This window comes from Lathyrus oleraceus, chromosome 3, assembly GCF_024323335.1.
Source record: "Lathyrus oleraceus cultivar Zhongwan6 chromosome 3, CAAS_Psat_ZW6_1.0, whole genome shotgun sequence".
NCBI lineage: Eukaryota > Viridiplantae > Streptophyta > Magnoliopsida > Fabales > Fabaceae > Lathyrus > Lathyrus oleraceus.
The window spans coordinates 11,992,212-12,064,300 of NC_066581.1; the positions used below are offsets into that span (position 1 = coordinate 11,992,212).

Sequence of the window (72,089 nt, forward strand, 5' to 3'; positions counted from 1 at the left end):
ATGGATTCGATTAAGTATATCTTTGAAAAACCTGCATTGACCGGGAGAATTGCTCGTTTGCAGATGCTCTTGTCCGAATATGACATTGAGTATCACACCCTGAAAGCTATCAAAGGAAGTGTCTTGGCCGATCATTTAGCTCATCGGCCAATCGATGATTATGAGTCTATAAATTTTGAATTTCCAGATGAAGATGTGATGTACTTAAAAGCCAAAGATTGCAATGAACCACTTCCAAATGAAGGGCCAGAGCTAGGTTCTCAATAGGGTTTAATATTTGATGGAGCAGTTAATGCTTATGGTAATGGTATTATGGCAGTAATCATCACTCCTCATGGCTCACATATCCCTTTTACTGCAAGATTAACATTCAAGTGCACGAACAACATGGCGGAATATGAAGCCTGCATCATGGGTCTAGAAGAAGCCATTGATCTTAGAATAAAAAATCTCGATGTTTATGGAGACTCATCTCTAGTTGTCAATCAAATTAAAGGAGAATGGGAAACTCGTCAACCCGGCCTAATCCCATACAAAGACTATGCAAGGAGGTTATCTACTTTCTTCAACAATATTGAATTTCATCACATCCCTCATGAGGAAAATCAGATGGCATATTCCTTGGCAACTTTGGCTTCCATTATCACTGTGAATCGTTGGAATGATGTGCCTAAGATCGATGTTATGCGTCTTAATAGACCTGCTCATGTATTTGCAATGGAAGAAGTCCCTGATGACAAGCCGTGGTACCATGACATCAAGTGTTATCTCTAGAGTCAAGAATACCCACCTGGGGTATCCAACAAAGATAAGAAGACCTTGGGAAGACTTACTAATAACTTCTTTCTGAACGAAGAAGTGCTATACAAGAGAAACTTTGACATGGTTCTACTCAGATGCGTGGATAGACACGAAGCAGACCGTTGATGCAAGAAGTTCATGAAGGTTCCTTTAGTACTCACTCCAATGGACACGTAATGGCTGAAAAAATGTTAAGAGCGGGTTACTATTGGCTGACAATGGAAGCTGACTGTTGCAAGTATGTGAAGAAGTGTCACAAATTCCATATTTATGCTGACAAGATACATGTACCTCTGACTCTGCTCAACATTCTCTCTTCTCCATGGCCTTTCTCTATGTGGGGCATCGACATGATTCGTATGATTGAGCCCAAAGCTTCCAACGGACATCGTTTCATTCTGGTTGCCATTGATTGTTTCACAAAGTGGGTTGAAGCGGCCTCATACGCAAATGTGACCAAGCAGGTGGTAGTTAGATTTATCAAGAATCAACTTATTTGTCGTTATCGTGTGCCAAGTAGAATCATCACTGATAATGGTTCAAACTTGAACAATAAAATGATGAAGGAAATGTGTGAAGAGTTCAAGACTGAACATCATAATTCCTCTCCTTACAGACCTAAGATGAACGGTGATGTTGAAGCTGCCAACAAGAACATCAAGAAGATCATCCAGAAGATGGTAGTGACTTATAAGGATTGGCATGAAATGCTCCCTTTTGCCTTGCATGGATATCGTACGTCCGTCTTTACTTCAACCGGGGCCACCCCCTTTTCTCTTGTCTATGGCATGGAAGCAGTGCTCCCAATAGAAGTAGAGATCCCGTCATTGCATGTCTTAATGGAAGCTAAGTTATCCGAAGCTGAATGGTGTCAAAGCAGGTATGACCAACTGAATTTGATTGAAGAAAATAGGATGACGGCTTTATGCCATGGTTAGTTATATTAGCAGAGAATGGAGAAATCATTCGACAAGAAGGTTCGACCTCGCATATTCAGAAAAGGTGACCTTGTGCTTAAAAAGATTCAATCTTTCATATCTGATTCTAGGGGCAAGTGGACTCCTAATTATGATGGCCCATATGTTGTCAAGAAAGCCTTCTCCGGGGGGCCTTGATTCTTACAAATATGGATGGTGAGGAGCTCCCACGACCTGTGAATACTGACGCAGTCAAGAAATACTTCGCCTAGAAAAAGTAAAAGATTAGCTTGCTAAGTCGAAAACCCAAGAAGGCGGCTTAGGCAAAAATGAGCGTCTCGGTGGACTGAAAACCCGAAAGGGAGGTCCAGGCAAAAATTAGAGACATAAACAGAAAATGATTATCCTGGTAGATTGAAAACCTGAAAAGGAAATCTAGGCAAAACAAAGGATTATGCCAAGTAACTGCATCAGATCAGATTGGATCACTTGAAGAAACGTCTTCCTGTCAAAGCTCTCAATCGGCTCTTATTAGAAGCCCAAACACATCTGGAATTCAAATTTGTTAGGGAGAATAGTTTCATTGTATTTTAATGTAGCCTTTTCCCATATTACCATTTTTCTAACTTTGTAAATATACATGGGATCACGCCATTTGCGGATCACCATTCTATCTATAAAATTCGAGACTTATCCAGTTATTGACAATCCTTATTTTATTTTTGCTCCGCGAAAATATCATTTTTATTTTGACAAAAACTCTTGAAACGAATATTTGAAAAAAGTGTTTTTTTTTTCAAAATAAAGTTTTGTTTTGATTTGTGAATGCAAAAAAAGAACGTTCATAGTTAAATCCCCAAGTGGCGAGTAAGTTGTGAAGTGTTGGATGTTGGAACTCAATGTTCCCCAGTAAAGTGTTAAGCCTGGATTTTCTATCAAGCTTTAAAATAAAGAGTCAAGATTTTTCAAGCAATCTTCATTATCCCTGAAAGAATTATTTTGAAGGTTTTCCTGACCAATCTAGACCCGCCATTGGTAGAGTCTACATTTTTTTTCTCCTGAGTGAAGTCTTCTTCTCCAGAGAAGTTGGAACCTAGCAGCAAGATCTTTGCTCCATCAAAGGTTCACATTTCATCCCCAGATGAAGCATCTTCCTCTCCCAGAGAGAATTGGACCTCGCGACGAGACTTTTCTCCTTTGATGACCTTTAACTCATCTCTAGTGATGTTTTTGAAGGAGAATTACGATCCAAAACGCAGCGGAAATTAAAATTTTCTCCTTTAGAGATCCTTATGAATGGTCATGATCAGTGATAAAATATTTACCTCTTGTGACGATTGAAACTTTTGGTGCAGATCTCTTGTGATTATCAAAACCTTTGATGCAGATCTACGGAGCGATCACGAACGTTGAACGATGACAACGTCTCTACTCAGTCCACACGAACGGATTCCTTCAATCTCAGTACTAGCTGGTACGAATGAAGGCTTTGAGTGAGAGAGAGAGAGAGAGAGAGAGAAAACGAAAATAATGCAACCACAATGAATGCTTCTGCACAAGGGTTCTATTTATAGAACCACTTGTGTGGGATTCAAGCTAAAAGGCCCACTTAAGTATATTTTGGCCCATATCTTATAATATGCCCAAAATCACTTAAGCCCATGGCACCTTACCATATTTCGTATTCTACTTAAGTACACCGTATCTTACGATGCTCTACAATTCACTTAAGTGCACCATACCTTACGGTGTTCCTTAGTTACTCTATCTCTCATCAATCCGTCCTTTGTGTGTGACCCTGTAGGTTTTCGCGACGTTGGCAATTATATTAAATCACGCATTTAACATAATAAACAGTGAGCGGTATCTAGCAACACATCACTGCTACCCAAGACACGAAAATGTCATGTGATCTGACAAATCCTTTTGTGATAATACTTATGTGTATAATTACCCTTTTTCCCTTATGTCTATATTGAACACAAGGCATAGACCGTGTCATCCTTGTCCAGTTCAATATTGGGCCCATAAACATTTATCCTGTTATGCAGGATGGGCAAATTCCATCTAGGTCACTCATGTCCCTCAGCATGCTTCGTGGAGTACCCATCAACTGTCTTTATGGTTATCCAGTTACGGACAACGTTTGATCAGCAATAAAGCACTCGACTCTACATCTAGGGTCCATAGTGGTTTCAGGTCGAAGAGTGGTATACACCATTATCACCATGAGAATAACTTATGACACTTTGCATAACTTTCTATATAGTATTCTCATAGCGGGTCAATCCAGTATAAATATTACTCTTAATATTCATACCTATATTTAAGACTCTATAACTCCTTATCCATGACCCATGAGATGTGATCATCAGTCTATATACATAATAGTCTTAATGCTTTAGTGTTATCCCACTTCATAATAAAGCTCGACTACGGATACTTTAAGATTAATGTCCTTATGTTTAATGTGATCTCATGATCAAGTCACACTTGATACATTAAACGGACTAGCTATTCTAGGGACTTTATTAAACAAACGTAATAAAGAAAAAGCCTTTTATTATTAATAAATAATTCGATACAAGTACCAAAAGTATTGGCCTCTAGGGCTTACACCAACAATTTTCCACCTTAATGAGACTAGCCAAATGTTGAGCTATGAAACATATTATGTCCCCAACGTGTCTGTTTTGTCTTTTTTTTGTCAGCATAAACATAACGTGCATACATGCATATATACATACATGCATATATATCATGAATAACCAAATTCACATCCATTTTTTGCATTCCTTGATGACGTTTACCTGAATTTCTTTGAATATGTTCATCCTTGGGTGTTATGTTTCCTTCCCTATAGGAGTCGTCAACCTTAAGAAGAGAGTTTATATCCTTTCTAACTCCCCATTGAGTTCATTCCTCGTGGAAGATCGTTGTTCTAGTTGTCCTTTTCCGTCTTTAGATAGGATAAAATCCCAATTGAGCTTCATTCCCCATTGGTAGAGTCTTACTTTTTTTTTCTCTCTCAAGTTGTTCCTGGAGTGAGCCAAATATTTGGAAATTAATGGTGAATCTCTCTAGGTTGTTAAATCTAGACTGAGAGTGCATACATATCCTTTTACCTAGTGTGAACACAAGTGGTTATCTCTTTTGAGAAGCTTTTCTATCTCGAAGGAATTATCAATATAGAAGTTTTCTTCCATCAGATGGTTTTCTCTCCAGAGAAGTTTGTTGAAGACTTCCAACAGGTAGCTGTCTCTTTATTTGAGAAGCCTGTTTCATGATCTCTGATCCCCAATAAGTAGCTATCTTTTCCCGAGAAGCTTATTGACACCCATTTTGGATAACAAATAGCAGCCTCTTTTTGAGAGGTTTGTTTATCCCCAATGAAGTTATCAACATATCAAACGTTATTTCCAACAAATGGCCATCTCCCAAGAAAATTTCGTCAGAGAAGTTTGTTGAAGACTACTACAAGCACCTTTATTTTATCAGAAGACTTTATATCCCCGGTGAGGTATTCCGTTACAAGGACTTATATCACCAGTGAGGTGTTAGTCACAACCAATGATACTTTCCCCAGTAAATCACGGTGGAAGTCTGATGAAGATCCTTACTGTTATTTTCTCTTTATTTGAGAATTCCAGATTTTTATAAGATTAACTGACCCGCATCCTTCGAAGATACCCGGTGAAGTTATTTCTCTTTCCCCAACAATTGGTCACCTTTTTAGGAGCTTGTTCATTCATCCTTTCCAAGAGAAAGACTTGGTTAAAGAAGAAACCAAGGCCCGTTCGTTGGCTTATGACCCGAATCGCGGATAAGTTTATTTTTCCTTTTCTAAGTGGAATATTTAAGTAAAGAAGGAGTTGACTCATGTTTTGATCATGTAAGCATATTTTGACTCGTTATTTGAACAGGCGATCATCTCTAGATTTGAGAAACCCATTGCGAAGATATTTCCTCAGTGAAGCGTAATTTTATGTTGACTCGTTATTTGAACAGGCGGTCATCTCTACATTTGAGAAACCTGTTGCGAAGATATTTCCTCAGTGAAGTGTACTTTTATTTTGACTCGTTATTTGAACAGACGGTCATCTCTACCTTTGAGAAACCTGTTGCGAAAGCTAGAACTCGTTATTTGAATAGATTGTCATCTCTACCTTTGAGAAACTTGTTGCGAAGATGTTTCTTCAGTTGAAGTCATGATCATTTGGAATGATCTATTCCCTAGGGAGCCCGAATCTATTGGAATTTGCAAACTGAAGTTGTAATCTTTTCCTCGATGGAATTTCCTTTTGTCTGTCCCCATAGTGGCGTTCCTTTATCCCTATGTGTTTTATCAACTAATATTACTCCCCTGTGACATTGTTCCTCGCAGAATTCCTGAGTCCTGCATGCATATCATATCATAAGCATTTGGTGACCTCTTAGGGCCAAAAATCGTGCATGTTTGTATTTAAATCTCTTCAACCACGTCGAGATGAAAAATCCAATATTCATATCTCCAGATTGAAGAAACTTAAATAGGGGCATCTGTCATACCCTAATTTTCAACCCTAAGATGCCACCATCATTTGTATCATTTGCATGACATCTAGCATCTTTGAACTACTAACCTATTGAAAATACAAAAAGATTTTCTACTTTGTTTGTCTTAAGCTAGGGTTTTGCACCAATAGCTTTCAAAGATTGATCAATCAAGACTTGGCATGAGTTTTAACATTTCAAACTCCTCATCCTTCCCAAGTAATCAAGTGACTTCCATCAATAAGAATCGATTTCAAGATCATTCCATCTCAAGTTCATCAAGCCACAATTCATTTGACACTCAAAATTAGGGTTTTGGTCAAAGTCAGTTTAATGTTGGCTCTTTGACGAAAGCATGACTCTATGGCTTAAGGCATGATCAAAGGTATTAAAATGTATACTCATAACCCACTCATACAATTCATATGGCTCAAGAGGTTAGGTTCATAAGTAGATGAAAGTTTGAACACAACTAATGAAAAAGTCAACAAATGCTTAAAGTCAAAGTTTGACTTTTACGATTTTTGGTCAACTATAGACTTTTCAAGTCAGGGATTATGAAAATATGATCATTGAAGTCATTTGATCAAGAGTAAACAAGAAATTTGAGGTTACTTGCAAAAAGGGCAAGATTTGGTTTTGAAATTTTTTCTAAGTTATGAAAAAATACATGTCCAAGTACCCAACTTTCCAAGGCCATAACTTATGATCCAAACCACGATTTTCTTTGCTCCAAAGATCATATTAAAGACCTTGATTCATACTTCAACTTTGTCCTAGATAATAAAACCTCAAAAAATGCACAAATTACACAAACATTTGATGCATTACACAAGGGATTGAGTCATTAACCAAGTCTTGATGCCATATTTGGAAGGTTTTGCAAAAAGCTTCATATCCATTTTGATAAAGGCCAACTTTTCCAACCACTCTTGCATTGAGCTTCTAACTTGTTTCTTCTGATCACATTTAACCTCTAAACCAGAAGCAACATCCTAAAAGTACCTTTAAGCTCCTTCTTTCACTCCACCTTTTCATCATGATCCATTATGTTTTTTTGTGCAAAATGAAACCAAGTCACCAACTAGCATTCCAATTGAACCAAGATTGATTTCTGCAAGTTACATGAACCATATGGAGCCCCTATAAATAGAGAGACAAGCCTCATAACTCAACACACCTGAATTGGCACAAAACCTCCATTATAGCAAATTCTCCAAACCTCAAACTTCCAAATTCCATTGTGCTTGTGTTTTCTCCAAACCAACACTTCAAACAACTTCTAAACATCCATTAGAAGTTGTCCAAACACTTGAATAACTTCTGTAACAGCCCTACCATCATCTTCCAAATCACATTTTCATAACTTACAACTTGATTTGGAAAGGAAAAACCAAGCACTCTCAGCTCAAGTCAGGCATTCAAACACCTTTCTAGAGGTGTAAGGAAGCTGTTCAAATCATAAAATCACATCTGGAACACCCCTACTCCAAAGGACGATTTTCATTTTTGAGGTATGTATTCATTTCTAAAATTTATGATTTAAGGCACCATTTTGCATCATTCGTGTTACCATTACACTTTCCAAGATGTCAGGAACAAAACCCCTATGATCATTGGTCTTAATCGGTGATGTTTGGAATTTAATTTTAAATTCAATTTTTAGGGTTCATATGCATTTTGTTTGATTTCTGGATATTTATGAAAAATAAATGAAATTGGTGAGTACCATTAGATTCCTTGCGAACTTCTAAGCAGTTTTGGTCTTTACAACTTTTGATTTCGTTAAGAATTGAGAGTTAGAGCTTTGACAATATGTGAAAATGGTGGAAACTATGGACTACGGGATGAATGAGGAAGATGAAGTTTGGAGCCATTTTTAAAATTTTAAAAGTCACTTTAATATATATTTTAATTGATGTAATGGAAAACATGAACTGACATTGTACCCTAGTGGTAAAACATTGGTTTGTTAAGTTATTGGGTTTGAATTCAAATCTGGGTAGTGTAATGATTTTTTTGTTTTCACTTGTTAAAAAATGTTCATTTTCTTCATAGCTTCAAATATCCATAACTTCATGATCCCTTAACATTTTTGACCCATTCTTTTTGCCATGTGTTCATGGGAATGTCTATTTTATGGTGACACCAAAAATCCCAAAAAATATTATTTATTTCACCACTTTTGATTGGATAGAAAAACATGTGTTTTAAGTGTTTTTTAAGGCTCATAATTGATTCTTTTGGCTTATGTCTTATTTTTTCTTGATGTTGGAAGTTTGTATGATTAAAGCATACTCTTTTAAATGATGATTGTTATCCTTAACATGTTTGAACTTGATTATCTTTATATATTATATCAATTGATTCACCTTAAAAAACATGCTTGATTGAATGGTTAGGAGGTGATTAGGTTTCCACTTAAGTTTGGTCTTATCATGAACTTTGATTCAAGTCTAATGTTTATTTTGTGAAGACTTATAATGTGATGCATGTTTGACCTAATTTTATCCATGTTATGTTTACCATGTACCAATGAATGCTTTTACCATGTCAAGTATGATTTTGTCTTCACCATCAATATGTTGTGTGAAACTTCATCATGTCCTGTTTATGCTTATCTCCCTCAATCCATGATCTCGGCATTTCCTCTAGTAAATGAAACATGGTTAGTAACTGCCCAAGACGTGTTATACGTTAAAAAATACCTTGTTACGAGAAAGGCTCTCTCTCTCTCTCTCTCTCTCTCTCTCTCTCTCTCTCTCTCTCTCTATATATATATATATATATATATATATATATATATATATATATATATATATTCAGAATGTATTCACTTTGTTTCATGGTCACCAAAACATGGTTTATCTCTTAATAAATTTAGACCATAGAGTTTAAGTAAGTAAATGTTTAGAATAGCGAAACATAACCGTTGTTGCATCGAGAAGTTCAATTTCTACACATCAATAATGGGAGGTAAGTGCTCTTTGAAATTGCTTCCATTTAATGTGTTATTTATGAAATTGATTAATATTTCTATCAATGACGATTATGAAATTGGATACACTAGATTCTCACTATTAAAATATATTAATATCCACTTACTAATTTTGTTAGGTTAAGAGTTGATTACATGTTCACTTACTTTCGTAAATAACTTTTCTATAAATTGTATATACTTCATAATAAATAAATAAAAATACATTTTTTATCTATCATTTTTACTATATGTTCGATATTAATTATTATGTATTGATAATATAAAATTATTTAATATAAATATTCAATTGAATTACATCAAAACGTCGTTTCACTACATTAGAAGTTTTACTTTTCTACTTGACGTTTTCTTTTTTTAAATCTATCATGTTTTCTAATGATGATGAGAATGAGAACATATTAGTAACTCTTTGCATACAGATTTTTTTTAAAGTAAAGAAAATGTGATAAATTAAATATAATTTGTTTTTAAAAAATTAACGTTGAGTTAATTGTTAAATATAAAAAAAATAAACTTTTTATTTTAATAATTAAAACAATATTAAAAAATTAATAAAAAATGATAAATTCCAATGTTATTTTGCATAACTTAAAAAAAAATGTAATACACTAATTTATGGTAAGTGAAAGTATTACCTAGTAAATCTATCTTTGTCATTTGACCTTTAAGTTCAAAATACTTACATTGTCTTAGTAAAATGCATTTTGTAATGCAATAATTTAATGGTAAATTCTTAGTATTCATATTTTTGACTAGGTATCATTGTTTTTAAGCAAAATTAATTTTAATTTTAATTTTTGAAATAAAATCACTTTAAAAAATGACATGATACCATGAACAACAGTTACATTGTTCAAGTCGATATCAACGAACAGTGTCTCGGCTTCTTGAGTCAAATTTTGAATGGCTTCCTCTTTAGGACCCTCGATCAAGACTTCTAGGGCGGGATTAACATTCAGTAACCTGTCAAACTTGAGCTGAAATATAGATAAACTCCATGAATACAATGTGAATATACCTTAAAATAAAAAAAAAATCAAGATTACTCACCCGAATCTGATCCTCGTTTACATTGAGAGGAATCTTAACTTGGTTATCCTGAAGTATTAACCTCCATCTCCTTCCATGCCAATATACCCCCTTTTTAATGTTATGAGACACGACTCTATTGTATTGTAGACGAGGCATGACTACTCTGCTTTCTTGATGATTATTATGACAATGATAACTTAGGAAGAAGATGATGACTATTTGTATACATAGAGCATTTTCTTACGCTGGACTTTGTTGAAATATTCTTTGGACCGTGAAGTGAAATTGAATGAATAAGTATAGGATTTAACATGTTGGTCTTTAATTAAATTTTACACCTCCATGTCATGGTTGTTATTACCCCTTACGTCCTTATTAATTTTTTTTGAATTTTTTATTGTGTTTATCAAAAGTTTCTTATAAAAAATTAATATTTTTCTATAAAAAATTGAAGAAATACGGGAACTTTTGAAAAAAAAATCCAAAAATTTAGAAAAAAAAAATTATATTATCGAAAATTTCAAAATTTCTAGTAAACTACAACACTTTTTGAAATTTCCGATAAAATACAAACACTTTTCGAAATTTTTGATAAACTACAACACTTTTCAAGAAAAATTCTTACCGACAATTTAAAAATGAACTATCAGAAATTTGGTATGTTGTTGGAAATTTTGAATGGACTACCGAAAATTTTGTTCGCACTTTTGCAGTTGTCCCCCATAGTGGGTGATGGTGGTATCTGTTTACTGTGAAATTTCGTAAACAAACACAATTTTCTATTAATACTTAAGGGATCAAACTCGACGGGACATATTTATGTGCATTTATGGTTTTAAACAACATTATGTATCAAAATCGAAGGGTTACTTCTTCGATTTATTTCAAAGTTTGAAGTAAGATTTGGAAAAAAGATTTTTATAATAAAGATTGAAAACAAAATGCAAGGTGAAGTAGAAGCATGAACTATAAAGTCAAATCGAAAGGTAATTCAATACATAAAAGATACTTAAATATGAAAAGAGCTGAAATTTATAAATTATGAAACGCATAAATACATTTTCCTCACTCGTTTCTCAAATGCGCATATAATTTGAGTTTACAGAATATGTCTACAATTGCAAACCTCTTCCCAAATGAACATAAGTTCCTTTATATACTACTCTAAAATAACTACCCAAGAAAGATCGACTAATCCTATCACGACACGTTTCATCCCCATGTAGCGGTTCTCCCCAACCAACCTCCACGCGTCCATGAGTAACCGTCTATGTTACACCAGTTCCCGCTCTTTTAACATCATTCAAATATCTTAACTACTTTTACTTGTCATTAGGAACCTACTTCTCACGTCGAAGTCTTTAATGTTAACCATGCTACGATAACCCACTCCAGTATTTTCCTCATGCAATGCCCAAGATGACATTGTTTCCATTTTAATAATGAACTCCAACCTTAGCCAACATACCAAAGTATTCAATTTCACTAAGTCACCTAACTCTTACAATGCCCTTCGACGTGTAATCTCTTCGACCAACACCACTATACGTGACTTCCGACCTGACATCATCTTGGTTCCCCTTCGACTTCGTTTACCCTGTCCTTCATCCTAACATTTTTCTTCATTTTTGACCCATTCTTAAAAAATGTTCATTTTTCTTCATAGCTTCAAATATCTATAACTTCATGATCCCTTAACATTTTTGACCCATTCTTTTTGCCATGTGTTCATGAGAATGTCTATTTTATGGTGACACCAAAAATCTTAAAAAATATTATTTATTTCACCACTTTTGATTGGATAGAAAAACATGTGTTTTAAGTGTTTTTTAAGGCTCCTAATTGATTCTTTTGGCTTATGTCTTATTTGTTCTTGATGTTGGAAGTTCGTATGATTAAAGCATACTCTTTTAAATGTTGATTGTTATCCTTAACATGTTTGGACTTGAGTATCTTTATACATTGTATCAATTGATTCACCTTAAAAAACATGCTTGATTGAATGGTTAGGAGGTGATTATGTTTCCACTTAAGTTTGGTCTTATCATGAACTTTGATTCAAGTCTAATGTTTATTTTGTGAAGACTTATAATGTGATGATACTTGCTACAATGTGTGGCGAAGACTTCCCACATCCCGTGAACTCATACATAGTTAAAAAATACTACGCATAAAAGAGACCCGCTAGGTCGACGTATCTAGGCAAAAGTAAGGGCATCCCGGCGAACCAAAAGGGTTCGGGCAAAAATTAGGGATAAACATATAAAAATGTACACCCGGCAAGTCGAAAACCTGAAAAGGCGTCTTGGGCAAAAAAGGGTATCCTGGTGGACTGAAAACCCGAAAAGGCGGTCCAGGCAAAAATTAGGGATAAAAGCGTATGACTATGTCCCGTTCTCGGTCAGCTTCATCCAAGTCAAAGGGACTGAACAAGTCAATCACTTCCATCCGACAGCAGGAGATGAGATGCTTGAAGACATAATGACAGTAGTGGAGCTAATATCAATAAGACTTTTTCTGCATAGCTTTCTCTTTGTTTTCTTGACAATTTCCTCTTACTAGGATTTCTGTCTCCTTGTACTCAAATTGCCTGTTTATAGGCCCTCTTTCAAAATCGATACAATTTTATTTCCAAAAAGATGCTTTGTTTTACTCTCTCCGTTTTGTTTGCATAAACGTCCATTGATTTAATTCGAATTAATATATGCATTTGAACATGATTGATGTTTACCGAAAATACATGCATAAAATAGCAATAACAATTACTAAAAGACTTTAGGGTCGAGGAGAAGGTCTAACCAGGCTTTCCAACAAGTCCGGTTACAAATCCTTTCCCCAACAAAAACCAGCTATTTCCCAGAAGAGGTTGGCATCACTAGACGGACTGGTCATCTCTTCCATCCCCAGCCAGTCTTCGTTGAATATTTCTACCATCAGACAGAAATCAAGTATCCCCAGCTAAGAAAGGGTCATCAATACAAGTATCTCCAACCAGAAGATTGGGATTTATTTTCCCCAGTGGAGTCGCCAGGAAAAACTGTTCAGACACATAATTCATTTATTACATCATTTCACAGCATACGCATGCATACAATGTTCGCATTTTCTTTTCATAAGCATAAAATATCTCATGCATCATGACATGGCATGGAGCTAACTTTATTTTTCAGGTTAATTATCCTCCGGATACAGTCAAAATAAAGATCCATTCAGACAGACATCTTTATTGATTACATCTACATCTTTCAGATATAATCCACATGAACATCCATTCGGACAAGTACTCTGATATCCTTCTAATGGTGGCATCTTTAAGCCCATCCCAGACATTTATCGCAAATACAACATATACCAATATTGTCAGATATAGCCTAACATACGGTTCATTCTGATTCAGCCTAAAGTATAGTTCCTCCAACTGTTCCAATACGGTCTAGCGTACGACCCATTTGGATGTTCATCCCCTCAGATATGATCCAGCGTATGATCCATTCTGATCTTTATTCCCCCGATACTACCTAGCATACGGTACAGTCTGAAACGTGGTCTAGTGTACGACTACCCTTTCATCCTCAGATTCAGCCCGATGGGCGACTCATTCTGCAACTCGGATACGATCTAGCGTACGATCCATTCTGATTTTTCATCCTCAGTGAAGTCACCCGCCTAATGGATAACTCATTCTGCTACTCAGATACGATCTAGCGTACGATTCATTCTGATCTTTACCTCTCCAGATACAGCCTAATGGACGGTTCACTCTGCTATTCAGATACGATCTAGCGTATGATCCATTCTGATCCCTTATCCCCAGCAGCGTATGACACACTCTGACTCCCCAGCGAAGTCGACAGCCTAATGGATGACTCACTATACGGTCTAGCGTATGACCCGGTATGACACCCATGTCTTCAGAAATCGTCTGATGTACGACGCACTCTAAAACTCTCCTCATCAAACCTCATGGATGGCATCTTGAAGCCCATCTCCGTCAAGACTAATTGACAGGTGCAAATTTCTGAGGCATTCTAAGTGTTCAATAATCTTCCACCTCCAGACCACGAAGGGCGTACACACCATTCTAACTCTCTCGGTTCAAGAATATTGAACAGGGGCAGCTGTCATACCCCAAAATTTGCCCGTTAATATTACAAGGCATTTTTCAAGGCACTCCGACTTATTTTTCAAGACATTGATCTTAAGGGAACAAAGACCCAGCATACAGGTGGCCAAATCAAGAAAATGGCCTAAGCTGGCTTGCTCGCTAGGCGAGCAAATCCTTCGCCCAGCGAACCCTTCGCTACGCCACTCGCCTAGCGAAGCTTGCGAATACCAGAAAATTCTGGGCTTCATTCTGAGCCCATCAGGTCACAAAAAAATCATTATAAATAGCAGAGCTTCATTCACAAACGGGACAGACAGAGGCAGACGGACAGAAACCCTAACGGAAGCAACCCAGCAAACCCTGGAGGCTAACCAAGAGAATTCAGAGCAACCCTAAAGGAAACCATGAATGAAACTCATCTGCACCAAGGTTATCTCCGCCCAACTCAATCCGACGCCAACCCTAAGAGTGACTTTCCAATTCAAGGTTGCAATCCAATTGCAAACAGGTTTGCATTACTATTACCGCTTTATATTCTTAATTTACATGTGATATCATAATTGAATTCATAAATATGTTTGAGGTTTTGCCTGTGGATTTAAATATATTTGAATATCTTGAACGTTTAACCATGTAATTTCTATGATGGATGCCATAGGGTGTGAAACTTGCTGGAATCATATTGTTCTAAAATTCAAAACCCGCAGCCGTTCGCTAGCACATCGCTAAGCGAACCTGTAGCGAGTGCTCGCTAAGCCTTCGCTAGGCGAGGCAGCAGCGAACATGACAGTCGCTGTTTTTTTTCGTTCTGTTTTGATCTTTGCTCATTTTACCTGTTTTATTATAATCATGCATTGTATACCCGACACTATTACTGTTGTGATTTCTTTGTTTGGTGCAACTCTTGATTACACCCCGTTTGGTATTCTGACCTATTTGCTGAATTTTGAAAGGACTCACATACTCCCGGAAAAGGTAGCTTGCTAGGTGTTCCACTTTATTTGTGGGATACCCTTATGGAGATTCATCCTAATTACCTAATTGATTACAACTACCTAATTGATTATAAAATATTGCCTTTGAATATGTGATCTTGGACCTCTCTTTGTTGCCTTACGGTATTATGGTAGTATGGTCATGTCCCGCGAATATGGGGATACCCTTAGCAAAGACCCTTCGATTAAATCATCATGTCCCTATAAGGTAAACCATAGTCCCTCGGATGTTGCCTGCGAATATACGATCTTTGTCCCTCGATGACCCTTCGATGTAGCCTACGGTTAAATGATGATCGCCCCTTCGAATGCTAAGGTATCCTTACAAATGTTGCCTTCAATGACCAATCGATGACCCTACGATGTCCCTTTACATCCAAAGGATAAAACTACTTACTCCTCAATAGTAAGGACAGTTTTACCCTCCTAAGGATAGGAAATACCCATAAAGACCTTGGGTAGGTATAATTCTTAATTGCTGGCTCACAACCTAAAACATTTCTTCATACCTCACACTTTGCAACTACTAGAAAATCACCACTTGGTATACATTCGTACTAGAATCATTGCCAAGTTATATTTTTCTAAACAACTTTCAAAATTAAACGAGATAAATACTTTGTATACATTCGTACAAGAATCATTACAAAGTTAAACTCTCTTTTCAAAACATCTCCTAAACAACTCTCACACACTTTTTCAGACAAGAAAAACATAAGTGATCAAGCAATTAAGAGTCCATGGATAACCATGGATACAAAGGGTGCTAACACCTTCCCTTTGTATAATGTACCTCCCGAACCCAAAATCTAATTAAGGTCTTTCCTGTTCTTTTCCACCTTTCCTTATTGGATAAAAGAAAAGTCGGTGGCGACTCTTGCTATCCGCGACATTTGCTTTCCAAAGCAAAAACACACAAAGTCAGTTCACCGTATGACAGAACTGGCGACTCTACTGGGGACAACAAAGAGAGGTTACCTTAAAAAAAAAAAAAAAAAAAAGATCACTTATTTGAATTGTCTTTTAAGGGATTGCTTAGGTATGTTGCGCTTGAGTGAAAGATCCTACACCCGGATCTAGTGTACCTTAGGTAAGTAGCAATAGATCATCGCGACTATCCGGCGTATAGTGGAATGGTCAAAATGATGGCTACGGTTAATGAGACACTTTGGATGTCCTGATGCTCCTCATGTTTACTTGAGGAGAAATTTGGCGTCTGCGTGGTGTCATCAAAGCATTAACCAGACCTTTAGAACCCTAATGGACTCATCCTAGCCATTAGAAAGTAGTGAGATAATTGACTTCGGTTCCGACTGGGGTTGGTTGAGACTCGATACTACACTCCTCGAGATTGGACTTTAGGGAAGCTTTGGTCAACCACTTGGTGTTGCACTGAAGTGGACTTAAAGGAAGGTCAATGATTGGAGATCCTTTTAGAACCCGGTTACTATTCTAGGACAGGTTGAACCAACCAAACTTTAGTGGAGAGGGTACTTACCTATGAAACTCATGCAAGCCTTAAAACTTAGGAATGACTGTTGTGTGACTTGCTTGTGCTTGTTATTTACATAACATCATAACATCATAACATCATAACATCATAACATCATAACATCATAACATCATAACATCATAACATCATGGCATTGTACTAACCATTTCAAGGACTTAGGGATTTAACTTTGCTCCGTAACAGGGCTATGGCTTCCAGGAAGACTATCCGGATTAATTTTGTAGCAATCTCTCCTCAACTAAAGAATTTAGTGTTAGAACTTCCTGATCAGGCTCAGTTCATCAAGAAACATGGTTCTCTCCTCAATTTGGTTACCACTGGTTTCAAAGAAGATATGATGAGAGTTCTATTCCAGTTCTTCGATTCTAAACATCATTGCTTCACCTTCCCGGATTATCAGTTGGTACCCACACTAGAAGAATTCTCCAGGCTGCTTGGGATACATATCCTTGATCAAACACCTTTCAGTGGTTTAGAAAAGATTCTGAAGTCTGAAGAAGTTGCCGCAACTTTACACATGACAAAGTCCGACATTGAAACTAATTGGGTGACAAGAAGTGGAATTAAGGGTTTACTTGCCAAATTTCTGATAAATAAGGCCCGAGAATTCCTCAAAGTTATGAATGTCCATGCTTTCGAAGATGTCCTAGCATTACTAATCTATGGTTTGGTGTTATTTCCTAATCCAGACCAATTCATAGACATGAATGCTATTAAGATATTTCTCACTCATAATCCTGTGCCTACCGTGCTTGGAGACATTTGGCATTCCCTTCACACTCGTACTATGAAGAGGCAAGGGACTCTCATGTGCTGCATACCTTTATTGTCTAGGTGGTTTATTTCGCACCTTCCTCAATCAGTCTTGAAGAACGAGCAGAATTTGAAATGGTCTCAAAGGATAATGTCGCTCTCCCATTCAGACATCCGTTGGTGTCCTCATCTCAAAGAAGATGTTATCCTTATTGACCGTTGTGGAGAATTCCCTAACGTACCGCTCCTGGGGATGAGGGGAGGTATTACTTATAACCCAGCTTTAGCCCTACGTCAGTTTGGTTATGCTCGAAGAGATGGTCCACATGAAATAATTATCCAAGGCATTGTGTTTGACTATGACAACGACTCTCAAGGTCTCCGTCAAAGGTTTGTACGAGCTTGGGCATGGTGAAAAGAAGTACTTTAGGACAGAAAAACTCTATTCCTATGGAACCTTATCTCAGATGGGTACGCGCCAGAGCTCGTGAACTTGTCATGCCATATCTTGCAATCGGACCTCAGATTGTCGAACCAGAAGTTGAAGGAGATGCCCCTCAGATCATTCGTTATCCAGATATGCCTACTGATGTTGAAGAATTGAAGAAATCCTAGATCCAGTTGAGAGAGGAAAGGGATACTTTTGAAACTCAGTTCGGTGCAGAAAGGAGGAAAGTATTAGAGCTCACCAGTCAGCTTAATGAGGAACGAAGACTCAATGCATATCTTCGCCCAAAAAGAAGCCGTCCCTGGGAGACTTGAGCTTTCATTGTATTTTTATTATTCTTTTTGTAATGAACATTGATTAAAGAAATTATTAATAAAAGTTTCTCTCTTTTTGGTAGTTTACGCAAAGTTAAATTCCAAAAGTCCTTGAAAACATTTCATACATTGCATAGCATAACATAACATTTCATAACAGATATCCTAAAAGATCAATGTTCTCACGGGCTTCCTTCTAAACAAAAAAATGGCCCTCGAACAAACTGTCAAGGATCTCCAGGCTCAGAATGCTCAATTCCAGGAGATGATCTTGAGTTTATCCAAGGGGCAGGAGGAACTGAAGGCTCTCTTGCTCGAGAAGAAGAAAGACAAGAAAGATGTGAGTTACATTAACCCGGGAAGAAGGCTTAAAGGACAGGCCGCAGGAGCCAAGATTAGAATTCCGAAGGACAAAGAAGATGAGACAGAGAATGATTCAGAAGAGGAGAATGTTGATCTCTTCAACCCTGAGGACGACGATGAAGATTATTTGAATGAACAGTACTCTCCGAGAGATGGCAAGTACAAGTTGCTGGAAGAACGTATGTTAGCTATGGAGGGTCAGAAGGCGCCCGACCTGGATTTCGAAAGCTTGGGACTGGTCTCTGATGTGGTCATTCCCCACAAATTCAAGATCCCCACTTTCACTAAGTACGATGGTGCGTCTTGTCCTCAGATGCATCTGAGAGCTTATGTGAGAAAGATTCAACCGTATACCACTGATAGGAAGCTATGGATCCATTTCTTCCAAGAGAGTCTATCTGGCACACAGTTGGAATGGTATTATCAGCTCGAGAGCTCTAACATCCGCACCTGGACTGACTTAGCGACAGCTTTCTACAAGCACTACCAGTATAACTCTGAACTAGCGCCTACCCGGCTACAGTTGCAGAATATGACTATGGGATCTAAAGAAAGCTTCAAAGAATATGCTCAAAAATGGAGAGATTTGGCTGGCCGAGTCAAACCTCCTATGACTGATCGAGAATTAGTGGACATGTTCATGGGTACACTGACTGGTCCGTTCTACAGCCATCTACTGGGAAGTTCTTCATCGGGTTTCACTGAACTTATATTGACAGGTGAAAGTGTTGAAAGCGGCATTCGAAGTGGAAAGATACAGGCGGCTACCTCTGCAAGCACCAAAAGGTCCTACCAGGGGAGGAACGAATCAAATGATGTGTACGGTCAAAGGGGTCGTAACAAGAAAAATCGTGACCATACCATTGGAGCAGTTACGATTGCAGCACCGCCATCTCAAAACTTCCAGCACAGACAAGACAGGCCAAGAAGGCAGTTTACCAAGATCAATATGACTTTAGCACAGGCACTGCAGGGTATGCTAAAAGCAAATTTGATTACCCTCAGAGATCCTCCTACGAATCCCAACACTACTTCTCCTCGTTACAGTCCCAATGCCAGGTGTGCATATCACTCCGATAGCCCCGGGCATGATACAAACGATTGCTGGTCGTTGAAGAATAAGATTCAGGATATGATCGACGCTGGAGAAATTGAATTTGATCCTCCAGAGACTCCTAATGTCATCACTGCACCTATGCCTAACCATGACAAGGCTGTTAATGGTGTGGATGACAATTCTCACCTTTCTAATGTAGCTGACTTAGCATCTCCTCTCCTGACCATCAAGAAGAATTTATTGGAAGCTGGTTTATTTCCAGGTTGTGCTGAAAATTGCGATCTCTGTATACTCCGACCCAATGATTGCTGGAAGTTGAGAAATGGTATTCAACGGCTGATGGATGATCGCACAATTCTCTTCGAAAGGGTTCCTAAGGTGGAAAACCCTACTGAAGAAATATCCGTGATTGCTAGGTCCAAAGTTCCAGTGAAGATTACCGCTACTAGGGTGCCTGTGAAGATTACTGTTGAGCCCAAGGTAGCTCCCCTAATTATTACTGCACCTGGCCCAATACCATATTCCTCAAGCAAAGCCATTCCATGGAATTATGGAGGTGATGTTTACATCCATGGCGTAAAGCAAGTTGATAATTCTGCTAATCCTAATGGCATTGTTGGGACTAGTAAAATTACTCGAAGTGGACGGATCTTCTCTCCAGAAATCTCACCTCCTGCCCTTGAAACTCGAGGAAAGGAACCAGTCAACCCTTCTCAGTCAGAGTCACCGGTCGAAGTTACTACCGAAGATGTTGCCAAACAAGAAATGGAAGAAGTGCTGAAAATCATTCGCAAAAGTGATTTTGACGTGGTAGAACAGTTGGGGCATACTCCATCTAAAATCTCGATGTTATCCTTGTTGTTATCCTCTGAAACTCATGCCAATGCATTGATAAAATTCTTGAAGACCGCTCATGTACCTCAGGAGACATCTGCCGATCAGTTCGAAAATTATGTTGCTCACTTGGCTGTTGACAATGGCCTAGGCTTTTCCGATGCTGACCTGACACCAGCAGGAAAGAATCAAAATAAAGCTCTGCATATCTCCATTGAGTGTAAGGGGATCACTTTGTCTCATGTGTTGATCGATAATGGCTCTTCTTTGAATGTGCTACCGAAAGCTATGCTCGATAAACTTGACTGTAAAGGCATTGAACTGAAGCCTAGTGACGTTGTGGTGCGTGCTTACGATGGTGCGAAGAGTGTTGTCCATGGTGAAGTGGTTCTCCCTATCAAGATAGGACCTCAAGTCTTCAACACTACCTTTCACGTAATGAATATTCGTCCTGCCTATTCCTGCTTGCTGGGACGCCCTTGGATTCATGGGGCAAGTGCTGTAGCTTCGTCTCTCCATCAAAAGCTGAGGTATCCAATAGAGGGTAAGATTGTCACTGTGTGTGGAGAAGAAGAGTATATTGTCAGTAGTGCGCATACCTTCGGATACGTCGAGATGGATGGCGAATTCGTTGAGACTCCTTCTCAGTCATTTGAAGTAGTTCCTCCGACTAGTCCTGTCCTTAAGCCAACTTCCCGTGTGCCCAAGGTTATTCGTGCTCCTCCTGCTATGACATCTCTGAAGGACGCTCAAGCCGTGGTTGAAGATGGTGGTCGTACTGGCTGGGGTCAACTGATCGATGTACCGTACAAGTCTGATAGATTTGGCCTGGGATTTAGCTCTGAAAAGGTGGTCAAAGATCAGATTAATGCTGTAGAAGATGCTGATAGCGATTGTGACCTGGATAGCTGGATTTTCCCAACAATTGGTGACGGACTCAATAATTGGAAGGCTGAAGACACTATCCCGATTTCCTTTAGTCAGGAGTAATTGTTATTATCTATTTTAGTGTAGCAAACTTTTTAGTTTTTACAATTGAACTTCTTAAAGCATTGTGCCTATACCCGGGGCACAAATAGCTAATTTGTTAAGGGTTTTGTCATTTTCATAAGCATATTCACATTCAATAAATCAATGGACCTTTTGCATTCAAATATTGCACTCTTTATCTTTCCTGTCATCTTCCAAACAAGCTATGTTTTCTTACATACACTCACGTAACAAATTGCAGATCTATACCCACTCTGGATCCTGTTAATAATAGTTCTACTACTGTTCATTATGACTTTGAAAATCCGATCTACCAAGCCGAGGATGGAAGTGAGGAAGATTGTGAAGTACCTGGAGAACTTGCCAGACTGTTACTGCAAGAAGAAAGGACTATACAGCCGCACGGAGAGTCAGTTGAAACTGTAAATCTGGGAACCGAAGTAGACAGAAAAGAAGTCAAAATAGGAGTAGGCTTGGAAAATAGTGTCAAAGAAAGATTGATTCAAATGTTACATGACTATATGGAGATTTTTGCTTGGTCTTATGAAGACATGCCAGGACTGGATACTGATATAGTAGTGCATCGTCTGCCAATGAAGGAAGATTGTCGTCCTGTTAAGCAAAAGGTTCGTCGCATGCGTCCTGAAATGTCTGAGAAAATCAAAGCCGAGGTTATGAAACAATTTAATGCGGGTTTTCTGGCCGTTACTTCTTATCCTCAATGGGTTGCTAATGTGGTACCAGTGCCGAAGAAGGATGGTAAGGTGCGAATGTGCGTAGATTACAGAGATCTGAATAAAGCGAGTCCCAAAGATGACTTCCCGCTTCCGCACATTGATGTTCTGGTAGATAACACCGCTCAACACAAGGTATTCTCATTCATGGATGGATTCTCAGGTTATAACCAGATTAAGATGGCGCCGGAGGACATGGAGAAAACTACGTTTGTGACGCAATGGGGCACTTTCTGTTATAAAGTAATGCCATTCGGTTTAAAGAATGCAGGGGCAACGTACCAGCGTGCTATGGTGGTTTTGTTCCATGATATGATTCATCATGAAATAGAAGTATATGTGGATGACATGATAGCCAGATCTCATACTGAAGAAGAACATCTCGATCATTTATACAAACTGTTGGAGAGGTTGAAGAAGTACAAGTTGAGATTGAACCCGAACAAATGCACCTTTGGAGTAAGATCCGGTAAGCTCTTGGGCTTTATTGTCAGTGGTAAAGGAATTGAGGTTGACCCGGCTAAGGTGAGAGCTATTCAAGAAATGCCAGTTCCCCGTACATATAAAGAAGTCAGAGGTTTCTTGGGACGCCTGAATTACATTGCCCGATTTATCTCCCATTTGACTGCTACCTGCAAACCCATCTTCAAATTACTGAGGAAAAATCAAGAGATGATATGGAATGATGAATGTCAAGAAGATTTTGACAAAATCAAGAAGTACCTCCAAGAACCTCCAATTCTGATGCCACCAGTTGAAGGGAGACCTCTAATCATGTATTTGACCGTGTTAGGAAATTCAATGGGGTGTGTGTTGGGGAAACATGACGAGTCTGGTCGAAAAGAGCATGCCATATACTACCTTAGCAAAAAGTTTAGCGACTGTGAAACAAGATACTCACTGCTTGAGAAAACTTGTTGTGCTTTGGCCTGGCCTGCTCGCCGACTAAGACAGTATATGTTGAATCACACCACTTTATTGATTTCTAAGATGGATCCTATCAAATATATATTTGAGAAACCTGCCCTCTCCGGAAGAATAGCAAGATGGCAGATGATTTTAACAGAGTATGATATCCAGTATACTACCCAGAAAGCAATCAAAGGAAGCGTGCTAGCTGATCATTTGGCTCATCAAGCGGTGGATGATTACCAATCCATGAATTTTGAGTTCCCAGATGAGGATGTCATGCTTGTCACTGATTATGAAGAACCTGGACCGGATGAAGGACCCGAACTGGGATCCCGATGGACTATGGTTTTTGATGGATCTTCTAATGCATTGGGCAATGGTGTTGGTGTTGTAATCATTTCCCCCAAGGGTTGCCATACGCCTTTCACTGCTAGACTATGTTTTGATTGTACCAATAATATGGCTGAGTATGAAGCATGTATTTTGGGACTCAGAGCTGCTATAGACCTAAGAATCAAGTTTTTGAGTGTGTACGGAGACTCAGCATTAGTAATCAGTCAGATCAAAGAAGAATGGGACACTAAACATCCAAATCTCATCCCTTATCGAGAGCGGGTGTTAACGTTAATCCCACACTTTGAAGAGATTACATTCGAACATATTCCACGAGAAGAGAATCAGTTGGCAGACGCATTGGCTACCATGTCATCTATGTTCAGAGTCAGATGGGACAGTGAAGCTCCCAGGATCACCATTGAACGATTAGATGAACCAGCATATTGTTATGAACTGAATGCTGATGAAGTAGAAGAGAAACCTTGGTTCTACGAAGTAAAAAGATATTTAGAAACTCGGGAATACCCTGAAGGGGCATCCATCAACGACAGAAAATTTCTGAGGAAATTCTCCGCTAAATTCTTTTTGAGTAATGGAGTATTATACAAACGTAATCATGATTCGACCTTGCTTCGCTGTGTGGACAAAAAGGAAGCAGGAAAGATTATGGAAGACATGCATGACGGTATTTTCGGGACTCACTCTAGTGGACATACAATGGCCAAAAAGATTCTGAGATCAGGGTATTATTGGTCTACCATGGAAGCCGATTGCCACCATCACTCCAGAACTTGTCACAAGTGCCAGATTTATGCGGATAAAGTACATGTGCCTCCTGCTCCATTAAACGTGTTGACAACCCCTTGGCCCTTTGCAATGTGGGGCATAGATATGATTGGAGAGATTAAACCTAATGCTTCTAATGGACACCGTTTCATTCTTGTTGCTATTGATTACTTTACAAAGTGGGTAGAAGCAGCCTCATTTGCTTCTGTTACCAAGAATGTGGTGGCACGGTTCATCAAGAATAGTCTTATTTGTCGATATGGCATCCCTGAAAGAGTTATCACGGACAATGGCACCAATTTGAACAACAAGATGATTACTGAACTCTGCACGCAGTTCAGAATAAAACACCATAACTCTTCTCCGTACCGGCCAAAGATGAACGGCGCTGTGGAGGCTGCTAATAAGAATATCAAGAAGATCATACAAAAGATGACAGTAACGTACAAAGACTGGCATGAGATGTTACCGTTTGCTCTCCATGGTTATCGCACTTCAGTGCGCACTTCGACAGGGGCGACTCCTTTCTCTTTAGTCTACGGAATGGAAGCCGTTTTACCAGTGGAAGTTCAGATTCCCTCTCTAAGGATCATGAAAGAGGTGGGCTTAGATGAAGATGAATGGATTCAGACTCGACTCGATCAGATAAATTTGATTGATGAAAAGAGACTTGCGGCTGTTTGTCATGGGCAGATATATCAGAAGCGCATGACCCAGGCATTTAACAAAAAGGTCAAGAGACGGGTGTATCAAATTGGCGACTTGGTAATAAAGCGTATCATTCTACCACAAGGTGATTCTAGAGGCAAATGGACTCCCACATACGAAGGGCCATTTGTGGTTAAGAAGGTATTCTCTGGTGGAGCCATGATACTTGCTACAATGGATGGCGAAGACTTCCCACATCCCGTGAACGCAGACATAGTTAAAAAATACTACGCATAAAAGAGACCCGCTAGGTCGACGTATCTAGGCAAAAGTAAGGGCATCCCGGCGAACCAAAAAGGTTCGGGCAAAAATTAGGGATAAACATATAAAAATGTACACCCGGCAAGTCGGAAACCTGAAAAGGCGGCTTGGGCAAAAAAGGGTATCCTGGTGGACTGAAAACCCGAAAAGGCGGTCCAGGCAAAAATTAGGGATAAAAGCGTATGACTATGTCCCGTTCTCGGTCAGCTTCATCCAAGTCAAAGGGACTGAACAAGTCAATCACTTCCATCCGACAGCAGGAGATGAGATGCTTGAAGACATAATGACAGTAGTGGAGCTAATATCAATAGGACTTTTTCTGCATAGCTTTCTCTTTGTTTTCTTGACAATTTCCTCTTACTAGGATTTCTGTCTCCTTGTACTCAAATTGCCTGTTTATAGGCCCTCTTTCAAAATCGATACAATTTTATTTCCAAAAAGATGCTTTGTTTTACTCTCTCCGTTTTGTTTGCATAAACGTCCATTGATTTAATTCGAATTAATATATGCATTTGAACATGATTGATGTTTACCGAAAATACATGCATAAAATAGCAATAACAATTACTAAAAGACTTTAGGGTCGAGGAGAAGGTCTAACCATGCTTTCCAACAAGTCCGGTTACAAATCCTTTCCCCAACAAAAACCAGCTATTTCCCAGAAGAGGTTGGCATCACTAGACGGACTGGTCATCTCTTCCATCCGCAGCCAGTCTCCGTTGAATATTTCTACCATCAGACAGAAATCAAGTATCCCCAGCTAAGAAAGGGTCATCAATACAAGTATCTCCAACCAGAAGATTGGGATTTATTTTCCCCAGTGGAGTCGCCAGGAAAAACTGTTCAGACACATAATTCATTTATTACATCATTTCACAGCATACGCATGCATACAATGTTCGCATTTTCTTTTCATAAGCATAAAATATCTCATGCATCATGACATGGCATGGAGCTAACTTTATTTTTCAGGTTAATTATCCTCCGGATACAGTCAAAATAAAGATCCATTCAGACAGACATCTTTATTGATTACATCTACATCTTTCAGATATAATCCACATGAACATCCATTCGGACAAGTACTCTGATATCCTTCTAATGGTGGCATCTTTAAGCCCATCCCAGACATTTATCGCAAATACAACATATACCAATATTGTCAGATATAGCCTAACATACGGTTCATTCTGATTCAGCCTAAAGTATAGTTCCTCCAACTGTTCCAATACGGTCTAGCGTACGACCCATTTGGATGTTCATCCCCTCAGATATGATCCAGCGTATGATCCATTCTGATCTTTATTCCCCCGATACTACCTAGCATACGGTACAGTCTGAAACATGGTCTAGTGTACGACTACCCTTTCATACTCAGATCCAGCCCGATGGGCGGCTCATTCTGCAACTCGGATACGATCTAGTGTACGATCCATTCTGATTTTTCATCCTCAGTGAAGTCACCCGCCTAATGGACAACTCATTCTGCTACTCAGATACGATCTAGCGTACGATCCATTCTGATCTTTACCTCTCCAGATACAGCCTAATGGACGGTTCATTCTGCTATTCAGATACGATCTAGCGTATGATCCATTCTGATCCCTTATCCCCAGCAGCGTATGACACACTCTGACTCCCAAGCGAAGTCGACAGCCTAATGGATGACTCACTATACGGTCTAGCGTATGACCCGGTATGACACCCATGTCTTCAGAAATCGTCTGATGTACGACGCACTCTGAAACTCTCCTCATCAAACCTCATGGATGGCATCTTGAAGCCCATCTCCATCAAGACTAATTGACAGGTGCAAATTTCTGGGGCATTCTAAGTGTTCAATAATCTTCCACCTCCAGACCACGAAGGGCGTACACACCATTCTAACTCTCTCGGTTCAAGAATATTGAACAGGGGCAGCTGTCATACCCCAAAATTTGCCCGTTAATATTACAAGGCATTTTTCAAGGCACTCCGACTTATTTTTCAAGACATTGATCTTAAGGGAACAAAGACCCAGCATACAGGTGGCCAAATCCAGAAAATGGCCTAAACTGGTTTGCTCGCTAGGCGAGCAAATCCTTCGCCCATCGAACCCTTCGCTACGCCACTCGCCTAGCGAAGCTTGCGAATACCAGAAAATTCTGGGCTTCATTCTGAGCCCATCAGATCACAAAAATATCATTATAAATAGCAGAGCTTCATTCACAAACGGGACAGACAGAGGCAGACGGACAGAAACCCTAACGGAAGCAACCCAGCAAACCCTGGAGGCTAACCAAGAGAATTCAGAGCAACCCTAAAGGAAACCCTGAAGGAAACTCATTTGCACCAAGGTTATCTCCGCCCAACTCAATCCGACGCCAACCCTAAGAGTGACTTGCCAATTCAAGGTTGCAATCCAATTGCAAACAGGTTTGCATTACTATTACCGCTTTATATTCTTAATTTACATGTGATATCATAATTGAATTCATAAATATGTTTGAGGTTTTGCCTGTGGATTTAAATATATTTGAATATCTTGAACGTTTAACCATGTAATTTCTATGATGGATGCCATAGGGTGTGAAACTTGCTGGAATCATACTGTTCTAAAATTCAAAACCCGCAGCCATTCGCTAGCACATTGCTAAGCGAACCTGTAGCGAGTGCTCGCTAAGCCTTCGCTAGGCGAGGCAGCAGCGAACATGACAGTCGCTGTTTTTTTTCGTTCTGTTTTGATCTTTTCTCATTTGACCTGTTTTATTATAATCATGCATTGTATACCCGACACTATTACTGTTGTGATTTCTTTGTTTGGTGCAACTCTTGATTGCACCCTGTTTGGTATTCTGACCTATTTGCTGAATTTTGAAAGGACTCACATACTCCCGGAAAAGGTAGCTTGCTAGGTGTTCCACTTTATTTGTGGGATACCCTTATGGAGATTCATCCTAATTACCTAATTGATTACAACTACCTAATTGATTATAAAATATTGCCTTTGAATATGTGATCTTGGACCTCTCTTTGTTGCCTTACGGTATTACGGTAGTATGGTCATGTCCCGCGAATATGGGGATACCCTTAGCAAAGACCCTTAGATTAAATCATCATGTCCCTATAAGGTAAACCATAGTCCCTCGGATGTTGCCTGCGAATATACGATCTTTGTCCCTCGATGACCCTTCGATGTAGCCTACGGTTAAATGATGATCGCCCCTTCGAATGCTAAGGTATCCTTACAAATGTTGCCTTCAATGACCAATCGATGACCCTACGATGTCCCTTTACATCCAAAGGATAAAACTACTTACTCCTCAATAGTAAGGACAGTTTTACCCTCCTAAGGATAGGAAATACCCATAAAGACCTTGGGTAGGTATAATTCTTAATTGCTGGCTCACAACCTAAAACATTTCTTCATACCTCACACTTTGCAACTACTAGAAAATCACCACTTGGTATACATTCGTACTAGAATCATTGCCAAGTTATATTTTTCTAAACAGCTTTCAAAATTAAACGAGATAAATACTTTGTATACATTCGTACAAGAATCATTACAAAGTTAAACTCTCTTTTCAAAACATCTCCTAAACAGCTCTCACACACTTTTTCAGACAAGAAAAACATAAGTGATCAAGCAATTAAGAGCCCATGGATAACCATGGATACAAAGGGTGCTAACACCTTCCCTTTGTATAATGTACCTCCCGAACCCAAAATCTAATTAAGGTGTTTCCTGTTCTTTTCCACCTTTCCTTATTGGATAAAAGAAAAGTCGATGGCGACTCTTGCTATCCGCGACATTTGCTTTCCAAAGCAAAAACACACAAAGTCAGTTCACCGTATGACAACGGGTACGTAGGCATAAGACTCAACGTCTTTCCAAATCATCAAATAATAAAAATATGTTCTTTTCGTCATCTCCCTAATTAAATAGCAAACAATTTTAAACCAAACACATATATTTAAAAGGTTCATGTAGAGTACTACAGATGATTAGGATGCTAATACCTTCCCTTTTCATATCACACCCCGACACCTTTAGAATCTCCCCTTTTTTGCTTAGCTTAAGTTTAATCTTATAACCTTGCATATACATATTGGGTTATTTTTGAATATTTTCCCCTTCCCTTGGATAAATTAAAGTTCGGTGGTGATATTTTGATTCATGAGTCAAGTCTAATCAATAGCTTGATCTCCGATTCGTCACCGCGACAGAAATGGCGACTTCACTGGGGAAATAATATTAAGTGGGTGATACCTAACTTGTTTATATGTGTTCATTATTATTTGTTGATATGTTTTCTTGGGTTTCATTATGGAGATCTATAAGTGGTGACAAAATCCTAACCCGGATTAGAGAATACAAATAAGATAGGATGGTGGTATAATCAAAGTTACATGTCTGGAGTAATCCTAAGCATGATTAACATATGATATAACCCCGCTCAGTGGAGACCCATTTGATGGTAATATTTGTTGTTACGATTAAATCGTAGTGGCATTATTATCTTTGATCTGGGAGTCTAAGAAACTGAGGACCTTTAGAACCCTTTCAACCCCTCTAAGCCTTTTTAGGATGTGGTGCGGAGATTATTCAGGTGTAAGATCTGAGTTAATTGTTACGCGATGCTACACTCAGACGAGTTTCTCTTGAGAATATTATTGGTCTGCGAGCAAGTCGTTAAACCGATAATATCCAAAAGATGGATTTATGACTCTGGGGACCATTTTAGAACCTTATTCTACAGGTACAAAATAAACCTATTAGTTCATACATTGTGGGATGGTTAAACCCTTGGCTCCATGCTTAATGTCAAAATCCTAAACCTGTATTTGTGAAACATTCATTCATGTATTCATGCATCCATAAAAAACCTTTTTGCATAAAAACCAAGAGACTCAATAGTTTTCTTTTGCAAATATTGATAGGTAAAATGGAACTGGGAAGGAGGAATACCAAGAAATACACTTTCAAATGTTTTGACTTAACAGAGTTGAAGAAGCTTGGTTCTATGATAGTTAGTCCAGAGGATTTCAGAGCTCAGTATGGAAGACTTATGGGTATCTTGAAGACTAAGGTTGAAGATGGAGTTCTCAACACACTGGTACAATTTTATGATCCACTCTACCATTGCTTCACATTTCCAGACTACAAGCTTATGTCTACTCTAGAAGAATACTCTTATTGGTTTGGTTTGCCAGTCTCTGACAAATTACCATTCAGTGGTTCAGAGAAGACCCCTACATCAGCAGCTATTGTAGAAGCACTTCACCTAGAAACGTCTGTTGTGAAGGACAACTTCTCTAAAAAAGGAGGGATTCTAGGTCTAACCTCTAGATTCTTGTTGGAGAAAGCCTTTATCTTTGTAGAAGCAGATAGTAGAGATGCCTTTGAAGCCATTTTTGCTCTACTCAATTATGGAATTGTACTCTTCCCAAACATTGATAACTTCATAGATGTTAATGCTATACGAATCTTCTTAATTGGTAACCCAGTACCCACATTACTTGGAGATACCTACCATTCTATCCATCACATGACTAAGAAAGGTGGTGGAACCATTCTTTGTTGTGCACCTCTCCTATATAAGTGGTTTATTTCTCACTTGCCCAGATCCAGGCTCTTCAGGGAGAATCCGTAGAAGCTCAGATGGTCTTAGAGGTTCATGTCCATTGATCAAGGGAGTATACATTGGTATGACCCCTCCTATGATGTTGGAGTAATTATTGACAGTTGTGGTGAATTTCCTAATGTACCTCTCATTGGTGTACATGGGGGAATTAACTACAACCTCATCCTTGCCAGACGCCAGTTAGGATATCCTATGGCAGATAAACCCGAGAACCTTCTGTTGTCAAGTTTCTTTTACCTCAATGACGAAGAGAGTTCCGGTTTGAAGGATAGAATCATACATGCTTGGCGCAACATTCACAGAAAAGGAAAAGACCGATTAGGAAGAAATAATTATGTTGCTTTTGAGCCCTACACCCGATGGGTTTGTGCTAAAGCCAATGAATTTAAGATGCCATATGCTCTTGAGAAACCGTCATTTCCTTATGTTATAACATCATCATCCACCATTCCTATTGAGAATAGGGAAGAGTTTCAAGAAATTTTGGATAGGTTGAAATTGGAAAGAGACACTTGGGAAGGCAAGTACCATGTCTTGAATGATAAGAAGATGGAGATGGAGCAGCAGCTAAAGGAGAAGGATGATTTGATTGAGATTTTGGAACAACAAGCTATGAAGAAACAGGAGGAACAAGAAGGTTTACTTCTCTCTAAAGTCCAGCCTTTTCATGAATACTCCAGCATACCTCCCACCTCAGGTGCTTGGAAGGGAATTGTCGTCAAGCTTATGATCGAAAATACTCAGCTAAAGAGGCAGAAAAGGAAGCATCAGTGAGCAGCAGGACCTTCTACATATGAGATTCCTTAGGATTCATAAACTTAGTTGTTTTCCTCTTGTATTGTTTAGGATCGTTGAAATTGTATTTCATCCTTTGTAATCCCTCAATTGTTTAATAAAAAGAGGTTTTTGTTCAGCTTATACCAAATTTTGTATCTATAACATTTGCAATAAATTTTTGAGTTTCTTAAAAATTAAAACGCATACTTTGCATATGCATATCATGCATCATTCAAGCACAAGTTCCTACATTTCAAGAAACTTACACGTGTCTTCTCCCTCCAATAGTCAAACTGAATCACCAGTACAATACTCGAGCCAGTCGCCGGAGAAGGATGAGTCAACTTGAACAAGAAAACCAAGAGCTCAGGGAGGAAGTAATCACCTTGAAAAACAGTTTGGAAAGGCTTACTGCTATTATGGACACTTTGGTAGCTGCTCAGAATCGGTCATCGAACAATTCTCAAGATCCATTGCAATGAACAACAATCTCTGAGAACATCTCGACGCCCATTCCAGTGGCGGCCGTCAACGAGCAATAATATCACATGCCACCTGGTTTCCCTTGGGGCATGCCTCACAGTTATATGCCAACAGGATACCGCCCTCAAAACGTTGAAGCTCCAGTAGTGACTGTTGTGATGTTTGTACCTCCTCCCATGGTTCATACAACTCCTTATAATGAAGAAAACATTTTTCACGCTGCTCCAAGTGAAGTTGGGGGAGTAGATGAAAGGTTAGAGGGAGAGGTAAGGATCTTTTTGGCAAGACCACTTCCGAACTCTGCTTGGTTCCTAATGTTCAAATTCCGCCTAAATTCAAAGTACCAGACTTCGAGAAATACAAAGGAAATTCATGTCCTCAAAAACATTTGGTTATGTATGCTAGGTGTCGCATTACGAGAAAAATCGGCGGGAAAAAGAAACAACAGAGCCGCCACCGTGCGTTATTTATCCCAAAGGCGGGAAAGGAAACACTCGAAGTAAACCTGGAAAGGACATGGTCTCGCGACCAGAGATAGATGGGATCGGGAGTCGATTATGCGAAGGGAAGGTATTAGCACCCCTACGTATCCGTCGTACTCGACGGGATCCACGCTCAGAAATAATAGAAGAAAGGTTGCTGAAGACTGCTCAAACACTGCACAAGGCTGGAAACAAACACAGAAAGAAAGACGGAAGAAACGGGACTCGGCAGGATATCGCATCCTGGGCCTACGTAGTCCGTCAGACACAGACATCAGAGTCGACGTAGTTCGGGAACAGGGGAAACGTGCTCGCTAGGATGTCGCATCCTATGCATACGTATCTTCTCTAACCAGAGAAAGAATCAGAGCACTCGTAGCTCGGCTAACGCACGCCAAACAAAACCCACACAGGAAACCGACTGCCAATCGCTGGACTTACGTCAGACTCCACACAAACAGGAAAACATGGAAACCGAATGCCAATCGCTGGACTTACATCAGACTCCGAACCGACAAACACACACAGGAAACCAACTGCCAATCGCTGGACTTATGTCGGACTCCAACAAGCAAACAAGACACAGGAAACCAACTGCCAATCGCCGGACTTATGTCGGACTCCAACACAACACAAAGGGTTGAAAAAGAAAAAGGGCGCCCGGAGAGATCAGCTCATCTCCTGCCTACGTACCTCATCTGGTATGAGGATCAGGGCGACGTAGTTCCCCTAAACAGGGAAGGAACTTCTAACCTAACCAGAGACAAAAGGGATAACAAGCTACTAGGGAGACTACGACTCGAGCCTAGAAGTTGTCATGCATACGATCCCTATGTTGAGGTTTCTATCCTAACTTGCACAGGAAGCAAGCTATCCTAAACAGCACAATCAAGCAAGCACAAGCACAATAAAGCAAGCACACACACTATATGCAAACAATTGGCTCACACAAGGCTAGGCTGTAGAAACAAGCCAACTGGAATGGGGTGTTTTTAGCTTTTAACCCTAACATTGAGAGTTAGGGTGAAGCAGATGAAATAGGAAGTGAGGGTAATACCTCACAGCTCTTATCCCTGGCCTGGGAGAGCATGAATCAAATAGAAAGTGTGGGAGTCCAAAATGTAGGAACTCTTCTCCACAGATGACTGACACATCAAGATCTTGAGTTCTTATTCACAATGCATCAACACATGGTGTGTGAGCAAAGTGAATGACACAACTGAATAGCAGGGGATGGATTGCACATCCCTTTTATCTGCCAATTGCCTCTTAAGAGGTCTTTACCTGCTTGGCACAAAATTAAACAAACACAAGCATTGCCTCATAAGGAGGGCTTCAGACAGGTGCCTGCCAAAGTAACATGACAGGTCTTCCAGACTACATGAAGATCAAGGGATTATACCTCAGTGGTATGCCAACCACAAGCAAGCAAAGCAAAGTTCAAATGAACTTAAAGCAACTTAGGTACCTGTGGAAACAGCTAAACCAATCAGTACAAAATCCAGACAAGCAATCAACAGTCAATATTCAACAGACAACCCAATATGCAATACATAAGCCATAAACACAAGTGAATTGTCCTCAAAGCCTACAAAACAAGCAAGTGTTAGCCAACAACAACAAATGATCAAGCTCAAATGAAGGAGCAACATCAATCAAGGAGATGCACACTTGAACCTGAAATCACAACTCAAATGTAAGTAACAAACCACTAGGTCAAAGCCTAGGGTCAAAGATGAAGAAAAAATCCAAAACAGGGGCTGAAATTCAACACAATGCAACTTCAAACACATATTGACATGTCCTAAAAAGGCTCACAACAATATCATCAAGCAAAAGTATTTCATGATCAAAAGAAGTCAATGACAATTTCAAAGTTCATATATGGTCATCATGAATGAAAAATCCAAATCAAAACAGAAATTATTCAAATAATTCTGGAAAAATTCATGAACATTCAGCACGTCTAACATGATCAATATACAAAAAGTCAGAAGCATCAAAGATCATTTGGCATGGAAATTAAATTGCACAAGTTAGGCAATCAAAAGGTGTGACACAAATTGTCACACCATGCAAACACATTCATAAAACAGGAATGGAGCATGGGAAAAATGTCAAACCAAAACCAAAACATCCATCAATGTGTCTAGAATCAACATGTAAAATTTCAAGTCCATTGGATTAAAATCAAGCATTTCACAATGAGATAAGCAAGGCAAGGTCACAAGTGGACACATGATCAAAGATTATAGCACCAAATAAAGTCCAGCCATGCACAACTTTTGAAATCATCATCATAAAAAACTAGACATTCTAAGGATCACTATGCAGAAAACCAGGTATTTTTTGGATCAATTTTCAATTTGTTATGCATTTTACAAGTTGATGAAAAAATGTGAAATAAAAATGGCATAGCATGGCAAAAGTGAAAAATAAATTCCAAAAAACGCCTGAAGCAGGAATCGAAGTGAGGACCTTGGATTAAATGAGTTCTGAGCGCGCGTTACAGCAAGAACCCTAGCGAAAATCCAGATTCCGTCGCTACCATGCAGATCCGTCACTAATGATGAAGATCTTCATCTTCTTCATGAAGATGAAGATGAAGATGATGAACATTCATGCGCAATTTTCCAGAATTTCCAGAAACGTCCAGAATTTCAAAAACTTTATACCAAAACGAAGCTCATGCAAAGGAGATAATAGATCAAGCATCAATTCATCCTAATTCAACATGATTCATGCAAATCGAAGCAAATAAAGTTTGACATGTGAAACTTCAATCAAGCATATCTTTCTCAATTTTTATCCAAATCGCACGAAATTTATATCAAAACGATCAGCAAAGCAAGATCTACAAGAATATGTACATAAATTGCAGAATTAAAAGGTTCGAAAATTGACCTCTTGAAGAACAGAATCTTTGAAATGCACGATCCAAGGCTCCAGATGATCCAAATCCACTCCACAATGCTTGTGATGATGTTTGATGAAGAAAAGGAAGCTTGAGAACGTGTAGATCTAGCTTAATAATCAACTTCCATCTTTGAGTTTTTGGCTTCAACTCCTTGGTTCTTGCACGAATTCTTCAATCAAATACTTGATTCACGCTCTATTCAACTCAATGATCATGAATCTTTAACAAAAATAAGGTGTTATGTTGAAGAATTTTGAAATTTGATTTGAAGAAAATTTTGGAGGGAGAGAGAATTTGGATCTTGAAATGTGAAATTGTGATTAACCTCCTTACATTCTGTTACGATTAGAGTATATATATGCCTTCTTAATCAACTTGCTAATCCATAATTAACTTGGCTAATGAAAATGAGGTGTTTTTCAAAAATCAAAATTTGCATGGTGCATGGGCTAATTCCACGTGAACAGTACCATATTATTCATCATTTTCACTTAAAATCCTTTTTTAAACTCAATGGTAATGGTAGAAAATCCATACAATGCACCATTTTTGAATTTTGCAATTTCCCTCCAAAATTGACTTGAAATATCACATGATCATATGATGAGAATTTATGTAATGTGATGCATGATTTGGAAACTTCATGTCAAGAGAAGAATAATGCAAAAAGAACCACCAAATTTGGAGCTATGGATCAAAAGATATGGCCATTTGAAATCCCATGCACACTTGGCAATGATTGGATCATATCTCCTCAACCACACATTAGATGCTCAAGATCTTGGACTTTTTGGAAATGGGAGAGAGATATATTCAACTTTCATGTTGGACAAAAATTCATTTGAAGCTTCTTTGATGATGCAAGATCAAGTTGAATTTGAATCAAAACTTTCCATTTTGGGAAACTTTCAATTACAGGTCACTTTCCATTTTTGGAAACTTTTGATCTGGCTTCAAAATCTTCAATGTAGATGTTTGACATGTTGAATAACCTTCTTTGGGACATGAATGAAGTGTCTCAAACCATTCTTCCATCTCCTAGCCCTCAGTTGACTTTCAGTTGACTTTTATGGGCCTCAGATGACCTGATCATGCATTGTGACTTTGAGCCTTCAACACTTGGCCAAGTTGCATCAAAATGATCCTTGGGTTGTGTAAGCTCTCTAGAACAACCATAGGGCCTTTATCTCATGGAAAAACCCTTGCTCTCTTGCACATATGGATTCTCCTGATCAGCTTGAGTGATGATATGCAATGGACTATGCAATGTGAATGCAATGTTAATGACCTAAAAATGAAATGAATGTACAAATGGGAGAAGCTTGACGTTTATCGACACCAACGGAGAGGTGACCAAACATCAACGGATGAATGGGAGAAAAAGAGATGGAGGATGTTACGAACATCGAAAGATGATGTCTACGGACACCAAAACAAGACCCACACGAGGATCAACACGACACCCACGGGTATCACAAGGATGACATCTACATATGTCGAGACAAGGCCAAACACCTGCCGGGGACCTCGCTGGGGAGAATCAAACTTTCCTTCCACGGGTGGGTGAGGAAATAACCTCTATGGGGATATCAATCCTGAATGCTGTCTGTCAAGAGTAACTGTAGCAAATGTGTCGTGCAGACGTTGAACAATGATCCGCCTCTGTTGGGGATATGGTCTAATCAGGTTTAACACATGAATGCATATGTTTGAATTTTTCTATGGCGTAATGCTCCATATTGAGTGGAAATGCTACGCGATTTGAGGATGCAATGTTTACTACATGCAAGATGCAAATGATGAAAACTCCTGCTGGGGAGCAAACGGATCGCTCTGCTGAGCACACAAATCTGAATAGATTCTCCAACTCTATGGGGAGACGCACTGCTGGGGGTGCTTTGCTGATTTGACACTCTGGGGACGGCAGAGGACCCAACTCAACTCCGGGGAGACTCTGTCTGGGGAACTCACCAACTTCTCAACCGTGCTGGCGAATAGCATTGCTGCTGGAGAAAGGATAAATCCCACCAAGGACAACTTCGCTGAATCCAATCCGCTTGGGGACTCCGCTGGGGGAAACAACCAATGCTCACCTCTACTGGGGATAACTGCTAATCCTTGAGCAGGATAAACTCTACTGGGGATAATCTTCACCAAGCATGATCCGCTTGGGGACTTCACTGGGGAAAACCATCAACACAAAATTCTGCTGGGAGAACTACCCACCTCAAAATTGTTGGGGAGAACATCACCACCCTGCTGGGGAAAGGCATTCACGACTATGCTGAGGATTACAGTACTTCGTACCCGACTGCTGAGGAACAGACTACTCACTGATACCTCCTCTGGGGATACAACATCCTTCAGACTCAGTGGGGACCAACAGTCTTCAGACTAGCTGGGGACAGACCAACTCTCGGGCCTGTTGGGGAACTAAAAATCCTTAGACCTGCTGGGGATAGAATAGCCTTTGAACCTGCTACCCGACTGCTGGGGAATAACAGTTCTAACAGCTTTCAGACTTGCTTGGGGAAACGGCCACTCTCAAGCCTGCTGGGGAAACATCCTCAACCCTTAGGAACAATCTACCCATCGACACTTCCACTGGGGATATGGCAACCTTCAGGCTCGCTGAGGAGACACCGATCTCGAATCTGCTAGGGAGATAACACCCTCAAACCCACTGGGGAGATACGGCCTATTTGACATGGAACGCCCATCGATTCGTCGAACACTGGCATTCATCATCCAACCACAGTGTCCACTTTCCACTTTTGAGAGCTCCCAGACTCATCTGGTCTCTTTTGATCCATCACCTAATATTCTCGTCTTTTCTTTGCTTCGAGACAATTGATCTCCTCATATCCGGGCTAACTCTCTAATCTTCAGACTTTGAAGAGTCTTCTTGATTGCCCTCTAGGATCGTCGTCCTTCTTTCGCCGTCTTTTCACCGTTCCTCTATCCCTTGCCCCTGATTGGACTATGCGGGGATCTTTTGTCAAAAGGCTTCATATCACAGCCTGCAAGTGAGTGAAAGCGAACCAACAGCACCTGCAAAGAGATCGTTAGATAAAAACGTGCCCCAAGCGTGCCAAAACTTTAACGCCTAGGTCACTCAAACTTCCGAATAAGATTTCCAGATTTCAATCTTATAAGCATGCATCGGAAGGGACCTCTATGTTTCAAAATGCAAATATTCTTATAAAAAATAAATGGATATTTTCGCAATCAAAGTGGAAATGAAGACAAAAACAAAATTATTTGACTGAACATGCATTTATTGACTGAACGAAAGGTGGCTCAGAACTGAGCAACTCACAGGAAGCAATCCCTGAAAAGAGGTAATTGCACACAAAAGGAAAAATCTATCCTAATGGCAATGTGAAACCGTGATCTCATCGGGTTCCAACTCGGTTACACCCCATATGTCCTCAAGACTTTCCGCACTTTCTGTCTTCTGAACAAGACGCTTCCGATCGATCTCTGTCAGAGATTATCCAAGTCATATCCAAAGCACAAACGACCATGCTAGACGCAGTTGTTCGTTTCATTCCCTCTTTTGCCTAGACCGCCCTTTCGGGTTTTCAGTCCACCGGGATACCCTTTTTTGCCCAAGCCGCCCTTGTGGGGTTTTCGACTTGTCGGGTGTACAGTTTTTCTTTTATCCCTAATTTTTGCCCGAACCTCTTCTTTTTCTTTTGGTTCGCCGGGATGCCCATTTTTGCCTGGACTCTTTTATTCTTTTCGTCTAGCGGGTCTCTTTTACGAAGTATTTTTTAACTGCGTCCGCATTCACAGGGGATGGAAAATCTGCGTCATCCGTGGTTGTTGACAACAAAGCTCTGCCAGAAAAAACCTTCTTGACCATGAATGGACATTCATAACTGTATATCCACTTGCCCCTATGATCGTTGAGGAGGAAGGATCCTTTTCAACACCACCTCTCCTACGTGGGATGCACGAGGTCGCACCTTTCGGTTAAGAGCACGTTTCATTCACTGGGTACAACTGGCCCATGATAAGTAATTGCCAGTCTCTTTTTCTCAATCGGGCTCCCTTCATACCGAGTCCTTATCCACTCGGCCTTTTCTAATTTATCATTCGTCGGGATCTAGCCCTCAGTAAGTAATATCACTTCTATCCCATACACGAGTGAGCGCGGCGTTGCCCCAGTAAACGTACGCACCGAAGATCGATACCCAGGATACAAGCTTCGTATTCAGCCACCATTGTTGGTGCATTCAAATGTTATCCGGGCAACAAAAGGAATGTGGGATCTTTTTGGCGTAACCAAAACGACACTAACTCATCCACATTAACCTCCCCCCATCAGACATCAGAATCCGTTCGGATTCAGGGTCAGGCCCCTCCTCCGGGATCGGTTCCTCACAATCTTTCGATTTGAGCACCTCGAGATGTCCTCATCAGGGAACTCAAACTTCCTCGGTTGATAATCCTCAATGGGTTGCGGCGAGGTAGTCGGACAATACACTCCCCTCGATTGCTTTCTGAGAGGTGTACCGTATATCACAAATCAGTCAAACTCACTTTTTTACCATCTCGCAACCCGTCCGGTCAATGCTGACTTCTCAAACGCATACTTGATCCACTACGCCAAAAATGACTTTTAACAGCGCATCTTAGACAGCGCTTTTAAAAGAAAGCGCTGTCTAAGGTTAAAATTAAAATAAAACACGGAAAATGTTCCAAGAAAATAATGAAAGCGCTGTCTAAGGGGGGGTCTTAGACAGCGCTTTCTAAAAGCGCTGTCTAAGACCCCCCCTTAGACAGCGCTTTTAGAAAGCGCTTTTAAATATAGACTTTAGACAGCGCTTTTGATAAAGCGCTGTCTAAAGTCTTTAAATTAAAAAAAAAATTAAAACCAAAAGCGCTGTCTAAGGGGGGGTTTAGAAAGCGCTTTTGGAAAGCGCTGTCTAAGGCATACCTTAGAAAGCGCTTTCCACAAAAGCGCTGTCTAAGGTCTAATTAAAATAAAATTTCAGACCACAAAAGCGCTTTCGTTCTCTGTTCTTTTCTTTTCCCTCTTTTTCACTCACCCCACAAACTTCCGCCATTTCCTCTTCCCCTCAATCTCCATCAGCCATAACCTTCTTCTCAACTCACACAACATCACGCAGACACTCCAAAACACGACATCCCCATATCACCCTATTTTCCGAAAACCCTATTTTCCGCCTTCGAGGGTCCCTCCGCCGTCACCGAAACAGTCGACCGCCGCACTCGCCTCTCACCTCCGAACCTCCGCCGTCACCCAAACAATCGAAGGTTGCAGCGCAAGGAGATCACTTGAATACGGTACGTTCTGCTCTAATGCTCTTCCTCTTCTTCCATCTTTTGAAGTTGAATACGGTACGTTCTGCTCTAATGCTAACATAATGCTAACTTGTTAGATGTTAGTCAATATGGTTAAATAATTAGCTTGGCTTAGAATAGAGTTAGTTTAGTTATGCTTATGATGTTATCACAGTCGATTTCCATTGTCAATTACAATAAGAAAAATTAATGAACTCAGTGGGATTTCTGTCATAGAATGAAGTTAGAATGTTGGAGTGTTCTTGGATTTGTCAATGATGCTAACTGAGCTATTCTGTTAGTTAGCTAGCTTACTAGTTATGCAATGCCACAACGCCTGCTTGTTTGACTTTGGCTTGAACTGAAATGTTGGTGTTAAAAATGTGCTTGTTTGATTGTAATGCCATGAGTTCAAATAACTTGGATTGTTACTGCAATAGTTTCTTTCTTTTATACTTGTTGCACTTGTATGTTTTGCCTATGTTAATTGCTCTGCTTGAATGGACCCGTTGTTGTTTATTATAGCCTTGTAGGTGTGCAATTAGATCCATGGCTGAACGTATGTGTATGGGTTGGTGTTAGCATATGGCTGCCCTGTTTGAATCTACACTCAATGCTTGTGGTTTGTCCATTACCCTGTTGCAATCTTGATCAAATTTTTACTATCCACCACAACTGCCATTGTTAAGATGATTAATAGGGTTGTTACTGTAGGAAATGATTGTTAGCAATGCATTCATGCCCCCTTTTGAAATGGTGTTAATGGATTGCACGTGAATTGATGTATGCTGGTTGAAAAATATGTATTGCTTGGTCTTGTTATGTAAATTTGGTCTGCAACTGTCATAGAAGTAAAAGTATGTTATGTTAATGTGCACGAAGTTTGCCATGTAATGCTATGTACTAATGCTTTGGTGTACATGTTTCTTCATTGAAATTTATAATTATGATAATTATGGTTAACTGTTTGTTGAAAATGCTATGCTAATCGGTTAGTTGCTGGTGTTACAAATGCAATGTTTAATGATAGTTGGTGATTTGGGAGTTGTTAGTTTGTGTATGTATGTATATTGAATTGTGTATGTATATGTGTATGCAATTTGATAAGTAGGAAAACCATGGATAAAACATGGATCTGTGCCGATCGAATGACCAAAGAGTACGAGAGTGGGGTTGCGGAATTCGTTAAGTATGCTGTTCAACACGCTGAAAACCCCAGACGAATGCATTGTCCTTGCTTGCGTTGTTGTTATATTGGTAAGGTTGACGCACATGGATTGAAATCGCATTTGCTGAGGCATGGAATTGATCAAAGTTATCAGTGTTGGATATTTCATGGTGAGAAAATTAACGAGAATGTTGAATCGAGTGGAAAAAGTAATACGACCTATGCTTCATACGACAAAGACACGGAAACATACGATTGTGATCGAGTTGAAGAGATTGTAGAAGCACTGGAAGAAGATCTTCATGATTGTCCTGAAATGTTTGAGAGGATGGTAAGCGATGCAGAGAACCGTTGTACAAAGGTTGCACTAAATTCTCAAGACTTTCTGCGGTATTAAAGTTGTACAACTTAAAGGCGGGCAATGGATGGTCGGATAAAAGTTTCACAGAGTTGTTGGCCCTTATGAGAGAAATGCTACCGGATGATAATGTTCTTCCTAATCGAACCTATGAGGCAAAAAAAATGTTGTGCTCTATTGGCATGAGCTATGATAAGATACATGCTTGTCCTAACGATTGCATTTTGTTTCGTAACGAATATGCAATGTTAACTGAGTGCCCTAAATGCGGTTTGTCTCGATATAAGAAAAGATTATCTCCCGCAAAAGTCTTATGGTATTTTCCGATAATTCCGAGATTTAGGCGCATGTTTCGTAGTGAAACCGATGCAAGACATCTTACTTGGCATGCAGATGAAAGAATTATTGATGGAATGTATCGGCATCCGGCTGATTCACCACAGTGGTCGAAGATTGATAATGATTATCCTGAGTTTGGATCAGAAGCAAGAAACCTTCGATTGGCATTATCTACTGATGGAATGAACCCACATGGTCTTCAAAGTATCTCACATACCACATGGCCTGTGATTCTTATGATTTATAACCTACCTCCGTGGCTATGTATGAAGCGTAAGTACATGATGTTATCTATGTTAATCTCTGGGCCTAAACAACCAGGGAATGACATAGACGTATACTTGACACCTCTGATCGAAGATTTAAAGATTTTGTGGGAGAACGGTGTGGAGGTTTATGATGGATATAGGAAAGAAAGTTTCAATTTGAGGGCGATGTTGTTTGGCACAATTAATGATTTTCCAGCATACGGGAATCTATCTGGGTATAGCATTAAAGGTCAACGTGCGTGTCCTGTTTGTGAAGACGGAACCGATACGATTCGATTGGAACTTTGCCAGAAGAATGTGTTTCTCGGTCACCGTAGATTCTTACATTCTAAACATCACTACCGTGGGTGGAGAAAAGCATTCAATGGAGACACCGAACATCGTAGAGCTCCACCCGCATTGTCAGGTGAACAAGTTTTTGAAAAGGTGAAAGATGTGCGTACTGAGTTTGGCAAGCCTTTTGCACATAAGATTGTGAAAGGTGGGTGGAAGAAAAGGTCGATATTTTTTGAATTGCCATATTGGAAGTCTTTGTACGTGAGACATTTTCTCGATGTTATGCATATTGAAAAAAACGTATTTGAAAGTGTTATCGGTACATTACTCAATATAAAAGGCAAGTCTAAGGATGGCCTTAAAGCAAGGGAGGACATGTTAAAAATGGGAATGAGAACTGAATTAGCACCCGTGAAGAAAGGAAGACGAACATATCTACCACCTGCTGCTTTTACTTTATCTAGAAAGGAGAAAAAAATTTTGTGTAAGTCTCTGAGTGAAGTTAAGGTTCCAGAAGGATACTCATCTGATATCAGAAGACTTGTTTCTATGAAAGACCTCAAGTTGAAGAATTTGAAGACACATGATTGCCATGTTATAATGGAACATTTTCTACCGATAGGTATACGTTCTATTTTGCCAGAAAAAGTAAGAAGTGCCATAACTAAATTGTGTTTTTTCTTTAGGTCAATTTGTAGTAAGGTGATCGATCCCGAGATCTTACCAACACTACAAAAAGAGATTGTAATTACCCTGTGTGAGCTTGAAATGTATTTTCCTCCGTCTTTTTTTGACATAATGGTTCATTTAGTTGTTCATCTTGTGAAAGAGACACAGTTGTGTGGACCAGCTTATATGAGATGGATGTACCCTGCTGAACGGTATATGAAAATATTAAAAGGGTACGTGAAATCCCGAAGTCGACCAGAGGGTTGTATTGTTGAACGATACATTGTTGAAGAAGCTGTTGAGTTTTGTACTGAATATTTGTTTAACGTTCAATCGATTGGACTCCCCAGAGCTCAGATTTTCGACAAAATGGAAGGTAAAAAATTAATTGGGAATAAAATTGTGACAATATCAAGGGATGAACGGGATCAAGTTCATTTGTATGTTCTGCACAATAATAATGAGGTTGAGCCATATGTTGAAATGCACAAGGATGTACTCCGAAGGTTAAATCCGAACAGAAATGAAAATTGGATAGTTATAGAGCACAATCAAAGTTTCATACAATGGTTGAAGGATCATATTTATTTGAAGCGCTCTTCAGATCCTTCTTCGATAACAGAAAGGTTGAGATGTTTGGCATATGGTCCAAGTTTGCATGTGTTTTCTCATAGCGCATATTCAATTAATGGATACACATTTTATACCAAAGAACAAGATGATAAGAGTACTATGCAAAATAGTGGTGTCACCGTGCTAGCTGAAGCAATGCATATATCAAGTATGAAGGACTTAAACCCCAAATATGCAAATTTGTCATATTTTGGAGTTATTGAGCACATTTGGGTGTTTGATTACGAGAAGTTTCAGATTCCCATCTTTGGTTGCAAGTGGGTGAATAGTAGTGGCATACGAATGGATAAGTCTGGATTTTTGCAAGTTGATCTTACTATGGTGGGGTACAAAGATGAACCTTTTATTCTAGCATCTCAAGCTAAACAAGTGTTCTATGTGAATGACCCGAAGAGTACAAAATGGTCTATAGTGCTTTTCTCTAACAAAGTGACTGATGATAGCGGTGTCGATCAATGTGATATTGATGTTGAGAATGAGTCATGCATTAGACGGAATGAGTTGAATAGAAATGATGAAGTTGAGGATCTTATACCGGATGAGTCATATATAAGAAACGATCATAATGAGGGAATTTGGATCAATTCATCCGTACGCATTGCTAAGAAACAAGTGATTAATATTCCAACAAAGAAAAGAAAGAGATGTTAGTGACTTAGGTAAATTATCCATGGTTTCTTTATTTATTTTTTTCAATTGTTTTGATTATAAGTTATATGTGATAATGCATGATTTCATTATATTTTTGTTTTCAATTGCTTTGATTATAAGTTATATCTGATAATGCATGATTTCTTTATTTTTTTGTTTTCAATTGCTTTGATTATAAGTTATATTTGATATTTGATGGTTTCCTTGGTTTATTACAGGTTAGACATGGCTGATGACCAACAGGAGGAAGTTAGTAAAAAAGTATCCGCGGAAGAAGAAATTCGAAGAGGCATCACAGTAATGAGGAGGGTGGTCCAAGGAAGATCTCGAGGCATCATACTAGATGTCTGTTGGAACAACCAGGGACAGCTTATAGAACCTAATGGGCATACCTGAACTAGTTTTATCGGTGCACTAGTAAGGAATGAAATTCCCATTACATGTGATGATTGGAGAAACAAAGAGCTGAATGAGTCGAAAGAAAAAATTTGGAGTGAGATAAAGGTACAATCATTTGGCCCTTAATTATACGGTATCAATTATGTTTTTTCAATTACCGATACTAACTATCAATCTATATGTTTTTCTTAGCGATGTTTTAACATCGAAGAAGAAAGAAGAGGTTTTTGTATGAAATTGGCCGGAAAGCTTCTAAGAGGGTTTCGAACATTTTTATCATCCAAGTTTCTTAAGGATGCGGATGGTAATTTTGTGGATGCGGAGCTTCCTAAAAAATATGAAAGTTTGATATCGGCTGAAGAATGGGAAGCTTTCAAATCCAAAAGACAAGACCCGGTTTTTCAAAGAATAAGTGCTACAAATCGGGAAAGAGCATCAAGTCCCGCATATCCGTACCGAAAAGGACGTGTCGGATATGGACGCTTAGAACAATCCATGGTAAGTATTTATAAATTGCGATAACAAATTTGTTCATCATATATTAGTTTTATCTGATCAAATTGTATGACTTAATGTGTAGCTGCAGAAGGAGGAAAGTTCAGACACATCTCTTCCTGCACATGTTTTGTGGAAGGAAGCCCGTGTGGGCAAATCTGGAGTTCCTCAAGAAGAAGTTTTACACGTATACCAAAAATGTGTAAGTATAACATTTTTTCATTAATTGAATAACATTTTTATACACAAATATTTGACAAGTATATGGTATTCATCTGATTTTTCAGGAGGAGCTATCTCAGTCTTTATCTCCCAATGATACTAAGGGCATACTTAGTCGGGCATTGGATGTCCCTGAGTATTCTGGTCGGGTGAGGGGTAAGGGATTTGGAGTCACTCCGACCTCCCTGAATATTAAAAAAGGAAAGGCTCCTAGTAATCGGGAGCTTCATGCAAGACTGGAAGCCATGCAAGCTGAGCTTGATGCATTGAGGAGAGAAAGAGAGGCTAGCGCCTCAACAGTATACAGAGATGCTTCGGACAAAAACAGTATCAACTGTACCTTTCAGCCGAACATTCCAGAGGTAATTACATATATTGTCTTAAGTTGAACTATTTGCTTAAATTATGTATTTGACATATATACACATTAACGATTTCTTGTTATTATTGGTTTTAGGGCATTTCCCATTGTCAGCTGTATTTGTCGTCACCATACTATCGGATGGTTGGCAAGGGAAAAGTGCATAACGTTAGCGGAGTATTACTCCACACTAGAGAGCTCCCTGCTGGATGTTTGAAGGTATCAGTTGATATTGCAGTTGAGCCGAATGCAGCATTACCATATCCTAGCGATGATTCGGATGCAACAACGGTGCACGAAGCAGTAGGTTCGTTTGTTGCATGGCCGACAAACCTCATATGCGTAGGATATAAGGTATGCTTAAAACTTATGTTAACTTTAATTGTATATTCAAAGTTTAAAATTTATGCTTAAAATTTTACTTACATATTTTCCTTGGTTATGTTAAATAGACTCCCACAAAATCCAAATCAAAAGATAATGCGATTCCACGGCATACCGAGTCCACGGTTTCAAGAAAAGAGGTAATATACAATTATATGACATATATTCATGGAAGTTGTTACATTCTTAATTTGATCTAACTATTTATATGACATGTAGCTTCAAGAAAATGAGGTTAGCAATGCCTCCGCACAACAAAAAAAGGAGGTTAGCAACGCCTCCGCACCGGTAAAAAGTTCTGGTGCTAAGAAGACCGTAGCTAGGAAAAAACCTACCACCAAGTATAGGTCGTGCCTCAGGACATTTATAGAGATGACCGATATACCGACCGAAGGTGTTCGGAATGTACATATGGAGGTAGGGATTTTCGGCTTTGATTACGACCAAATGATTGGTAATGAAGATTTCATGCAAGTTTTTGGTCATGAAGAAATCGGCGTCAACGTTGTCAATACATATATTAGGTAAATCCGGTCTACTTTGTTTTATTAATTAAACAACTTATGTTAATGATGTTTACTTTATGTTAATCCGGTTTACTTTATGTTTCAAAAGAGGTGTTAATGATGTTTTTATATTAGGTTTTTGTATGACAAAATGATGCGCCCCAATGGTTTGGACGTGTCATTCGGATTCTTAGCACCCGCGACCGTCAACTTAGGTTTAATCTTAAGTAGACCGCATACCGTGACGGAGTACGTTCTTCGGATCCTCAATGACAATAAAGATGCGGAGAAGTTGTTTTTTATACCGTTTAATACCGGGTTAGCATTTCATTCTAAATTCATCTATTATAATTATTTTCCAAGTTACCATCTAACATTTGCCTAATCATTACAGTGGACATTGGTTGTTGCTTGCAATCAATCCTATCCGAGAAATTATGTATTATCTTGACTCGTTAGGAAATGATTGGACAACATACCCGGATATGAAGGCCCTAATTGACACGTAAGTGAGAATGTTCAAAATTTTTCTTAGTTTATGTGAATTGTTCTAATTGCTTCATTTTTATTTTATTAGCGTCCTACAAGCTTTTCGGGCCCAACGAGATATCCAAACCTCAAGGAGGGGCGCCAACTCCATTACATGGATTAAAGTGGCGGTATATTTTTAATTACCACATTTTTTATTATATTAGTGATGACACTTGATAAAACTTAGGATTTATAATCCATATTTTTTTTTTCATATGTAGTGTCCTCAACAACGTAATCAAATAGATTGCGGGTATTTCATGTTGAGGTTTATGCGAGATACTCTTGCTTCGGGCCGATTAATGATTCCCACCGATGTATGTATTTCTAACTTATGAGTTATTTTTATATTTACATATATCTCATATAATTAAATAGTTGGAATTAATTCAAAATATGTTATATTATTATGTAGTACTTTGAGGAATTCAAGTGTGCATTTTATACAAAGGATCAAGTGGACGAAATCAAAGAGGAGTGGTGTCAATTCATGATAGAGCTCAATGTTTTTTCATAAATTTGTGTAATTAATGTGTACATTTGTAGTATATGTAATGACTTGTAAATGTGTACATAAATTTGTATATATTTTGATACATTTAAGCCAAAATTGGTTTGAATTGGTATATATATATATTTGTTAGCCAAAAATTGGTAGAAAAAAGGCCAAAATGGCATGTATAAAATGTGATAATTGTCTGTCAAAATCTGGTTGAAAACAGGTACAAATTCTGGTTTATAAACCTGGAAAAAATGTGGTTTAAAACAAAAGCTTCAAAAAATTTCGTATACATTAGACAGCGCTTTTGTAAAAAGCGCTGTCTAAGGGGGGGATTAGAAAGCGCTTTAGGAAAAAGCGCTGTCTAAGGGGGGGGGGGGGGGCTTAGACAGCGCTTTTTGAAAAGCGCTGTCTAAGGTATACCTAAAAAAATTAAAATAGGAGGGACTTAGAAAGCGCTTTTGGCAAAAGCACTGTCTAAGGGGGGGGGGGGGGGGGGGGGGCTTAGACAACGCTTTTTGAAAAGCGCTGTCTAAGCCCCCCCCCCCCCCCCCTTAGACAGCGCTTTGGCCAAAAGCGCTGTCTAAGGTATACCTAAAAAAATGAAAATAGGAGGGTCTTAGAAAGCGCTTTTGGCCAAAGCGCTGTCTAAGGGGGGGCTTAGACAACGCTTTTAAGATTTAAAAAAGCGCTGTCTAAACCTTTAGCAGCGGAGGTTTAGACAGCGCTTTAAAGCGCTGTCTAAGGCTAAAAAAAGCGTTGTCTAAGGTCTTGTTTGTTGTAGTGATCGGATCCATCTTGGACATCAACAAAGTGGTATGAACCAGCATATATTGTCTCAGTCGGCGAGCAGCCTATGCCAAAGTACAACAAGTTTTCTCGAGCAGTGAATGTATTGTTTCACAGTCGATAAACTTTTTGCTAAGGTAAATTGCATGCTCTTTTCGACCATACTCGTCATGCTGACCCACTACACACCTCACAGACCCCTCGAGGGCTGTCAAGTACCAGATTAACAGTTGTTCCTTCCATGGGAGGCATCAGAATCAGAGGTTCCTGCAACTTATTCTTTTGTCTTTCAATGCCCCTTGGCAATCATTATCCACCTGACCGTTTGATCTCTTTTTTTCGGTTTAGGCATTTCTGGTATCGCTTTTTTCCTTTTTTTTCTTTTCTTTCTTTCTTTTTTTTTTTGTAGGATCAACCTCAATTCCTCTTATTCGCTCACAATAAGCCTCGACAACTTACCGGACAACACTCCACAAGTGCACTGATTCGGACTCAACCTCAGTCTGAGTTGTCTCAACCGGTCAAACAACTTGCCCTGGATCCACCAGATGCCCCTCTTCTGCTTGGGACTTTGTTATCATGTCATCAACATAGCATTTGATTCCACGATGAATCATATCATGAAACAAAGTTACCATGGCTCTTTGATACATGGCACGGGCGTTCTGCTTCACTAGAGGATAGTCTTCTCTCAATGGTAGCTTGTGCACAACGACATCGGTATCCGACCCTGGCATATCCTGATACGACCAGGCGAAGATATCAACATGCTCTTTCAATAGGGCTACCATTATGATCACAACTCGCCTCTGAAGCGGCCCCAACTTTCACTTCCTTTCTGACCTCGGCGGTGCCTGGGTTAACAATTGAATCGCTCCTCGTGCGGTTGAATCACCTCCTCCTCTTATTTCAACAACCTGGCTAATTCCAGCAGATCACAATCTTCTTCGCCTTCTTCTTTGGTCATGATAGAGCGGATTGTCGAAGTCATACAAAGGTGTAACCGAATTGTTATCAATGAGATCAGGAGGATAGTCACTTTTGAGGTCGGAACAAGATAAATCAAAAGGAAAGAAAAAATGAAAATAAACATTGCCATTTTTATTACTTTTTAAACTGCAAAAATAAATGAAAAACAGGGAACACCGCTTTTAATCACAAAAACATCCATTTATTACTGATGCAAAATGTTGCAAAATGAAACACATGAGATGGCCCTTACAATGGACCATTACGCTTCGGGCAAAACGTATGGCTTTCATGCAAACAGAATTGAAATACATAAATACTACTCTTCATGATGAGTGACAGTGATGATCTTTGAGGCCTTCCAGTTCCTTGGTACGCACGATTTTATCCACGACTCAAGCTCACGGTCACTGTCGATCTCTTCACCCACTGTACAGGCGTGACCTGGATCCAGCATTTCGGCACTGACGAATGTGAACGGTTGACGACGTCCTCTGTTTTGTCTAGACGACTCTTGATCTGGATGATAGCCAACCCCGAACATATATGTTTTCACCACAATGTTTATGATCTTTCCCCAACCTAGGGCTTCTCCGTTCTTCACCACTTCCATGGCCTGTTTGTAAGAAGAAATGGACAGCTTCTTCTCTTTCTCAGCAAGAATGGCGTTCTCTACCTTGACGGTTTCAACTGCCTGACTTGGTGTTTCGAATTTTTCACCGTCCATTTCTACTTCCATCATTCTCTGGATCGTTTCCCCCATCACTACACACCCATTTGTGGCGACGGCCGCACAACAGTTATCAACACTAGGGAAAGCTTCTCTCTTCATCAGATGTTTTGGGACCATAGACATTGAAGTTTTTAACTGATCCCCCTCAGTCACCTCTGTTTCTCTCCTGTCCTTTGACATCACCTTCACCCCCACGGGACCTGGCACGGGGTTAGCGTTAACATTCAGTGTTGGCGCCAAACTGATGGCCTTAGAATCCACCATATCTTGGACGACATGCTTAAAAGCTCTACAACCCTCAATGTTATGTCCTGGTGCCCCAGAAAGGAACTCGCACCTGGCGTCCTTATCGTAGTTTGCAGGCCTCCGATGCAGTTCTACAGGAACCAATATCCTTGGCCGAACTAACCCAAGATCCCTCAACCTCTTGAACAGAAGGGTATAAGTCACGGGTGGCTTATCAAATTGACGATCCGTCGTCCCCTTCTTCACTTGGCCCTTAGCTTTCTGTGCCTTCTGTTGAGGTGGAGGTTGTTGCTGTTGCACAGGTGGATTACCAACAGGAGTGGTTACAGTGGTAGCAGAAGGGTGGTAACGATCCTTACCGCGTTCTTTCTCGGCTTGCACACCACTTGACTCAACCTCCTTCTCGGGCTGACCATTGCCAAAGGGCTTCTTTACTACGGATGACGGAGCCTTTCCCTGAACTTTATCTGTTACCAGCCATTTTTCAATCCTCTCCAACCTCTCATCAATTGCTTTCTGCCCCAAGGCGAGCCCCTGCACAACTTTGAACAGCTCTCTCATCATCTCTTTCAATTCGAGAATGTCGGCGTTGGGTGGATCCATCAGCCCGAGTTTGTTGAGTCTGGAAGGACGTCAGAGCGGGAGAGCTATGTGCACTAGTTAGATATTGACACCTACAAAACAGAAAACAGGTTAATATGACTCACACATGCAATGTCTATCCGTATGAGGAATGTCCTTTGATTCTGGCTTCCTTGAGACGGATAATAATTTGACAAGAACATTCTGTAACATCAGGATGTCTCTCGACCAGAATCTCAATCAAAAAATGGACCCTGAGTACGGATAGACATGGGTTAAATGCAGATGGATGCGAAATGGGAATGATGCAAATGCATGCAGGCAGGTCATTGTGCCATCTTCCAAGTCAACTGAGGATCAACTGTACTTGACCGGTCTCTGAACTGATAACAATCATCTGAGGGCCCGAGTAACCATAAATCCAACTTGGGAAGTTCCGAAATAAACGGAACCGAGGAATATATCACTATCATCACAAGAGATCCGCTGAACGGATGACCACCAGATCCTCTGAACAAGTATCTTCAAATTCAACCCAGGGATCCGAAATAAACGGAACCCGCTGATAGATATCACGGACAGAACTCCGGCGTCAGAGATAGATATCCATAAGTCCAACTGAACCATAGTCACCATCAGATCAAGAGTCACCAACGGTACCTGTAATGATTCATTCCCTCCCCACTCACGGGTGTCATCTAGGCCAGGGTAAGGTCAAGAGAAACGCAGGATAAACAACCCTTTCAAGAATATCATCCTGTACACACCCGATGTATGCACCGATAATACCCCATCAGAGTCTGAACTGCTCGTGATATCATGTTCCGCTAAGTGGCGCAATACCACCCGCTTCCCATGAATCACTCTATTCCTAGGTGTCCTAGAGTTCACTCATAGCTTGGGTATTGGGCCTTTTACCTCTTGTAACTCCCACCCCACAGAGAGACAGACACACAACCAGCATAATGAAGATATGATGCATGCAAACATAAATGCAAACATAAATGTAAACATAAATGATCACATCATAATCATAAATGCAATAAATAAAGCAGTAAAACCAACCAAACCCTATCCTACAGAGCGCTAGGACTGACTCGCTTAGGGAAGATGGACCAGCAAGAGGTCAACTTCTCTTAATCCCCAACAGAGTCGCCAGCTGTCGCATTACGCGAAAAACCGGTGGGAAAAAGAAACAACAGAGTCGCCACCGTGCGTTATTTATCCCAAAGGCGGGAAAGGAAACGCTCGAAGTAAACCTGGAAAGGACATGGTTTCGTGACCAGAGATAGATGGGATCGGGAGTCGGTTATGCGAAGGGAAGGTATTAGCACCCCTACGCATCCGTCGTACTCGACGGGATCCACGCTCAGAAAGAATAGAAGAAAGGTTGCTGAAGACTGCTCAAACACTGCACAAGGCTAGAAACAAACACAGAAAGAAAGACGGAAGAAACGGGACTCGGCAGCATATCGCACCCTAGGCCTACGTAGTCCGTCAGACACAGACATCAGAGTCGACGTAGTTCGGGAACAGGGGAAACGTGCTCGCTAGGATGTCGCATCCTATGCATACGTATCTTCTCTAACCAGAGAAAGAATCAGAGCACTCGTAGCTCGGCTAACGCACGCCAAACAAAACCCACACAGGAAACCGACTGCCAATCGCTGGACTTACGTCAGACTCCACACAAACAGGAAAACATGGAAACCGAATGCCAATCGCTGGACTTACATCAGACTCCGAACCGACAAACACACACAGGAAACCAACTGCCAATCGCTGGACTTATGTCGGACTCCAACAACCAAACAAGACACAGGAAACCAACTGCCAATCGCTGGACTTATGTCGGACTCCAACACAACACAAAGGGTTGAAAAAGAAAAAGGGCGCCCGGAGAGATCAGCTCATCTCCTGCCTACGTACCTCATCTGGTATGAGGATCAGGGCGACGTAGTTCCCCTAAACAGGGAAGGAACTTCTAACCTAACCAGAGACAAAGGGGATAACAAGCTACTAGGGAGACTACGACTCGAGCGTAGAAGTTGTCATGCATACGATCCCTATGTTGAGGTTTCTATCCTAACTTGCGCAGGAAGCAAGCTATCCTAAACAACACAATCAAGTAAGTACAAGCACAATAAAGCAAGCACACACACTATATGCAAACAATTGGCTCACACAAGGCTAGGCTGTAGAAACAAGCCAACTGGAATGGGGTGTTTTTAGCTCTTAACCCTAACATTGAGAGTTAGGGTGAAGCAGATGAAATAGGAAGTGAGGGTAATACCTCACAGCTCTTATCCCTGGCCTGGGAGAGCATGAATCAAATAGAAAGTGTGGGAGTCCAAAATGTAGGAACTCTTCTCCACAGATGACTGACACATCAAGATCTTGAGTTCTTATTCACAATGCATCAACACATGGTGTGTGAGCAAAGTGAATGACACAACTGAATAGCAGGGGATGGATTGCACATCCCTTTTATCTGCCAATTGCCTCTTAAGAGGTCTTTACCTGCTTGGCACAAAATTAAACAAACACAAGCATTGCCTCTTAAGGAGGGCTTCAGACAGGTGCCTGCCAAAGTAACATGACAGGTCTTCCAGACTACATGAAGATCAAGGGATTATAACTCAGTGGTATGCCAACCACAAGCAAGCAAAGCAAAGTTCAAATGAACTTAAAGCAACTTAGGTACCTGTGGAAACAGCTAAACCAATCAATACAAAATCCAGACAAGCAATCAATAGTCAATATTCAACAGACAACCCAATATGCAATACATAAGCCATAAACACAAGCGAATTGTCCTCAAAGCCTACAAAACAAGCAAGTGTTAGCCAACAACAACAAATGATCAAGCTCAAATGAAGGAGCAACATCAATCAAGGAGATGCACACTTGAACCTGAAATCACAACTCAAATGTAAGTAACAAACCACTAGGTCAAAGCCTAGGGTCAAAGATGAAGAAAAAATCCAAAACAGGGGCTGAAATTCAACACAATGCAACTTCAAACACATATTGACATGTCCTAAAAAGGCTCACAACAATATCATCAAGCAAAAGTATTTCATGATCAAAAGAAGTCAATGACAATTTCAAAGTTCATATATGGTCATCATGAATGAAAAATCCAAATCAAAACAGAAATTATTCAAATAATTCTAGAAGAATTCATGAACATTCAACACATCTAACATGATCAACATACAAAAAATCAGAAGCATCAAAGATCATTTGGCATGGAAATTAAATTGCACAAGTTAGGCAATCAAAAGGTGTGACACAAATTGTCACACCATGCAAACACATTCATAAAACAGGAATGGAGCATGGGAAAAATGTCAAACCAAAACCAAAACATCCATCAATGTGTCTAGAATCAACATGTAAAATTTCAAGTCCATTGGATTAAAATCAAGCATTTCACAATGAGATAAGCAAGGCAAGGTCACAAGTGGACACATGATCAAAGATTATAGCACCAAATAAAGTCCAGCCATGCACAACTTTTGAAATCATAATCATAAAAAACTAGACATTCTAAGGATCACTATGCAAAAAACCAGGTATTTTTTGGATCAATTTTCAATTTTTTATGCATTTTACAAGTTGATGAAAAAATGTGAAATAAAAATGGCATAGCATGGCAAAAGTGAAAAATAAATTCCAAAAAACGCCTGAAGCAGGAATCGAAGTGAGGACCTTGGATTAAATGAGTTCTGAGCGTGCGTTACAGCAAGAACCCTAGCGAAAATCCAGATTCCGTCCCTACCATGCAGATCCGTCACTAATGATGAAGATCTTCATCTTCTTCATGAAGATGAAGATGAAGATGATAAACATTCATGCGCAATTTTCCAGAATTTCCAGAAACGTCCAGAATTTCAAAAACTTTATACCAAAACGAAGCTCATGCAAAGGAGATAATAGATCAAGCATCAATTCATCCTAATTCAACATGATTCATGCAAATCGAAGCAAATAAAGTTTGACATGTGAAACTTCAATCAAGCATATCTCTCTCAATTTTTATCCAAATCGCACGCAATTTATATCAAAACGATCAGCAAAGCAAGATCTACAAGAATATGTACATCAATTGTAGAATTAAAAGGTTCGAAAATTGACCTCTTGAAGAACAGAATCTTTGAAATACACGATCCAAAGCTCCAGATGATCTAAATCCACTCCACAATGCTTGTGATGATGTTTGATGAAGAAAAGGAAGCTTGAGAACGTGTAGATCTAGCTTAATAATCAACTTCCATCTTTGAGTTTTTGGCTTCAACTCCTTGGTTCTTGCACGAATTCTTCAATCAAATACTTGATTCACACTCTAGCTTAATAATCAACTTCCATCTTTGAAATTTGATTTGAAGAAAATTTTGGAGGGAGAGAGAATTTGGATCTTGAAATGTGAAATTGTGATTAACCTCCTTGCATTCTGTTATGATTAGAGTATACATATGCCTTCTTAATCAACTTGCTAATCCATAATTAACTTGGCTAATGAAAATGAGGTGTTTTGCAAAAATCAAAATTTGCAAGGTGCATGGGCTAATTCCACGTGAACAGTACGATATCCTTCATCATTTTCACTTAAAATCCTTTTTTAAACTCAATGGTAATGGTAGAAAATCCATACAATGCACCATTTTTGAATTTTGCAATTTCCCTCCAAAATTGACTTGAAATATCACATGATCATATGTTGAGATTTTATGTAATGTGATGCATGATTTGGAAACTTCATGTCAAGAGAAGAATAATGCAAAAAGAACCACCAAATTTGGAGCTATGGATCAAAAGATATGGCCATTTGAAATCCCATGCACACTTGGCAATGATTGGATCATATCTCCTCAACCACACATTAGATGCTAAAGATCTTAGACTTTTTGGAAATAGGAGAGAGAGATCTTCAACTTTCATGTTGGACAAAAATTCATTTGAAGCTTCTTTGATGATGCAAGATCAAGTTGAATTTGAATCAAAACTTTCCATTTTGGGAAACTTTCAATTACAGGTCACTTTCAATTTTTGGAAACTTTTGATCTGGCTTCAAAATCTTCAATGTAGATGTTTGACATGTTGAATAACCTTCTTTGGGACATGAATGAAGTGTCTCAAACCATTCTTCCATCTCCTAGCCCTCAGTTGACTTTCAGTTGACTTTTATGGGCCTCAGATGACCTGATCATGCACTGTGACTTTGAGCCTTCAACACTTGGCCAAGTTGCATCAAAATGATCCTTGGGTTGTGTAAGCTCTCTAGAACAACCATAGGGCCTTTATCTCATGGAAAAACCCTTGCTCTCTTGCACAGATGGATTCTCCTGATCAACTTGACTGATGATATGCAATGGACTATGCAATGTGAATGCAATGTTAATGACCTAAAAATGAAATGAATGTACAAATGGGAGGTGCAAATTTGAGGTGCTACACTAGGAAGATGTCCACTCAGACAGACAACCATTAGCTTCTGATCCACTACTTTCAAGACAGTTTAACTGGTGCCGCTCTTAAGTGGTACACGGGCTTGGGAGGTGCAAAGATTCGTATTTTCAATGACCTTGGTGAAGCTTTTGTTCATCAATACAAATATAATGTAGATATGGCTCCAGACAGAGATCAACTCCGGGCCATGTCTCAGAAAGACAAAGAGAGTTTCAAGGAATATGCTCAAAGGTGGCGTGAAATTGCTGCACAAAGTTTCCCTCCACTTGAAGAGAAAGAGATGACTAAAATATTTTTGAAAACTCTGAGTTCATTCTACTATGACTGCATGATCACCAGTGCACCCAGTGATTTCACCGAGATGGTAAACATGGGCATGCGACTTGAGGAAGCAGTCCGAGAGGGACGTTTGACTAAGGAAGCCAGCGCTTCTAGTCATGTTAAGAAATTCGCCAATAATTTCTCCAAAAAGAAAGAATCAAATGTTAGTGTCGTTTCATATGGCAGACAAAGAAGAAAGTATCAACATGTTGCAGCCGTTTCACCAATCATTAGTCCACCAATGGTAGCGCCAATTTATCAGCCACAGTTCTCGCATCAACATCAACAACATTATCCTCAACAACATCAGCAACAACAACATGTTCAACAACAACCACCAAATCAACAACAACAACAACCTCTATAACAAGCTCGCTCTCAATTCAACAATCAGAATCGTATTCACAAAAGGCCACAATTTGATCCTATCCCAATGTCCTATGCATAATTGTTTCCTGCACTGCTAGCTAAAAATCATGTCCAGACAAGGTCTCCATCACCTGTGCCAAAGGACCTTCCCTATTGGTACAAGGCAGATCAATTTTGTGCTTACCATCAAGGGGCACCAGGACATAGCATTGAAAACTGTTTTGGTCTAAAGTCAGATGTTCAGAGGCTCGTCAAGAGTGGTATCCTTTCATTTAAGGACGTAAACCCCAATGTTCAAGTTAATCCTCTACCACAACATGGTTCAGCCTCAGTTAACATGGTATATGGTTGCCCGGGCAGTTTCCGGATCTATGATGTATGATTATTGGGAGAAAACTTAGTAAAGAAACACGCAAGATATAGGTAAAATGGTTTTGTGCCTCCACATAACTACGCCTTTTGTAGGGTTTGTTCTAGGAACTCTCAAGGATGACTAACTATTGTAACGGATCTCCAGGATCAAATGGACCAAGGTTACATTGAAGCCTGGAAAGACAAAGATTATAATCAAGTCAATATGGTCAATAATGACAACAAAGTGAATATCATAGTTCCTCAGTTCAACGACTCTGAGCCTATACAAATTACTTATGACAGTCGGAAGACTTTTGTGACTCCTCTGGTCATTAACTTATCGGGCCCAGTTCCCTACCAATCTGATAAAGTTGTTCCTTACAAGTACAATGCTACAATGACTGAGAATGGAAAGGATGTTCCTCTACCCTCCATTGTTAACGTCACTGATGTAAGAAGAGTCACAAGGAGTGGACGTATATTTGCAAAAAGGATCGAGGATATCGCAGCAGGAAAGCAGGCTCATGTTGAGGTCCCTTTTGAACCGGTAGGCCAATTCGATAACATGAATCCGAAAAGTGATGATGATAAGATGTTGAAGCTCATCAGGAAAAGTGAATACACTATGGTGGAACAATTACTGCATACACCTTCCAAGATATCTGTGTTATCTTTGTTGATGAACTATGAGGCTCATCGTGAAGCTTTGCAGAAAGTCTTAGAACAAGCCTATGTAGACCATGATGTGACGGTCGAACAGTTTGATGGTATCGTCGCTAACATCACGGCCTGCAACAACTTGAGTTTCAGTAATGAAGAGCTCCCCGAAGATGGAAGAAATCATAACATGGCACTAAATATCTCAATCAACTATATGAATGACTCTTTGTCAAGTGTGTTAGTGGATACAGGCTCCTCTCTCAATGTCATGCCGAAGTCGACACTTTTCAGACTTTCTTTTCAAGGTTCTCCTATGAGGAGTAGCAGGATTATTGTCAAAGCTTTTGATGGTTCCAGAAAAATAGTCATTGGAGAAGTTAACTTTCCTATGACCATCAGACCTCATACTTTCCAGATGATATTCTAGGTGATGGACATAGAAGCTGCGTATAGTTGTTTATTGGGTCGGCCTTGGATCCATGAAGCTGGGGCAGTCACTTCCACTCTGCATCAGAAGCCTAAATTTTTGAAGAACGGGAAGCTAGTGACAGTCTGTGGGGAGAAAACACTGGTTGTGAGTCACTTATCATCTTTATCTTATCTTGAACCTGAAGAAGATGTTGGAACTCAATTCCAAGCCCTTTCTTTGATTGACAAAGATGTCAAGAGAGGAATATCCATCTCTTCATTCAAGGATGCACAACGGCTAGTCAATGATGGTATAACCGATGGTTGGGGAATAATTTTGGATCTCCCAGAAAATAAACACCAAGAGGGTTTAGGCTTTTCTCCTACTTCCAAGAAGATTACAGAAGAAAGTAGATATGTTTGTTCAATCAAAGAAACTTTCCATAGTGGAGGGTTCATTAATCCCACTTTTCCAGAAGTTAGTGTCGTCACTGAGGATAATGATTCAATATGGGAACCCTACTGCGATGATCCTGAATTTGATCTTGAGGCGGAAGATGCATATGTGCCTTTCTACTTTCCTCATCATAGAGAACTTGAATACATCACGGAGTCAGAAGACTAAGCAGCTGAAGCCAATGCCATTGTGGAAGACAATCCTAAAGATGTTTCGACCGACTTCATAGCTCACAAAGTAATTCGCCAAAACTGGACCTCTGTTGTTGTTCACACTTCCAAATAGCTGCACATGACTTCACACTTTTATCTGTTTCTAAAACAAGTATAAAATCACATGTGCAGAATAATTCATGACATATCCATTAAAACCAATGACCCTATGCTCTCTTGCAACTTTGAATTCCCTATGTACGAAGCGGAAGAAGAAGAAGAGGAAAACATTCCATATGAAATCTCTAGACTGCTCGAAAATGAAGAAAAGACCATTCAGCCATTCAAAGAGCCAATGGAAGTAATCAACTTGGGGTCTGAAGAGGATAGAAAAGAAGTCAAAGTTGGAGCACTACTCGCGCCAGAGGTCAAAGAGAGGATGACCGAGAATATACCGATGTGTTTGCTTGGTCATACCAAGACATGCCAGGGTTGGACGCCGATATTGTGGAGCATCGTTTACCATTGAGGCCAGAGTGTCCACCGATCAAGCAAAAGTTAAGAAGAACTCGGTCGGACATGGCGATCAAAATCAAAGAGGAAGTGCAAAAGCAGATTGATGCAGGTTTCCTTGTGACATCAGAATATCCATAGTGGTTGGCCAACATTGTGCCAGTTCCCAAGAAGGACGGAAAGGTTCGCATGTGCGTTGACTATAGAGATCTAAATAAAGCCAGTCATAAGGATGACTTTCCTCTGCCACACATTGACATGTTGGTCGATAGCACCGCCAAGTTCAAGGTCTTCTATTTCATGGATGGATTTTCCGGTTACAATCAAATTAAAATGGCGCCCAAAGATATGGAAAAAACAGCTTTTATTACACCTTGGGGCATATTTTGCTACAAAGTAATGCCTTTTGGCTTGAAGAATGCTGGTGCCACCTATCAACGAGCTATGACTACTCTTTTCATGACATGATGCATAAAGAGATTGAAGTCTATGTAGATGATATGATAGCAAAATCAAAGACTGAGGACGATCATGTTGAGTATCTTTCGAAACTGTTTCAATGTTTGAGAAAATACAAACTCTGCTTGAACCCAAACAAATGCACTTTTGGGGTTCGTTCAGGAAAGCTTTTAGGCTTCATCGTCAGTTAAAAGGGTATTGAAGTTGATCCCGACAAGCTTAAAGCCATTCAGGAAATGCCAGCACCTCAAACAGAAAAGCAGGTGAGGGGGATTCCTTGGACATTTGAACTACACTTCAAGGTTCGTATCTCATATGACTGCTACTTGTGCTCCCATTTTTAAGCTCCTCCGAAAGGATCAGGGTTGTGTTTGGACGGATGATTGTCAAAAAGCCTTCGACAGTATCAAAGTGTATTTGCTAGAACCTCCTATCTTGTCCCCTCCAGTTGAGGGAAGACCATTGATTATGTATCTGACTGTACTAGAAGAATCTATGGACTGTGTCTTGGGTCAACAGGATGAAACAGGAAGAAAAGAGTATGCCATCTATTATTTGAGCAAGAAATTCATTGACTGCGAATCCCGATATTCCATGCTAGAGAAAACTTGTTGTGCTCTAGCTTGGGCTGCCAAGCGTCTCCGTCAATATATGATGAATCACACAACCTGGTTGATATCCCAGATGGATTCGATTAAGTATATCTTTGAAAAACCTGCATTGACCGGGAGAATTGCTCGTTTGCAGATGCTCTTGTCCGAATATGACATTGAGTATCACACCCTGAAAGCTATCAAAGGAAGTGTCTTGGCCGATCATTTAGCTCATCAGCCAATTGATGATTATGAGTCTATAAATTTTGAATTTCCAGATGAAGATGTGATGTACTTAAAAGCCAAAGATTGCAATGAACCACTGCCAAATGAAGGGCCAGAGCCAGGTTCTCAATAGGGTTTAATATTTGATGGAGCAGTTAATGCTTATGGTAATGGTATTGGGGCAGTAATCATCACTCCTCATGGCTCACATATCCCTTTTACTGCAAGATTAACATTCAAGTGCACGAACGACATGACAGAATATGAAGCCTGCATCATGGGTCTAGAAGAAGCCATTGATCTTAGAATAAAAAATCTCGATGTTTATGGAGACTCATCTCTAGTTGTCAATCAAATTAAAGGAGAATGGGAAACCCGTCAACCCGGCATAATCCCATACAAAGACTATGCAAGGAGGTTATCTACTTTCTTCAACAATATTGAATTTCTTCACATCCCTCGTGAGGAAAATCAGATGGCATATGCCTTGGCAACTTTGGCTTCCATGATCATTGTGAATTGTTGGAATGATGTGCCTAAGATCGATGTTATGCATCTTGATAGACCTGCTCATGTATTTGCAATGGAAGAAGTCCCTGATGACAAGCCGTGGTACCATGACATCAAGTGTTATCTCCAGAGTCAAGAATACCCACCTGGGGTATCAAACAAAGATAAGAAGACCTTGGGAAGACTTGCTAATAACTTCTTTCTGAACGAAGAAGTGCTATACAAGAGAAAGTTTGACATGGTTCTGCTCAGATGCGTGGATAGACACGAAACAGACCCGTTGATGCAAGAAGTTCATGAAGGTTCCTTTGGTACTCACTCCAATGGACACGCAATGGCTGAAAAAATGTTAAGAGCGGGTTACTATTGGCTGACAATGGAATCTGACTGTTGCAAGTATGTGAAGAAGTGTCACAAATTCCATATTTATGCTGACAAGATACATGTACCTCCGACTCTGCTCAACATTCTCTCTTCTCCATGGCCTTTCTCTATGTGGGGCATCGACATGATTGGTATGATTCAGCCCAAAGCTTCCAACGGACATCGTTTCATTCTGGTTGCCATTGATTATTTCACAAAGTGGGTTGAAGCAGCCTCAAACGCAAATGTGACCAAGCAGGTGGTAGTTAGATTTATCAAGAATCAACTTATTTGTCGTTATGGTGTGCCAAGTAGAATCATCACTGATAATGGTTCAAACCTGAATAATAAAACGATGAAGGAAATGTGTGAAGAGTTCAAGACTAAACATCATAATTCCTCTCCCTACAGACCTAAGATGAACGGTGATGTTGAAGCTGTCAACAAGAACATCAAGAAGATCATCCAGAAGATGGTAGTGACTTATAAGGATTGGCATGAGATGCTCCCTTTTGCTTTGCATGGATATCGTACGTCCGTCTTCACTTCAACAGGGGCAACCCCCTTTTCTCTTGTCTATGGCATGGAAGCAGTGCTCCCAATAGAAGTAGAGATCCCGTCAATGCGTGTCTTAATGGAAGCTAAGTTATCCGAAGCTGAATGGTGTCAAAGCAGGTATGACCAACTGAATTTGATTGAAGAAAATAGGATGACGGCTCTATGCCATGGTCGGTTATTTAAGTAGAGAATGGAGAAATCATTCGACAAGAAGGTTCGACCTCGCATATTCAGAGAAGGTGACCTTGTGCTTAAAAAGATTCAATCTTTCATATCTGATTCTAGGGGCAAGTGGACTCCTAATTATGATGGCCCATATGTTGTCAAGAAAGCCTTCTCCGGGGGGCCTTGATTCTTACAAATATGGATGGTGAGGAGCTCCCACGTCCTGTGAATACTGACGCAGTCAAAAAATACATCGCCTAGAAAAAGTAAAAGAATAGCTCGCTAAGTCGAAAACCCAAGAAGGCGGCTTAGGAAAAAATGAGCGTCTCAGTGGACTCAAAACCCGAAAGGGAGGTCCAGGCAAAAATTAGAGACATAAACAGAAAATGATTATCCTGGTAGATTGAAAACCTGAAAAGGAAATCTAGGCAAAACAAAGGATTATGCCAAGTAACTGCATTAGATCAGATTGGATCACTTGAAGAAACGTCTTCCTGTCAAAGCTCTCAATTGACTCTTATTAGAAGCCCAAACACATCTGGAATTCAAATTTGTTAGGGAGAATAGTTTCATTGTATTTTAATGTAGCCTTTTCCCATATTACCATTTTTCTAACTTTGTAAATATCCATGGCATCACGCCATTTGCGGATCACCATTCTATCTATAAAATTCGAGACTTATCCATTTATTGGCAATCCTTATTTTATTTTTGCTCCGCGAAAATATCATTTTTATTTTGATAAAAACTCTTGAAACGGATATTTGAAGAAAGTGTTTTTTTTTCAAAATAAAGTTTTGTTTTGATTTGTGAATGCAAAAAAAGAACGTTCATAGTTAAATCCCCAAGTGGCAAGTAAGTTGTGAAGTGTTGGATGTTGGAACTCAATGTTCCCCAATAAAGTGTTAAGCCTGGATTTTCTATCAAGCTTTAAAATAAACAGTCAAGATTTTTCAAGCAATCTTCATTATCCTTGAAAGAATTATTTTGAAGGTTTTCCTGACCAATCTAGACCCGCCATTGGTAGAGTCTACATTTTTTTTCTCCTGAGTGAAGTCTTCTTCTCCAGAGAAGTTGGAACCCAGCAGCAAGATCTTTACTCCATCAAAGGTTCACATTTCATCCCCAAATGAAGCATCTTCCTCTCCCAGAGAGAATTGGACCTCGCGACAAGACTTTTCTCCTTTGATGACCTTTAACTTATCTCTAGTGATGTTTTTGAAGGAGAATTACGATCCAAAACGCAGTGGAAATTGAAATTTTCTCCTTTAGAGATCCTTACGAATGGTCATGATCAGCGATAGAATATTTACCTCTTGTGACGATTGAAACTTTTGGTGCAGATCTCTTGTGATGATCAAAACCTTTGATGCAGATCTACGGAGCGATCACGAACGTTGAACGATGACAACGTCTCTACTCAGTCCACACGAACGGATTCCTTCAATCTCAGTACTAGCTGGTACGAATGAAGGCTTTGAGTGAGAGAGAGAGAGAGAGAGAGAGAGAAAACGAAAATAATGCAACCGCAATGAATGCTTCTGCACAAGGGTTCTATTTATAGAACCACTTGTGTGGGATTCAAGCTAAAAGGCCCACTTAAGTGTATTTTGGCCCATATCTTATAATATGCCCAAAATCACTTAAGCCCATGGCACCTTACCATATTTCGTATTCTACTTAAGTACACCGTACCTTACGATGCTCTACAATTCACTTAAGTGCACCGTACCTTACGGTGTTCCTTAGTTACTCTATCTCTCATCAATCCTTCCTTTGTGTGTGACCCTGTAGGTTTTCGCGACGTTGGCAATTATATAAAATCACGCATTTAACATAATAAACAGTGAGCGGTATCTAGCAACACATCACTGCTACCCAAGACACGAAAATGTCATGTGATCTGACAAATCCTTCTGTGATAATACTTATGTGTATAATTACCCTTTTTCCCTTATGTCTATATTGAACACAAGGCATAGACCGTGTCATCCTTGTCCAGTTCAATATTGGGCCCATAGACATTTATCTTGTTATGCAGGATAGGAAAATTCCATCTAGGTCACTCATGTCCCTCAGCATGCTTCGTGGAGTATCCATCAACTGTCTTTATGGTTATCCAGTTACGGACAACGTTTGATCAGCAATAAAGCACTTGACTCTACATCTAAGGTCCATAGTGGTTTCAGGTCGAAGAGTGGTATACACCATTATCACCATGAGAATAACTTATGACACTTTGCATAACTTTCTATATAGTATTCTCATAGCGGGTCAATCCAGTATAAATATTACTCTTAATATTCATACCTATGTTTAAGACTCGATAACTCCTTATCCATGACCCATGAGATGTGATCATCAGTCTATATACATAATAGTCTTAATGCTTTAGTGTTATCCCACTTCACAATAAAGCTCGACTACGGATACTTTAAGAATAATGTCCTTATGTTTAATGTGATCTCATGATCAAGTCACACTTGATACATTAAACAGACTAGTTTTTCTAGGGACTTTATTAAACAAACGTAATAAAGAAAAAGCCTTTTATTATTAATAAATAATTCGAGACAAGTACCAAAAGTATTGGCCTCTAGGGCTTACACCAACAATTTTCCACCTTAATAAGACTAGCCAAATGTTGAGCTATGAAACATACTATGTCCCCAACGTGTCTGTTTTGTCTTTTTTTGTCAGCATAAACATAACGTGCATACATGCATATATACATACATGCATATATATCATGAATAACCAAATTCACATCCATTTTTTGCATTCCTTGATGACGTTTACCTCAATTTCTTTGAATATGTTCATCCTTGGCTGTTATGTTTCCTTCCCTATAGGAGTCGTCAACCTTAAGAAGAGAGTTTATATCCTTTCTAACTCCCCATTGAGTTCATTCCTCGTGGAAGATCGTTGTTCTAGTTGTCCTTTTCCATCTTTGGATAGGATAAAATCCCAATTGAGCTTCATTCCCCATTGGTAGAGTCTTACTTTTTTTTTCTCTCTCAAGTTGTTCCTGGAGTGAGCCAAATATTTGGAAATTAATGGTGAATCTCTCTAGGTTGTTAAATTTAGACTGAGAGTGCAGACATATCCTTTTACCTAGTGTGAACACAAGTGGTTATCTCTTTTGAGAAGCTTGTCTATCTCGAAGGAATTATCAATATAGAAGTTTTCTTCCATCAGATGGTTTTCTCTCCAGAGAAGTTTGATGAAGACTTCCAACAGGTAGCTGTCTCTTTATTTGAGAAGCCTGTTTCATGATCTCTGATCCCCAATAAGTAGCTATCTTTTCTCGAGAAGCTTATTGACGCCCATTTTGGATAACAAATAGCAGCCTCTTTTTGAGAGGTTTGTTTATCCCCAATGAAGTTATCAACATATCAAACGTTATTTCCAACAAATGGCCATCTCCCAAGAAAATTTCGTCAGAGAAGTTTGTTGAAGACTACTACAAGCACCTTTATTTTATCAGAAGACTTTATATCCCCGGTGAGGTATTCCGTTACAAGGACTTATATCACCAGTGAGGTGTTAGTCACAACCAATGATACTTTCCCTAATAAATCACGGTGGAAGTCTGATGAAGATCCTTACTATTATTTTCTCTTTATTTGAGAATTCCAGATTTTTATAAGATTAACTGACCCGCATCCTTCGAAGATACCTGGTGAAGTTACTTCTCTTTCCCCAACAAGTGGTCACCTTTTTAGGAGCTTGTTCATTCATCATTTCCAAGATAAAGACTTGGTTATAGAAGAAACCAAGGCCCGTTCGTTGGCTTATGACCCGAATCGCGGATAAGTTTATTTTTCCTTTTCTAAGTGGAATATTTAAGTAAAGAAGGAGTTGACTCATGTTTTGATCATGTAAGCATATTTTGACTCGTTATTTGAACAGGAGGTCATCTCTAGATTTGAGAAACCCGTTGCGAAGATATTTCCTCAGTGAAGCGTAATTTTATGTTGACTCGCTATTTGAACAGGCGGTCATCTCTACATTTGAGAAACCTGTTGCGAAGATATTTCCTCAGTGAAGTGTACTTTTGTTTTGACTCATTATTTGAACAGACGGTCATCTCTACCTTTGAGAAACCTGTTGCGAAAGCTAGAACTCGTTATTTGAACAGATTGTCATCTCTACCTTTGAGAAACTTGTTACGAAGATGTTTCTTCAGTTGAAGTCATGATCATTTGGAATGATCTATTCCCTAGGGAGCCCGAATCTATTGGAATTTGCAAACTGAAGTTGTAATCTTTTCCTCGATGGAATTTCCTTTTGTCTGTCCCCATAGTGGCGTTCCTTTATCCCTATGTGTTTTATCAACTAATATTACTCCCCTGTGACATTGTTCCTCGCAGAATTCCTGAGTCCTGCATGCATATCATATCATAAGCATTTGGTGACCTCTTAGGGCCAAAAATCGTGCATGTTTGTATTTAAATCTCTTCAACCACGTCGAGATGAAAATTCCAATATTCATATCTCCAGATTGAAGAAACTTAAATAGGGGCATCTGTCATACCCTAATTTTCAACCCTAAGATGCCACCATCATTTGTATCATTTGCATGACATCTAGCATCTTTGAACTACTAACCTATTGAAAATACACAAAGATTTTCTACTTTATTTGTCTTAAGCTAGGGTTTGCACCAAGAGCTTTCAAAGATTGATCAATCAAGACTTGGCATGAGTTTTAACATTTCAAACTCCTCATCCTTCCCAAGTAATCAAGTGACTTCCATCAATAAGAATCGATTTCAAGATCATTCCATCTCAAGTTCATCAAGCCACAATTCATTTGACACTCAAAATTAGGGTTTTGGTCAAAGTCAGTTAAATGTTGGCTCTTTGACGAAAGCATGACTCTATGGCTTGAGGCATGATCAAAGGTATTACAATGTATACTCATAACCCACTCATACAATTCATATGGCTCAAGAGGTTAGGTTCATAAGTAGATGAAAGTTTGAACACTACTAATGAAAAAGTCAACAAATGCTTAAAGTCAAAGTTTGACTTTTACGATTTTTGGTCAACTGTGGACTTTTCAAGTCAAGGATTATGAAAATATGATCATTGAAGTCATTTGATCAAGAGTAAACAAGAAATTTGAGGTTACTTGCAAAAAGGGCAAGATTTGGTTTTGAAATTTTTTCTAAGTTATGAAAAAGTACATGTCCAAGTACCCAACTTTCCAAGGCCATAACTTATGATCCAAACCACCATTTTCTTTGCTCCAAAGATCATATTAAAGACCTTGATTCATACTTCAACTTTGTCCTAGATAATAAAACCTCAAAAAATGCAAATTACACAAACATTTGATGCATTACACAAGGGATTGAGTCATTAACCAAGTCTTGATGCCATATTTGGAAGGTTTTGCAAAAAGCTTCATATCCATTTTGATAAAGGCCAACTTTTCCAACCACTCTTGCATTGAGCTTCTAACTTGTTTCTTCTGATCACACTTAACCTCTAAACCAGAAGCAACATCCTAAAAGTACCTTTAAGCTCCTTCTTTGACTCCACCTTTTCATCATGATCCATTATGTTTTTTGTGCAAAATGAAACCAAGTCACCAACTAGCATTCCAATTGAACCAAGATTGATTTCTGCAAGTTACATGAACCATATGGAGCCCCTATAAATAGAGAGACAAGCCTCATAACTCAACACACCTGAATTGGCACAAAACCTCCATTATAGCAAATTCTCCAAACCTCAAACTTCCAATTTCCATTGTGCTTGTGTTTTCTCCAAACCAACACTTCAAACAACTTCTAAACATCCATTAGAAGTTGTCCAAACACTTGAATAACTTCTATAACAGCCCTACCATCATCTTCCAAATCACATTTTCATAACTTGCAACTTGATTTGGAAAGGAAAAACCAAGCACTCTCAGCCCAAGCCAGGCATTCAAACACCTTTCTAGATGTGTAAGGAAGCTGTTCAAATCATAAAATCACATCCGGAACACCCCTACTTCAAAGGACGATTTTCATTTTTGAGGTATGTATTCATTTCTGAAATTTATGATTTAAGGCACCATTTTGCATCATTCGTGTTACCATTACACTTGCCAAGATGTCAGGAACAAAACCCCTATGATCATTGGTCTTAATCGGTGATGTTTGGAATTTAATTTTAAATTCAATTTTTAGGGTTCATATGCATTTTGTTTGATTTCTGGATATTTATGAAAATAAATGAAATTGGTGAGTACCATTAGATTCCTTGCGAAATTCTAAGCAGTTTTGGTCTTTACAACTTTCGATTTCATTAAGAATTGAGAGAGTTAGAGCTTTGACAATATGTGAAAATGGTGGAAACTATGGACTACGGGATGAATGAGGAAGATGAAGTTTGGAGCCATTTTTAAAATTTTAAAAGTCACTTTAATATATATTTTAATTGATGTAATGGAAAACATGAATTGGCATTGTACCCTAGTGGTAAAACACTGGTTTGTTAAGTTATTGGGTGTGAGTTCAAATCTAGGTAGTGTAATGATTTTTTTGCTTTCACTTGTTATAAAATGTTCATTTTTCTTCATATCTTCAAATATCCATAACTTCATGATCCCTTAACATTTTTGACCCATTCTTTTTGCCATGTGTTCATGGGAATGTCTATTCTATGGCGACACCAAAAATCCCAAAAAATATTATTTATTTCACCACTTTTTATTGGATAGAAAAACATGTGTTTTAAGTGTTTTTTAAGGCTCCTAATTGATTCTTTTGGCTTATGTCTTATTTGTTCTTGATTTTGGAAGTTTGTATGATTAAAGCATACTCTTTTAAATGTTGATTGTTGTCCTTAACATGTTTGAACTTGAGTATCTTTATACATTGTATCAATTGATTCACCTTAAAAAACATGCTTGATTGAATGGTTAGGAGGTGATTAGGTTTCCACTTAAGTTTGGTCTTATCATGAACTTTGATTCAAGTCTAATGTTTATTTTGTGAAGACTTATAATGTGATACATGTTTGACCTAATTTTATCCATGTTATGTTTACCATGTACCAATGAATGCTTTTACCATGTTAAGTATGATTTTGTCTTCACCATCAATATGTTGTGTGAAACTTCATCATGTCTTGTTTATGCTTATCTCCCTCAATCCATGATCTCGACATTTCCTCTAGTAAATGAAACATGGTTAGTAACTACCCAAGACGTGTTATACGTTAAAAAATACCTTGTTACGAGAACGGCTCTCTCTCTCTCTCTCTCTCTCTCTCTCTCTCTCTCTCTCTCTCTCTCTCTCTCTCTCTCTCTCTCTCTCTCTCTCTCTATATATATATATATATATATATATATATATATATATATATATATATATATATATATATATATATATATATATATATATATATATATATATATATATATATATATATATATATATATATTCAGAATGTATTCACTTTGTTTCATGGTCACCAAAACATGGTTTATATCTTCATAAATTTAGACCATAGAGTTTAAGTAACTAAATGTTTAGAATAGCGAAACATAACCGTTGTTGCATCGAGATGTTCAATTTCTACACATCAATAATGGGAGGTAAGTGCTCTTTGAAATTGCTTCCATTTAATGTGTTATTTATGAAATTGATTAATATTTCTATCAATGACGATTATGAAATTGGATACACTAGATTCTCACTATTAAAATATATTAATATCCAGTTACTAATTTTGTTAGGTTAAGAGTTGATTACATGTTCACTTACTTTCGTAAATAAGTTTTCTATAAATTGTATATACTTCATAATAAATAAATAAAAATATATTTTTTATCTATCATTTTTACTATATGTTCGATATTAATTATTATGTATTGATAATATAAAATTATTTAATATAAATATTCAATTGAATTACATCAAAACGTCGTTTCACTAAATTAGAAGTTTTACTTTTCTACTTGACGTTTTCTTTAATTTAAATCTATCATGTTTTCTAATGATGATGAGAATGAGAACATATTAGTAACTCTTTGCATAAAGATTTTTTTAAAGTAAAGAAAATGTGATAAATTAAATATAATTTGTTTTTAAAAAATTAACGTTGAGTTAAGTGTTAAATATAAAAAAAAATAAACTTTTTATTTTAATAATTAAAACAATATTAAAAAATTAATAAAAAATGATAAATTCCAATGTTATTTTGCATAACTTTAAAAAAAATGTAATACACTAATTTATGGTAAGTGAAAGTATTACCTAGTAAATCTATCTTTGTCATTTGACCTTTAAGTTCAAAATACTTACATTGTCTTAGTAAAATGCATTTTGTAATGCAATAATTTAATGGTAAATTCTTAGTATTCATATTTTTGACTAGGTATCATTGTTTTTAAGCAAAATTAATTTTAATTTTAATTTTTGAAATAAAATCACTTTAA

General features: G+C 39.0%; 1 protein-coding gene across 1 annotated transcript; it reads left to right on the forward strand.

The window, feature by feature from the left end:
• Positions 1-30,321: 30,321 nt before the first annotated feature.
• On the forward strand, positions 30,322-31,029 carry LOC127129410 (uncharacterized). Its single transcript, XM_051058599.1, has one exon. It carries the CDS (start codon positions 30,322-30,324, stop codon positions 31,027-31,029), a length of 708 nt encoding a protein of 235 aa, XP_050914556.1.
• The last annotated feature ends 41,060 nt before the right edge of the window (positions 31,030-72,089 follow it).

What these genes read in the sequence shown, in the direction of transcription:
- LOC127129410 (XM_051058599.1), top strand. Translation starts at nt 30,322, where the DNA reads ATGGAACTGGGAAGGAGGAATACCAAGAAATACACTTTCAAATGTTTT.